This window comes from Nicotiana tabacum, chromosome 7, assembly GCF_000715075.1.
Source record: "Nicotiana tabacum cultivar K326 chromosome 7, ASM71507v2, whole genome shotgun sequence".
NCBI classification, from domain to species: domain Eukaryota; kingdom Viridiplantae; phylum Streptophyta; class Magnoliopsida; order Solanales; family Solanaceae; genus Nicotiana; species Nicotiana tabacum.
In genome coordinates this window covers 140,040,472-140,112,560 of record NC_134086.1, presented here as the reverse complement: position 1 = coordinate 140,112,560, position 72,089 = coordinate 140,040,472, and the positions used below count along the sequence as shown (strand labels likewise).

General features: G+C 38.4%; 3 protein-coding genes and 2 long non-coding RNA genes across 5 annotated transcripts in view; 3 read left to right on the top strand and 2 right to left on the bottom strand.

The window, feature by feature from the left end:
• The window catches only part of LOC142162330 (uncharacterized), a 1,752-nt gene extending 1,506 nt beyond the window's left edge, over positions 1-246 (bottom strand). The window contains exon 1 of the mRNA XM_075218674.1: positions 1-246. This exon is cut by the window's left edge and continues 811 nt beyond it. Coding sequence (XP_075074775.1) covers positions 1-246 — 246 coding nt within the window.
• Positions 247-31,751: 31,505 nt separating this feature from the next.
• Positions 31,752-32,543, bottom strand: LOC107802068 (uncharacterized). The gene is made up of 2 exons (XR_001651764.2): positions 32,412-32,543; positions 31,752-32,193 (listed from the first exon to the last, which is right to left on the bottom strand). It is a non-coding gene; the product is annotated as an uncharacterized LOC107802068 (long non-coding RNA).
• Positions 32,544-34,507: 1,964 nt separating this feature from the next.
• Positions 34,508-34,954, top strand: LOC142161724 (uncharacterized). The gene has a single exon (XM_075218673.1). The coding sequence runs from the start codon at positions 34,508-34,510 to the stop codon at positions 34,952-34,954; it is 447 nt and encodes a 148-aa protein (XP_075074774.1).
• Positions 34,955-35,088: 134 nt separating this feature from the next.
• LOC107802074 (uncharacterized) lies at positions 35,089-35,855 on the top strand. Its single transcript, XR_012693569.1, has 2 exons — positions 35,089-35,211; positions 35,540-35,855. It is a non-coding gene; the product is annotated as an uncharacterized LOC107802074 (long non-coding RNA).
• Positions 35,856-39,539: 3,684 nt separating this feature from the next.
• Positions 39,540-40,408, top strand: LOC107802060 (uncharacterized). Its single transcript, XM_016625503.2, has 2 exons — positions 39,540-39,735; positions 39,822-40,408. The coding sequence occupies exons 1-2, from the start codon at positions 39,540-39,542 to the stop codon at positions 40,406-40,408; spliced, it is 783 nt and encodes a 260-aa protein (XP_016480989.2).
• The last annotated feature ends 31,681 nt before the right edge of the window (positions 40,409-72,089 follow it).

Here is a 72,089-nt window from a genome sequence, read left to right as displayed (position 1 = left end):
ACTAGCAACATCCTCTCCATGAATAGTCCACACGTAATAATTTTCCATAAACCCTTTTTTATAAAGATGAACTTTAACAACATCTGGTTGTAATAACTTTCCGCATTTGCATTTCCTACAAGGACACCTAATCACCCCTTCACTGAGAAATTCATGAAGTGTTTTTGTTTTAGCCATTAATTCGGCAACCCCTTCTATAAATTCCTCCCTCAACCCACTACGATTAGGATAAATTCGATTATACATCTATCTACGATGTGCAAGCTCCATCTACACAAAATAAATCCAAGATATGTAAAACAATACATATTAATTAGTAAATTGCCATATAATGCAGTCATGATTTAGTAAATTACCATATAATGCAGTCAAATATAGCCCTAAATCTTCTTCTGCTTCAGTTTATACTTATCACTTTTGATCTAGACTCTTAATGTATGGAAATATGATGTGCTCTGCACATAATCATCACAGATTCCAGGTTATGTTGAGCATTTACCGTATGTTTTCTCCTATAGTGTTGTCAACAAGTATGCATTTTTGCTCGTACTTTTTAGGGCTCGGAAGGACTTCTAGTCTACTAGAATCCCAGATTATTAAATATGTCTTTAGTTCATTTCATATATAACTAGCACAGCTTTTGTAAAATGTTTCTCTCAAATCTCTTTTACAGTTGAATTTACTTATCAATATGAAGATAGGAGTTTATGTACAAGCCTTGTTTTACTTCTGTGAAATTGTAAGTTTTCTGTTTCATTAGCAAGAATATGTGTCTTTATAATTGTCTAAATTCAAGCTCAAAACGCGTGAGAACTCGAGTGTGAGTTTTTTTTTTGCACCAGAAAGTTGAAAGTCCAAGCTGAATTTCACTTTGAATGCAAGTGAAGTGTGTGTCCACTATTTTATTCCTTCAAAGACAGTGATGCATAATTCTCTTTTAGGTTTCTACTTTGCTGGTACGATACAAGGAACTAATGTTCGACACAGCATATAGTCGGATAAAGTTTTGGCAGAGGGAGCCAGAAATGCTACAGACATGGTGGACATTACTATCAATAATGTATACCACAGGCAGATTTCTTTAACAAAGTACCCCAAAAAGTCAATTGGTCCTATGAATAAAGTTCATATATGGAAATCTATACATGACAAAAGCGCATTGAAGCTTTCAATTTGCAACAATTTAAAAATAAAGTGACCAGCAAACAAAACTAATTACTTCTATCTTTTCTCACCGTAAGATTTCAGTCGTTTGCCTATGTCAGCCTTTTGTCTCCTTCAGTCGTTTGCCTCTGTCAGTCGCACAGATGAACTCGAAGAACAATCAACCTCACGGGTGAAATGGAAGAGAAATCAAAGAAGAAAAAAGATATGAGAGGGAAAGAGAGGAGGGAAATTGGGCGCCCAGAAATTGGGAAAATAGGGCGCGACAGAAATTGGGGAAATAGGGCTTTGGCATAAATTCGAAATATTAAATTTAGATTTCTGACTACCGTGGTCGCAAACCCACTTAAATATTCTTTTACCATTTTAATTTTAACTTTGTGACCGACACAGTCGCTTTGTTGGTCAACTAATATTTTTGACTTTTTATTGTCCAACCGAGTCGGTCGCAAAAGTGATGGCGGGAAATTGGCCCGTTATTTTTCCACTGCTTTCGTTGGAATAATAATCAAATTTCTTTTTAAAAAAAAAGTAATAAAAAATCAGTCTGTTTCCGACTACAACAGTCGCAAAAGTAGTCTCATTAGCGACTACTTCATTTTCAGTCGGAAATTTCAGTCACAAATTAATGTTTTTCTAGTAGTGTCAATTGTTACTCGGATTTTAGGGTAAACAACACCATATGAAATGAACCATAGGCATGAACTTATATAAATATTTAGAGAAAAGCTTATAAATATTTTATTAGTAATAGTTTTTTTTCCTTTTTGGGAGAGGGGACGAGGTATTGTTAGGTGGGAGAATAACCAAAAAAAAAACAGAAAGGGCGAGTTATAGAAAACAAAAAAGTTCGTGGATCTTCAAGTTAACCAAGCGTGACAACTTCAGAATCAAGAGATATATCAATATCACTCAATTAATAACTAATTTGTATACTTTTTTACTAAAATTGTCCACGTAATGTATATTACTCCTTAAACAAGTTTTTATTACAAATTATATACAATTCATTATTAATGCCTTAAATTAGGGGTTTCAGTTACAATTTTTTTCTTTTTTTCTCCTCTCTTTCCTGCTGCCTTAATTGCTTATAAAATAATCCAATCTGGAGCTGATTCTCAGTATTTTTGTACCACACCCAAATTACACATCATTTCTCTCTGCTATAGATACAAAATCTGAAAGCAGAATTTTCGTACCATTCATCAAGTTTGTTCTCTTCTTCTTGTTATTAATCCAATTTTATGCCTCGAATGATGATGAGTGTGAAGAAATTGAAAAACAGTTCGTGCAGAGGTGTGCCAAGACAGCCATAGAAACGGAAGATAGGATAGACGGAATGATTTTAGAAAAAAGGTACTAATTTTTATAGAAAAAGGTGTTACATGATTATTATAGCAGGAAAAGGTACTCATTTTTATTTTTAAAAAAAAGGTGTCGCTAATTGTTCCTTAATCCTTAATCCAATTTATGCCTCAAAAGATAATGAACGTGAAGAAATTGAAAAACAGTTCGTTCAGAGGTGTACCAAGACAGCCACAGAAATGAAAGGATATAAGGAAGCAACAAAATTTTTCGAATTCTTATTCTACTAGTAGCAAAAATTGGTCCGTCCTTTCTTTTAATTACTCCAAGACCCAAGTATAGAGCTTTAATGTGCTTTGGCTTTTGGAGCAACGATGGAATATGCAAGCTTTACTTCTGTGAGAGTAGGATTTTCTCTTTTCGAGTGTTGTTTAAGGTGCAGAACTTTGGAGTCTGCTCTTAGACTATCGTGCTTTTGAGTGTGTCCATGGTTTCAAGAAACTTGTAAAGTGCCTACAATAGTGAGAAAACAATTCGAGTAAAGTGCCTATACAGTATACACTTATTTACAACTTATCTATAACTTTCGTACATTATTTTTCCCTAGTTAAATATATCTACAACATCATAAAACTTAAATACAATTTTCATACACATTATGTACAAATTTATAATAGTAAAAATAATATTTATACAACTAATTATATATTATACAACGTATCTATAATTTTCATATATTATTTCTACCCAGTTAAATATAACTACAATATCATACAACTTAAATATAATTTTTATATAAATTTTGTACAATATATCTTTTGTATATATTTTGTATCTGATTTGTATGTGTCTGTGGTGTGTGCTTCTTCCTTTCTAAAATTCCAATCAAAACTTACTCACTTAATACAATTTTGATACATATTAACAACTTTATGTAAAAAAAAAATATTGATTACAAATTTTATACAACGATTCATACATTATACAACTATTTTTTAACTTTCATACAACATTCAAATAATATATATATCCAACTAAAACAGAATAAATTTACATACAATTATAATACAACTTTACTGCAATGTTGTAACGACCCAGCCGGTCATTTCATGAGTTACCACTCTGTTTCCCCCATTTCTGCTTCTTATTGCTTTGTTTATAGGTTCTATGTGTGATCTGGTTGGTTGGCTCGGGTTCGGAAAGGTTTTGGTAAGGTTTGAAACACTTAGTCTCTTTTGAGGAAACTTAAGTTGGAAAAGTCAACCAGATGTTGACTTATGTATTAGAGGGCTCGGATGTGAGTTCCGATGGTTCGGATAGCTTTGGGAGATAATTGGAGACTTAGGAGCGTGATCAGAATGTGTTTTGGAGGTCCAGAGTAGATTTAGGTTTGAATTGGCAAAAATTGAAATTTTGGCGTTTTTCGGTTGGTAGGTGAGATTTTGATATAAGGGTCAGAATGGAATTCTGGGAGTTGCAGTAGGACCGTTGTGTCATTCGGGATGTGTGTGCAAAATTTCAGGTCATTCGGACGTGGTTTGGTAGACTTTTTGATCAAAAGCGGAATTCGGAAGATTTTGGAATTTTAGGCTTGATTTCGATGTGATTTGGTTGATTCGATGTTGTTTGAGGTGTTTTGAAGATTGATACAAGTTTGAGTAGTGGTATATGATGTGTTTGTGCTTTTGGTTGAGGTCCTGAGGGCCTCGGAGTAATTTCGGATGGTTGGCGGAAAGTTTGAAAGTTGGTTTTGGCAGCTGAAGATGTTCCATTGCTGTCATAACCTCACCTGCGGCTAGGTGACCGTAGGTGCGGGCTCGCATAAGCGTAGGGGGAGCCGCAGATGCGGCCAAGTAGAAGGTGAGCTGGAACCGCAGAAGCGATCGAGGAGGCGCACCTGCGGTGGCGCAGATGCGATATTTTAACCGCAGATGCGGAAATGGTCAAGTAAGTGAAAACCGCAGGTATGATGGTCTAGACCGAAGGAGCGGGATCTGGACCGCAGGTGCGATAAGCCTGGGCCATAAGATATAAGTTATTTCCTTCGCGAATTTTTGGGTTATTCCACCATTTCTAAGTCGGTTTTGGAGCTTTTTGGGAGATTTTGAAGAGGGAATTCAAGGGAGCTTCGTTGAGGTAAGATTGTTGAACCTAAAACTCATTTTTATGGTATTATTTCGCGGATTAGAGCTGTAATTATGGAAATCAAGAGTTAAAAATTGGGAAACTAGGGCTTGGTATTGGAGACCTTGGCTTGAGGATTTGATGGGCCATTTGTGATCGGATTTTGGGACTTTTGATATGTATGAACTCATGGGGAGATAAGGAATTTATTGATGTAAATTTTATCGAATTCCGAGACTTCAGCCCGGGGGTCAGGTTTTGGTTAATTTCGTTATTTATATTGTAAGTTGATTATTTTTGCATGGACTTCATTCCCTTAGCATATTTTGACGTCGTGATTCTGATTTTGGATAGATTCGACGCGAGTGGAGACCGATTCGAGGGTCAAAGGCATCGCGAGCTAGAGTTTGGACCGGATAGAGGTGAGTAATGATTTTAAATATTGTCATAAGGGAATGAAACCCCAGATTACACATCGTTGTGCTATGTTGAGGTGACACACACACACTAGATAACGAGCGTAGGGTCGTACACTGTTGGGGATCAAGACTTAGTCCATCTCGTACGAGTGTTTTACTGCATATTTGATTGAAAACTGGTTGCTATCATCATGTTTTGGGCTCAATGCCATATTTGGGCCTCGTGCCAACTATTTGGACCCTTAGGGATTTTTTTACTGATAATTCCTCAATGTTTTAACTTTATACTTGTACTTAGTCATGCTATATTCTATTATTTTCATAACTCAACCATGTTTACTCTGTTTTAATACATTAAATGATATTTTCAATGATAATTTGGGTTGAACATCATGTTTTACTATTGCCCGAGTAGCTTATGAGATTCTGACTGAGCAAGGCCGATGGCATGTGTTGTGAAGATACACTGATTTATGATTACGAGGTCGAGGGCCCGAATTGTACGCCATGATGTGGTTTGATATAAGGCCGGGAGCCTATTGATTATGCCACGAGATGGCTTGATATTGCGCTTGGGCCATAAGGGGCTCCTTCTGAGCCTGCACACCCCCAGAGAGCGCGGGTATCCATTGTGATATGAGATATAGCCTAAGGGGTTGGTGTTGTTCCATGATATTGCCTGAGGGGCGGATTCTGTTGACATTGTGCCCGGGGGCTGATTTTTATGTGTTTATCTGTTCTAGCTGCTTTTCATTAATTGTTTAACTGTTAAAAAGGTGTTTAAAGAAGTTTATTCTGAACTAAGGTGGCTTTTTATTCTGTTCTAGTATGTTGATGTGCTTTTACGTGATTTCTTATCGCTCAACCTTCATTTATTATTACTACTCACTGAGTTGGAGTACTCACTTTACCCCCTGCACCCTATGTGCAAATTCAGGCGCTTCAGGTCCCGCTAGCAAGTGTTGATTCTTCTAGCTCAGGCCGATTCAGAGATTCACTAGGTAGCTGCTCGGCATTCGCAGCCCAGTGCTTCTCCCTCTATCTTATTTTCTCTTGTTTTAGTTCTGTAATAGACTAGGTAGACTCTTCCTGTTTTAATCAGTTAGTAGATGCTCATGACTGGTGACACCCCGATGTCGGGCTATGTATATTCCACAATTTGTATTATTCACCTTTATTTTGAGATTATTATTATGTTAAAGACTTAATTTGTATTATTTTAATGGCTTAAAATGAATTGGGTGTGTGCCGGCTGGCCTTGTCTTCACGAAAGGTGCCATCACGAGCGGGTCTAGGTTTTGGGTCGTGACAAGTTGGTATCAGAGCCTAGGTTACATAGGTCTCACGAGTCATGAGCATGTTTAGTAGAGTCTCGCAGATCGGTATGGAGACATCTGTATTTCCTCGAGAGGCTGCAGAACCTTTAGGAAAAACTCCATATTCTTGAAATTTTTGTCATGCGAATCTGTTGATCCGAGTACTAAACTTCTGTTATTCTATTATCTCACAAATGGTGAGGACACATGCTACCGGTCAGGATGGATGACTATCAGTACCAACTGTGGCCACTAGAGGCCGAGGATGCGGTAGTGGTCGCGGTAGAGGCAGGGGTGTGTCCCACACAGCAGCTAGGGCAGCACCTATAGATCCACCAGCCACCTCAGTTCAGGATCAGGTCCTAGTTATGGACGCTCCAGCAGCACTAGCTGTGCCCATTGTGATTCTGGGTCTTTAAGAGGCCTTGGCTCAGATTCTATCAGTATGCACTGGCCTAGCTCAGTCGGTCTCAGTTACTACAACCGCATCTACTTCTCAGGCCGGGGGAGGCAATCAGACTCCTGCCGCTCGCACACTTGAGCAGGTCGTGTAGGGACTTCAAACACCGCTGGCACATCCAGCCCAGCCGGTTGCAGCTGCTCAGGACTATATAGCTCCTGCCATGCCAGAGGACGAGCAGCACAGGTTGGAGAGGTTTGGTAGACTTCAGCCTCCAACTTTTAGTGGTGCAGAGGACGAGGATACCCAGGGTTTCTTGGACAAGTGTCAGAGGATTATTTGCACAACGGGTATTCTGGATACCAGCGGGGTCGCTTTTACTGCTTTTCAGTTTTCTGGAGCTGTCTTCACTTGGTAGGAGGCTTATGAGAGGCGTATGCCTGTTGGTGCAACACCTCTTACCTAGCAGCAGTTCTCCGTTCTCTTCTTGGAGAAGTATGTGCCGCAGTCTTGCAGAGAGGAGCTGTGTAGGCAGTTCGAGTGGTTGCGCCAGGGAGAGATGACTGTGATGCAGTATGAGATGAGGTTCTCCGAGTTAACTTGTCATGCTATTTGGTTGGTTCTGACAAATAGAGAGAGGATTATGAGGTTTGTTGATGGCCTCATATATCAGCTTCGTATTCTCATGACCAGGGAGTGGGTGTCTGGTGCTATTTTTGAGGAGGTTGTCGACATTGCTCGTGATATTGAGTCAGTTCGTCCCCAGGAACGTGATGAGAGGGAGGCCAAGAGGACTCGAGGATCTGGTAGTTATGGTGGTTTGAAAGGTCAATTTCAGCACGACAGAGGCCGTCCATTCAGGCATGCTCAGCCAGCTCGCCCAGGTTATCGTGGGGTGTCATCGGGTCATGGTTCTCATAGTTCTCATCAGGTCCAGTCATCACTCAGTGCCCTTCTAGCTTAGAGTTCGTCCCGTGCTCCGTCAGTTCAGGGCTCTTCTATGCTAGGTGCATCTGCTAGTCATTCCGGTGCTAAGGGTTCCCTTCAGTCCCCATCTCCAGCACTCGGGAGTTGTTATGAGTGTGGAGAGATGGGTCATATGTGGAGGTAGTGTCCTCATCGTCTTGCGGGTTCATCTCAGCAGAGGAGTCATCCATCGGCTTCAGCTCCAGTTACTTCACCACCCCCACCCAGCAAACTAGAGGTAGAGGTCAATCAACTAGGGGTCGCCCTAGAGGGGAGGTCGATCAGGTGGCAGTCAGGCCTGTTTCTACGCACTTCCAGCTAGACCCGATGCTATTGCTTTCGATGTTGTTATTACAGGTATTGTCTCAGTTTACCACAGAGATGCTTCTGTATTATTTGACCCCGGTTCCACTTATTCTTATGTGTTATCATACTTTGCTTGTTATTTGGATACGCCCCATGGGTCTCTTGTTTCACCTGTTCATGTATCAACTTTGGTGGACGATACTATTATTGTAGACCGTGTGTATCGATTGTGTGTGGCGACTATTGGGGATCTGAAGACCCGAGTGGATCTTTTGTTGTTATGCATGGTGGATTTCTATGTTATTTTGGGCATGGATTGACTATCTTCGTATCGTGCTATTCTGGACTGTCATGCTAAGACAGTGACATTGGCTATGCCTGGTGTGCCACGGATTGAGTGGCGAGGTTTGAATGATTATGTTCCCAGTAGCGTAATCTCATTCTTGAAGGTCCATCGTATGGTTAGGAAGGGTTGTCTTTCGTATCTAGTCTTTGTGAGGGATGTCGGTGCAGAGACTCCCAGTATTGATTCTGTTCCAGTTGTGAGGGATTTTCCTGATATATTTCTCGTAGACCTGTCGGGCATGCCACCGGACAGGGATATTGATTTTGGTATTGACCTGGTGCCGGGCACTCAGGAACTCCTTGATAAGGGGTTCATTCGGCCTAGTGTGTCCCCTTGGGGTGCTCCGGTTCTATTTGTGAAGAAGAAGGATGGCACAATGAGGATGTACATTGATGATAGGCAACTGAACAAGGTGACAATTAAGAACAAGTGTCTTTTGCCTTGCATTGATGATTTATTCGACCAGCTACAAGGAGCAAAAGTGTTCTCCAAGATTGATCTCCGTTCAGGTTATCACCAGTTGAAGATTTGGGACTCGGATATTCTTAAGAGAGATTTTAGGACCCGATATGGTTATTATGAGTTCTTGGTGATGTCTTTTAGGCTGACCAATGCCCCAGCAGCGTTCATGCATTTGATGAACAACGTGTTCCGACCTTATCTCGACTGATTTGTCATAGTCTTCATTGATGATATTCTGGTGTATTCGCGTAGTCAGGAGGAGTACGCGAAGCATTTGAGAGTTGTGTTGCAGAGATTGAGTGAGTAGAAGCTTTATGCAAAGTTCTCCAAATGTAAGTTTTGGCTTAGTTCAGTAGCTTTCTTGGGGCACGTGGTGTCCTGTGAGGGTATTCAGGTTGATCCGAAGAAGATAGAGGCGGTTTAGAGTTGTCCCAAACCGTCCTCAACCATAGAGATTCATAGCTTTCTTGGTTTATCGGGTTATTACCGCCGGTTTGTTCAGGAATTTTCATCTATCGCATCACCCTTGACCAAGTTGACTCAGAAGGGTGCTTCATTTGTATGGTCGGATGAGTGTGACGAGAGCTTTCAGAAGCTCAAAATAGCCTTGACCACAACTCTAGTGTTAGTTTTGCCATCAGCTTCAGGTTCTTATACCGTGTATTGTGATGCTTCGAGAGTTAGTATTGGGTGTGTGTTGATGCATGAGGGTAGAGTTATTGATTATGATTCTCGTCAGTTGAAGCCCCATGAGAAGAACTACCCCGTTCATGATTTGGAGTTGGCTGACATAGTTCACGCGCTGAAGATTTGGAGGCATTACTTGTATGGTGTGTCTTGTGAGGTGTTTACTGATCATCGTAGCCTCCAGCACTTGTTCAAGCAGAAGGATCTCAATTTGAGGCAGTAAAGATGGTTGGAGTTGCTAAAGGATTATGATATTACTATCTGTACCATCTGGGGAAGGCTAATGTGATGGTCGATGCTTTGAGTCAGAAGGCGGTGTGTATGGGGAGTTTGGCATATATTCCAGTTGGGGAGATACCTCTTGCAGTTGATGTTTAGGCCTTGGCCAATCGGTTCGTGAGGTTAGATATTTCGGAGCCTAGTCGGGTTTTGGCTTGTGTGATTTCTCAGTCTTCCTTATATGATCGCATTAGAGAGCGCCAATATATTGATCCTTATTTGCTTGTCCTTAAGGACAGAGTTCAGCATGATGATGCCAGAGATGTGACTATTAGTAATGATGGGGTTTTGAGGATGCATGGCCGAATATGTGTGCCCAATGTAGATGGGCTTCGGGAGTTGATTCTGGCGGAGGACCATAGCTCGTGGTATTCCATTCATCCGGGTGCCGCGAAGATGTATCAGGAACTAAGACAACATTATTGGTGGAGGAGAATGAAGAAGGACATTGTGGGATTTGTAGCTCGGTTTCTCAATTATCAGTAGATGAAATATGAGCATCAGAGGCCGAGTAGCTTGCTCCAACAGATGGATATTCCAGAGTGGAACTGGGAGCGGATCACTATGGACTTTGTAGTTGGGCTCCCACGGACTTTGAAGAAGTTCGATGCTATTTGGGTGATTGTGGATCAGCTGACCAAGTTTGTGCACTTCATTTCTATGTGTACTACCTATTCTTCAGAGCGGTTGGCAGATATCTATATCCGGGAGATTGTTCGTTTGAATGGTGTCCCAGTTTCCATCATTTCAGATAGGGGCACTCAGTTTACTTCGCAGTTTTGGAGGTCTGTGCAGTGAGAGTTAGGTACTCAGGTTGAGTTGAGCACAGCTGTTCACCCTCAGACGGATGGGTAGTCCGAGCTCTCTATTCAGATATTGGAGGACATGTTGCGTGCTTGTGTCATGGATTTCGGAGGGTCATGGTATCAGTTTCTACCACTCGTAGAGTTTGCTTATAACAACAACTACCAATCAAGTATTCAGATGGCTCCATTTGAGGCTTTGTATGGGAGGCGGTGTAGATCTCCAGATGGTTAGTTTGAGCCGAGTGAGGCTAGGCTATTGGGGACAGACTTGGTGCAGGATGCTTTAGAAAAGGTGAAGGTAATTCAGGAGAGGCTTCGTACAACGCAGTCGAGACAAAAAGAGTTATGCTGACAGGAAGGTTCGGGATGTGTCCTACATGGTTGGTGAGAAGGCTCTGCTAAAGGTTTCACCCATGAAGGTTATTATGAGATTTGGGAAGAAGGGTAAATGGAGTCCTCAGTTCATTGAGCCTTTTGAGGTGCTTCGAAGGATTGGGGAGGTGTCCTATGAGCTTGCTTTGCCACCCATCTTGTCGAGTGTGCATCCAATATTTCATGTTTCTATGCTCCGGAAGTATACTGGTGATCCGTCTTATATTTTGGACTTCAGCACGGTTCAGTTGGATGATGATTTGACTTATGATGTGGAGCCAGTAGCCATTTTGGAGCGTCATATTTGAAAGTTGAGGTCAAAGGATATAGCTTCAGTAAAAGTGCAGTGGAGAGGTCGTCCCGTGAAGGAGGACACCTGGGAGACCGAGTGGGAGATGCGGAGCAGATATCCTCACTTGTTTGAGGCTTAGGTATGTTTCTTGACTCGTTCGAGGACGAACGTTTGTTTAAGAGGGGGAGTATGTAACAACCCAGCCAGTAGTTTCAAGAGTTACCGCTCTGTTTCCCCCCATTTCTGCTTCTTATTACTTTGTTTATCGGTTCTACGTGTGATCGGGTTGGTTGGCTAGGGTTCAGAAAGGTTTTGGTAAGGTTTGAGACACTTAGTCTCTTTTGAGGAAACTTAAGTTGGAAAAGTCAACCTGATGTCGATTATGAGTTAGAGGACTCGAATGTGAGTTCCAATGGTTCGGATAGCTTCGGTAGATTTAGGCTTGAATTGGCGAAATTAGAATTTTGGCATTTTTCGGTTGGTAGGTGAGATTTTGATATAGGGGTCGGAATGGAATTTCGGGAGTTGTAGTAGGACCGTTGTATCATTTGGGATGTGTGTGCAAAATTTCAGGTCATTCGGATGTGGTTTGGTAGACTTTTTGATCAAAAGTGGAATTCAGAAGATTTTGGAATTTTTGGCTTGATTTCGATGTGATTTGGTTGATTCGATATTGTTTGAGGTGTTTTAAAGATTGGTACAAGTTTGAGTTGTGGTATATGATGTGCTTATGCTTTTGGTTGAAGTCCCGGGGGCCTCGAGGTGATTTCGGATGGTTGGCTGAAAGTTTGGAAGTTGATTTTGGCAGCTAAAGATGATCCATTGCTGTCATAACCGCACTTGGGGCTAGGTGACCGCAGGTGCGGGATTGCATAAGCATAGGGGGAGCCGCAGATACGGCCAAGTAGAAGGTGACCTGGAACCGCAAAAGCGATGGAGGAGGCGCACCTGCGGTGGTGCAGGTGAGATATTTTAACCGCAGATGCGAAAATGGTCAAGTAAGTGGAAACCGTAGGTGCGGTGGTCTAGACCGTAGAAGCGGGATCTAGACCGCAGGTGCGAAAAGCTTGGGCCATAAGGTATAAATTATTTCCTTCGCGAATTTTTGGGTTATTCCACCATTTTCAAGTCGATTTTGGAGCTTTTTGGGAGATTTTGAAGAGGAAATTCAAGGGAGCTTCATTGAGGTAAGATTGTTGAACCTAAAACTCGTTTCTATGGTATTATTTTGCGAATTAGAGTTGTAATTATGGAAATCAATGGTTAAAAATTGGGAAACTGTGACGACCCAGCCGATCGTCGTAAGAATTAACACCCTTATCCCCTATTAACTGTTTTTCCCATGTTTATTTCTGCTATTTCGATTTGCCGGGATGTTTGGTTTTGAGTTTCGGAGAGTTTTGGGACTCTTAGTCCCTAAATGAGAGCTTAAGTGTTGGAAAGTTGACCATAGTCGGAACAGTATAAAGACGACCTCGGAATGGAATTCGGATGGTTCTGTTAGCTGATGATATTTTGGAGGTTCGTAGCTAATTTAGTTTGACATGCCGAAAGGACAAATTTTGAAGTTTTTGGTTCGATAGTAAGGTTTTGATCCGAGGGTCAGAATGGAATTCCGGAAGTTGGAGTAGTTCCGTAGTGTTGAATGTGACGTATGTGCAAACTTTCAGGTCATTCGGACGAGGTTTGTTAGACTTTTTGATCGAAAGCATATTTTTAGAGTTTTAGAGTTCTTAGGCTTGAATCCATGGTTGATTCGTCGTTTCGATGTTTGTCTTAGGTGTTTTAAGGATTGGTATATGTTTAGACAGTGGTATTAGACTTGTTTGTGCTCTTGGTTGAGGTCCCGGGGGCCTCGGGATGATTTCGGATGGTTGTCGGAAGAATTGGAAGTGGTTTAAAGCAGCTGAAGCTGCTGATATTTGTCATAACCGCACCTGCAGTTGGGTCCCGCAGGTGCGGACCCGCAAAAGCGGAATTGGGGAGGATCAACAGGGTCCGCAGATGCGGGAGACTTACCGCAGAAGCGGTACCACATATGCAAATGGGTAATCGCAGGTGCGGAAGCTGGTCTTTATGTGAAAGGTCGTAGATGCGACCATGTCCATGCAGAAGCGGGACCGCAGATACGGTCACAGGGCTGCAGAAGCGGATTAGCTGGGCAGAAACATATAAATACTTGCCTTCGCGAAATTTAACTATTTTTCACCTCTTTTCAAACGGGAAGAAGCTTGGGGAGTATTTTTTAAGAGGGATTTTCAGAGGAGTTCATTGGGGTAAGGTCTTTGGTCCCTAAACTCGTTATTGGAGTGATTTTTATCATTATAAGCATGAAAAATTAAGGAACATCAGTGATAATTTTGGGGTTAGGGCTTGACTAATTAGAAACCTTTGACTGATGATTTGAGGGAAAATTTGGGGTCTGATTTTGGTACTTTTGGTATGACTGAACACGTGAGAGTGTGAGGATTTTGGAAATGTAAATCTTACCCGATTCCGAGACGTGGGCCCAAGGGGCATTTTGGTCATTTTAGCTAATTTTGCGCATTAGCTTAGAATTTCTTTGTAGATTTAGTTACTTGAAGTGTTATTTATATTATGCAATTGAATTGAATAGATTTGGTCCATTTGGAGTCGAGTACTCGTGGCAAGAGCGTGGTTTCGGATTGATTTGAGCTGGTTCGAGGTAAGTGGCTTGCCTAACCTTGTGTGGGGGACCTTCCCCTTAAGATTTGGTATATTTGATAATAGAAATGTCTTGTACGTGAGGTGAAGAGCGCGTCCTTGAGCTAATTTGTGACGACCTGACCCGTCGTCTCATGAGTTACCGCCCCGTTTTCCCCATTTCCTATTTCTTTATGCTTCATTATCAGTGTTGGGTGTGAACGAGTTGATTTGGATTGGTTTTAGTAGGAAATGAGACAGTTAGTCTCTTTAAGGAAGGTTTGTTTTGGAAAAGTCAACTAGACGTTGACTTATGTGTTAGAGGGCTCGGATTTGAATCCTGATGATTCGGTTAGCTTCGGGGGATGATTTGTGACTTAGGAGTGTGATCGGAAGTAATTTTGGAGGTCCGGTGTAGAATTAGGCTTGAATTGGCGAAGTTAGTATTTTGGCGAATTCCGGTTGATAGGTGAGATTTTGATCCGAGAGTCAGAATGGAATTCCGAGAGTTGTTGTAGCTTCGTTAGGTGATTTGGGATATGTGTACAAAATTTCAGGTCATTCGGACGTGGTTTAGTCGGGTTTTTGATCGAAAGTGTATTTCGGAAGTTTTTAGAAAATTAGGCTTGAATTCGATGAGTTTTGGGTAATTTGATGTTGTTTGAGGTATTTTGATGATTGGAAGAGGTTTGAATAATGTTATGAATTATGTTGGTATATTTGGTCGGGGTCCCATGAGGCTCGGATAAGTTTTGGAAGAGTTTTTGGAAGATTTTTTTCGTTTAAGCATAAACATGTAATGATCCAAAGGTCCATTTTTAGTTCTAGATATCGAAATTTTATTTCGAGATTTCCAGAATTTAAATAATGAATTATAGGAGTGATCTGGAAAGTTTGGTCTAATTTCATCAAGTCGCGATTGGGTTTTTGACACGAAACATGTGTTAATTGTTTAACGAGCGAAATGGGTATTGAACTGAGCAAATGAGCTCCGAATTGAGTTTCGACTGAAGGGCTATGTTCGTATTATTATTTGTGACTCATAGGAACAAGAATCATAAAATTCCGAGTTCGTATGATGGAGTTAGACCACCACAAAAATTTCTAGACAATGTATAATTCGGGCAGTCTGAGAGTTTTCTCATTTTTGGAGCTATGGAGCTCGGATTGAAGCGATTTTCATCATATGGATTGGGGTGAGTGTTCTATATCCAAAAGTAATTATATTTAATGATTTCATGGTTATTTTCATCCAGAATTAGTGAATCAAATGGAAGAAATTGGAGAAAATTTGTAAACTTTTCAAAAACGAAAATTCTAAATTTGGAGGCCGAATTGTTATCGGAATTTAGTAATTTTGGTATGGTTGGACTCGTGGTTGAATGGGTTGTCGGATTTTGTGAGTTTCGTCGAATTCTGAAGCGTGGGACCGGGGGCCGGGTTTGAGCAATTTCGGGATTTTGATGTTAAATTGGATATTTTCGAGTGGGCTTCGCTCCCTTAGCATATTTTAATGATTATGTACTGATTGTGGCTAGATTTGGAGCATCCAGAGGTCGATTCGTGCGGGTGAGGCATCGCGAGCTAGATTTTGGACCGGATCGAGGTGAGTAATTGATGTAAATGATGTCCTGAGGGTTTGAAACCCCGAAATTTTACATCGTAATGCTATGTTGAGGTGACTTGCACGCCGGATAACAGGCGTGGGGTAGAGCACCGTTGAGAATTGTGACTTGGTCCGTCCCGAGAGATATTTTACTACATTTTTGGTTGAGACGTATACTTTATTATTGTGAATTGGGCTTGTTGCCATGCTTGGGGCCTTGTGCCGCCCTGTAGAACCCTTAGGGGATTTTTGACTGGTTTTCCTCACTTATTTTGTTAAAGAATTTATATCCTCAGTCATGTTTTCAATTGTAGACTTCTTGCCAATTATTTGAATCCTTCAGGGATTGATATCACTGCTTTCGCATATTTTGCATATCATTTGACCTCAGTCCAAGGTTTTAAATACTGTTTTGCAAACTCAGCCATCTTTCTAAGATTTGAAAACTTAAATGATATTTCGGGCTGAGAACTACTGTTTTACAAATGCCCAAGGGGCTTATGATGATTTCTAGACTGAGCATGGATCGGGCTGCGCACCGCAGCAGTGTTATATTGATATTGAGGCCGAGAGCCTGGTTGATTACATTGATATTGAGGTCGAGAGCCTGATTGATTACATTGATATTGAGGCTGAGAGCCTGGGTGATTATACTGAGATTTATATGAGGCCGAGGGCCTAGATTTGATGCCACGAGATGGCTTGATATTGCGCTTGGGCTGTAGGAGCCCCTCCGGAGTCTGCACACACACCCAGTGAGCGTCATCGACGATAAATAAAATGGATGGCTCGGGCTGCACGCCGCAATGGGTACTAGAGAGTACCATCATATGCATTCCATTGCACTCATGCATAGAGTGTACCATCATATGCATTGCATTGCACTCATGCATTTGTTTTTATCTGTTATACCTGTCTTAGTAATTGGTACTCTGATTTAATTAACTTGTTGCTTCACTAATTGTTGTTCTAAACTATCAGTCATAGTTTACTTTGTATTTTTCCACGATTTCTTATTCTCAGCCTTTATTTATGTTTATTGCTCACTGGGTCGGAGTACTCACATTACTCCCTGCACCTTGCGTGCAGATCCAGGTACACCACAGGCTAAGTGAGGAATTGTTTAGCTGAGCAGGCAGTATCCGGGAGTATTGAGGTAGCTGCATGGCGTTCGCAGCCTTGATCTCTCCCCTCTATCTCTATCTTTTATTTCGTATTTTTCCTATACAGACTTGTAATAGGTGGATATTCTGTATTAGAGGCTCATATTCACGACACTGGATTCTGTTGGGCTATGGTGTGGTATTTTAATTGAACTTCTGCAGATTTTATTATTAATTATACACTTGAATGAAATGACTTAGTAAATTCTCTGTGATATTTATCTATAATCTAAATAAGAATTTGGGATAATGTTGTTGAATGGTCGGGCTTGCCTAGCAGTGTGTTGGGCGCCATCATGACCGGGGTTGGGGTCGTGACATAATTATTGGAAATCCAGTTTTCTTTAAGAAATTTTAATTGTGTTCCTTTTTCCTGTCTTATACTACTTGCAATTTAAGCTTGATCTTAGCCTAGGAAAGCATGTTTAACTGACTTAATTGCTTACTTGCTTAAACTGTCTTAATTGTATTATGTGAAGTATGTTAGGTTAGAATTACCTGTTTACTTGGTACGAAATTGAGCTTTAATGAGTATTGCTTATGTTGTTGTTGCGTGTTTTACTTTGGGACTACGGGACGGCATCTTGGGAGATCCCCTGCATATATTTATGATTTAAGTTGAAGTGTGAGATACCGAGAGATCCCTAGCACGTATATTGAGGATACCAAGAGATCCTCGGGATACCAAGAGATCCCTAGCATATATTGAGGATACCGAGAGATCCTCGGGATACCAAGAGATCCCTAGCATATATTGAGGATACCGAGAGATCCTCGGGATACCAAGAGATCCCTAGCATATATATATTGAGGATACCGAGAGATCCTCGGGATACTGAGAGATCCTCGGTTATTTCCTTGTGCCTATTTTTGTATCAGTTTCAGTTATTGAGTTCCTCATTTTCCTGTATTAAATTCTTATTGTTAGCCTTCAACTGTACTGCTTATCTTATATTGTCATACCTTATATTTTTATTTTAACTCAGTAAGGCCCTGACCTTCCTCGTCACTACCCGATCGAGGTTAGGTTTGGCACTTATTGAGTACTGTTGTGGTGTACTCATGCCCCTTTCTGCACATGTTTTTCATGTGCAGATCCAGGTACTTTAACTCAGTCCGATCTCCCTTGAGGTGAGGTGACTGCTCCAGAGACTTCTAGGTATATCTGTCGCGTCTGCAGACCGAGGAGTCCCTTTCCATTCTATCTTGTAGTGATAACCCTTCTATTTTCTTCTGTTAATGTAGACATTCCGAAGTTAGAGCATTTTTTATTATATTCGTAGCTTGTGATTCATGGGTTTCCGGGTTTAGGGAAAAATATATTAGTTTATGAGAGTTGGTACTGTGTATACCGAGTGGCACTTTCAAATGCTGTTTTATTACACTATTTCTGTTTTAAATTGTTTTCTTTTCTTCCGTAATATTGGTTTATCTTCCACATTTTAGGCTTACCTAGTCGTAGAGACTAGGTGTCGTTACGATGGTTCATGGAGGGCGAACCGGGGTCGTGACAAGTTGATATCAGAGCTCTAGGTTCATAGGAGTCATGAATCACAAGCTGGTTTATTAGAGTCTCGTTGATCGGTACAGAGACGTTTGTACTTATCTACGAGAGGCTATGTAACTGTTAGGAAAAAATATTCCACTTCATTTTATTTCCTTGTCGTGCGAGATTTTTGACATCATAGTTCTAAACTTCTATCTTCTATTCTCTCATAGATGGTAAGAACACGCGCTACCCGAGATGATCAGGCACCCACGCCTCCTACTGCAACCGTCAGAGGCTGGGGCTGAGGTATAGGCCGAGGGCGCGCACGTAGTGCAGCCAGGGCACCTGCGCGAGCTGCCACCGAGGTACCACTAGTAGTTCCAGCCAGAGTTCAGGCACCTGTCACGCCTACTGCTACTACTACTCCAGCACTTCAGAAGACACTGGCACAATTCATGAGCATGTACACCACTCTAGCTCAGGCAGGGTTGCTTCCCCTTGCTGCAGCTACATCTCAGGCTGGGGGAGGAGCATAAACGCCCGCCGCCTGCACTCCTGAGCAGCGAGTGCATGTTGAACAGGTCCCTGAGATTATTCCTGTACAGCCGGCAGTCCGAGATCAGCCCGAGGACAAGACAGCAGTTTTCGAGGATGAGCAGCTGAGGCTTGAGAGGTTCAAGAAGTACAAGCCTCCTGTATTTAGTGGTCTAGCATCGGATGATGCTCTGGGATTTCTAGATGAGTGTTTTTGTATTCTCCATACCATGGGTATAACAGGATCGAGTGCGGTTTCCTTCACTACTTTCCAGCTTTGAGGAGCTGCCTATGAGTGGTGGCGCACCTATGAGTTAGACAGTCTGGATGAGGCTGCTTCACTGACTTGGACTCAGTTTTCAGATCTATTCCTGAGAGAGTATGTTCCTCAGAGACTCAAGGACGCATGGCACACAGAGTTTGAGCACTTGCGCCAGGGTGCTATGACTCTCTCAGAGTATGTCGTTCGTTACAATAGTTTGGCTAGGCATACCCCAGCTTTAGTTTCTACGGTTCACGAGAGAGTTCGTCGGTTTATTGAGGGCCTTATTCCCAGCATCAGGTCTAGCATGGCTCGTGAGTTGGAAATGGATATTTCTTATCAGCAGGTGGTGAGCATTGCTAGGAGGATTGAGGGTATGCATGCTAGGGAGAGAGAGGAGAGGGAGTCGAAGAGGTCTCAAAAGTTGGGTCATTATTCTGGTGCCCGTGCCCCAGCTGTAGTCATCATGGAAGGGGTTATATGAGTCACCCTGTTCATTCAGCTCTTCCAGCAGCTAGTGGTATTCCAGCTCCTCCTAGACCTCAGGAGCCTTATTATGCACCTCCGGCATCTAGTGCACCTCCTGCGCGGGGTGCTTTCAGAGATCAGTCCAGCAGACCTGGCCCGAGACAGTCACAACCACCACGTCCTCCCAGAGCTTTTTTTGAGTGTGGTGACACACGCCATGTGGTGAGGGATTGCCCTAGACTTGGGAGGAGTGCGCCTCCACAAACTTCTCAGCCACAGCGCGCCCCGCAGAGTTCTCAGGCTATAGTTATATCTCTAGTTGCTACCACACCTACTCAGCTAGCCAGAGGTAGAGATCTCCCTAGAGGGGGAGGCCAGGCCCGATACTATGCCCTTCCTGCCCGAACCGAGGCTGTTGCCTCTAGTTTTGTCATCACAGGTATTATACTGGCTTGTCACAGAGATGCATCGGTTCTATTTGATCCAGGCTCCACTTACTCTTATGTGTCTTCTTATTTTGCTCCACATTTGGGTGTACCTTGGGATTCTTTGAGTTCCCTTATTTATGTTTCTACTCCTGTGGGAGATTCTCTTGTTGTGGACCGCATTTATCGGTCGTGTTTGGTTGCTCTTAGTGGTTTTGAGACCAAAGCTGATTTATTGTTGCTCAACATGGTGGATTTTGATATTATCTTGGGCATGGACTGGTTATCGCCCTATTTTGATATTCTTGATTGTCACGCCAAAATCGTGACGCTGGCTATGCTAGGTGTACCGCATGTTGAGTGGAAGGGTACTTTAGATCACACTCCCAGTAGAGTTATTTCTTTTCTTAAAGCTTAGGGTATGGTTAAGAAGGGGTGTGACGTATATTTAGCTTATGTGAGAGATGTCAGTATTGATACCCCTTTAGTTGATTCAGTCCCAGTAGTACGGGATTTTCCCGATGTGTTTCCAGCTGATCTTCTAGGCATGCCGCCTGATAGAGATATTGACTTTGGCGTTGATCTGCTGCCAGGCACTTAGCCCATTTCTATTCCTCCGTATCGTATGGCTCCTCCTGAGTTGAAAGAGTTGAAGGATCACTTACAGGAATTGCTTGATAAGGGTTTTATTTAGCCCAGTGTATCACCTTGGGGTGCTCCTGTCTTGTTTGTGAAGAAAAATGATAGTTCTATATATATGTGTATTGATTATCGCCAGTTAAACAAGGTTACAGTGAATAATCGTTATCCTTTGCCTCATATTGATGATCTATTTGACCAGCTTCTGGGCGTACAGGTATTTTCTAAGATTAACTTGCGCTCAGGTTACCATTAGTTGAAGATTCAGGAGCCAGATATCCCGAAGACTACTTTCAGGACTCGGTATGGTCATTACGAGTTCCTTTGCCTCGTATTGATGATCTGTTTGACCAGCTTCTGGGCGCATGAGTGTTTTCTAAGATTGACTTGTTTTCAAGTTACCATCAGTTGAAGATTCGAGAGCTAGATATCCCGAAGACTATTTTCAGGACTCGGTATGGTCATTACGAGTTCCTTGTTATGTCATTTGGGCTGACCAATGCCCCAGCAACCTTTATGCATTTGATGCACAGTGTGTTTCGGCCGTATCTTAAGTCATTCATCATTGTCTTTATTGATGATATTCTGGTGTATTCTTGGAGTCGGGAAAATCATGAGCAGCACCTGAGGACTATGCTTCAGACTCTGAGAGAGAAGAAGTTATATGCTAAGTTCTCGAAATGTAAGTTTTGGTTGGATTCCGTGGCATTCTTAGGCCACGTGGTATCGAGTGAGGTATTCAGGTGGATCCGAAGAAAGTAGAGGTTGTGCAGAGTTGGCCCAGACTATCCTCAGCTACAGAGATTCACAGTTTCCTTGGCTTGGCGAGTTACTATCGCCGTTTTGTTGAGGGGTTTTCATCGATTGTAGCCCCTATGACTAGACTGACCCAGAAGGGTGCTCTGTTCCAGTGGACGGAAGAGTCTGAGGCGAGCTTTCAGAAGCTCAAGACAGCTTTGACTACAGCCCCAATTTTCATACTGCCTACAGGTTCGGGGTCTTATACGATCTATTATGATGCCTCGAGGATTGGCCTCGGAGCGGTGTTAATGCAGGACAGTAGGGTGATTGCCTACGCGTCCAGACAATTGAAGGTACAAGAGAAGAATTACCCTATCCATGACCTTGAGTTAGCTACCATTGTTCACGCCCTGAAGATCTGGCGCCATTCTTTGTACGGGGTCCCATGTGAGATTTATACTGATCATCAGAGCTTGCAACACCTTTCAAGCAAAAAGATCTAAATTTACGCCAGATGAGATGGTTAGAGTTGCTAAAGGAGTATGATATCACTATTTTGTATCACCCGGGTAAGGTCAATGTGGTGGCCGATGCCTTGAGTCATCGGGCAGAGAGTTTGGGGAGTTTGGTTTATTTAGTAGCATCGGAGAGACCTATGGTGATGGATATTCAGGCCTTAGCCAGCCAGTTTGTGAGATTGGATCTTTCGGAGTCCAGTTAGGTTCTAGCTTGCGTGGTTTCTCGGTTTTCCTTATTTGATCGTACCAGGGAGCGTCAGTATGATGACCCTCATTTACTTGTCCTCAAGGACAAGGATCAGCATGGTGATGCTAGAGATGTGACTATTGGTGATGATGGGGTATTGAGGATGCAGGGTCGGATTTGTGTACCCAATGTTGATGGGCTTCGGGAGATGATTCTGGAAGAGGCCCATAGTTTGCGGTATTCTATTCATCTGGGTGCCGTGAAGATGTATCGGGATTTGAGGCAGCACTACTGGTGGAGGCGGATGAAGAAAGATATAGTTGAATTTGTAGCTCGCTGCCTCAACTTTCAGCAGGTGAAGTATGAGCACCATAGACCGGGTGGGTTGCTTCGGCAGATAGAGATTCCGGAGTGGAAGTGGGAGCGGATCACCATGGACTTTGTAGTTAGGCTCCCGTAGACTTTGAGAAAGTTCGATGCTATTTGGGTGATTGTGGATCGGCTGACCAAGTCCGCTCACTTCATTCATGTGTACTACTTATTCTTCGGAGCGGTTGGCGGAGATTTATATCCGGGAGGTTGTTCGTCTGCATGGTATTCCAGTTTCCATCATTTCAGATAGAGGTACTCAGTTCATATCACGGTTCTGGAGGGCCGTTCAGCAGGAGTTGGGTACTTGGGTGGAGTTGCGTACAATATTTCACCCTCAGACGGACGGACAATCCGAGCACACTATTCATATTCTTGAGGATATGCTCCGTATGTGTGTGATTGAGTTTGAAGGGGTCTTGGGATCAGTACTTGTCATTGGCGGAGTTTGCCTACAATAACAGCTATCAGTCCAGCATTCAGATGGCACCGTATGAAGCTTTATATAGTAGGTGGTGTAGATCCCTGGTGGGTTGGTTTATGCGGGGTGAGGCCAGATTATTGGGCATAGAATTGGTTCAGGATGCTTTGGAGAAGGTTAAGGTGATTCAGGATAGACTCCGTACAACCCAGTCCAGATAGAAGAGTTACACATACCGGAAGGTTCGTGATGTTTCCTATACAGTTGGAGAACGGGTTCTGCTTATGAACGTGTTAGGGAGGTTGCTTATGAGCTTGCCTTACCTCCCAGCTTGGCAGGAGTTCATCCGGTATTTCATGTTTCGATTCTATGGAGGTACCACGGTGATCCGTCACACGTGTTGGATTTCAGTTCAGTCCAGTTGGACAAGTATCTATCTTATGTTGAGCAGTCAGTGGCAATATTGGACAGGCAGGTTAGAAAGCTGAATATTGCATCAGTAAAGGTTCAGTGGCGGGGTTAGCCGGTTAAGGAGGCGACTTGGGAGATCAAGCAGGATATGTGCAGTCGTTACCCTCATCTTTTCACTACTCCAGGTATGTCTCTATGCTCGTTCAAGGACGAACGAATATTTAAGTGTTGTGACGACCCGGCCGGGAGACTTACCGCAGAAGCGGTACCGCATCTGCGAATGGGTAATCGCAGGTGCGAAAGCTGGTCTTTAAGTGAAAGGTCGCAGATGCGACCATGTTCTCGCAAAAGCGAGACCGCAGATGCATCTCCAGGGCCGCAGAAGCGGATTAACTAGGCAGAAACATATAAATACTTGCCTTCGCAAAATTTAGCTATTTTTCACCTCTTTTCAAACGGGAAGAAGCTTGGGGAGCATTTTTCAAGAGGGATTTTCAGAGGAGTTCATTGGGTAAGGTCTTTTGTCCCTAAACTCGTTATTGGAGTGATTTTGATCATTATAAGATGAAAAATTAAGGAAAATCAGTGGTAATTTGGGGGTTAGGGCTTGACTAATTAGAGACTTTTGAGTGATGATTTTGAGGGACCATTTAAGGTCCGATTTTGGTACTTTTGATATGACTGGACTCGTGAGAGTGTGAGGATTCTGGAAATGTAAATCTTACCCGATTCCGAGAAGTGGGCCTAAGGGGAATTTTGGTAATTTTACCTAATTTCGTGCATTAGCTTAGAATTTCTTTGTAGAATCAGTTACTTGAAGTGTTATTTACATAATGCAATTGAACTGAATAGATTTAGGCCATTTGGAGTCGAGTACTCGTGGCAAGAGCGTGGTTTCGGATTGATTTGAGCTGGTTCGAGGTAAGTGGCTTGCCTAACCTTGTGTGAGGGACCTTCCCCTTAGAATTTGGTATATTTGATAATTGAAATGCCTTATATGTGAGGTGACGAGTGTGTCTTGAGCTAATTGTTGGAAATCCGGTTTTCTTTAAGAAATTTTAATTGTGTTCCTTTTTCCTGTCTTATACTACTTGCAATTGAAGCCTGATGTTAGCCTAGGAAAGCATGTTTAATTGACTTAATTGCTTACTTGCTTAAACTGTCTTAATTGTATTATGTGAAGCATGTTAGGTTAGAATTACCTGTTTACTTGGTACAAAATTGAGATTTAATGAGTATTCCTTATGTTGTTGCTGCGTGTTTTACTTTGGGACTACGGGACGGCATCCCGGGAGATCCCTTGCATGTATTTATGGTTTGAGCTGAGGTGCGGGATACCGAGAGATCCCTAGAACGTATATTGAGGATACCAAGAGATCTTCAGAATTCCAAGGGATCCCCAACATCTATTGAGGATACCGAGAGATCCTTGGGATACCAAGAGATCCCTAGCATATATTAAGGATACTAAGAGATCCTCGGGATACCAAGAGATCCATGGTATATATATTGAGGGTACTAAGAGATCCTCGGGATACTGAGAAATCCCCGATTATTTCCTTGTGCCTGTTTTTGCCTCTGTTTTAGTTATTGAGTTCCTTGTCTTCTTGTATTAAATTCTTATTGTTACACTTCAACTGTACTGCTTATCTTATACTGTCATACCATATATTTTTATTTTAACTCAGTAGGGCCCTGACCTTACTCGTCACTACCCGACCGAGGTTAGGCTTGACACTTATTGAGTACTGCTGTGGTGTACTCATACCCCTTTATGCGCATGTTTTTCATGTGCAGATCTAGGTAATTTGACTCAATCCTATCACCCTTGAGGCGAGGCGACTGCTCCAGAGACTTCGAGGTATATCTGCCACATCCGCAGACCGAGAAGTCCCTTTCCGTTCTATCTTGTAGTGATAGACTTTCTATTTTCTTCTGTTGATGTAGACATTCCAGAGTTAGAGCATTTTTTATTATATTCGTAGCTTGTGATTCATGGGTTTCCGGGTTTTGGGAAAACTATATTAGTTTATGAGAGTTGGTACTGTGTATGCCGAGTGGCACTTTCAATTATTGTTTTATTACACTATTTCTGTTTTAAACTATTTTCTTTTTTTTCTGCAAATTGGGTTTACCTTCCGCATTTTAGGCTTACCTAGTCGTAGAGACTAGGTGACGTCACGATGGTTCACGGAGGGCAAACTGGGGTCGTGACAGAAACTAGGACTTGGTATTAGAGACCTTGGCTTGAGGATTTGATGGGCCATTTGTGGTCGGATTTTGGGACTTTTGATATGTATGAACTCGTGGGGAGATAAGGAATCCATTGATATAAATTTTATCGAATTCCGAGACGTGGGCCCGGGGGTCGGGTTTTGGTTAATTTCAGGATTTATATTGTAAGTTGATCATTTTCACATGGGCTTCGTTCCTTTAGAATATTTTGACGTTGTGATTCTTATTTTGGATAGATTCGACGCGAGTGGAAGCCGATTCGAGGGGCAAAGGCGTCGCGGGCTAGAGTTTGGACCAGATAAAGGTGAGTAATGATTTTAAATGTTGTCCTGAGGATATGAAACCCCAGATTGTACATCGTTGTGATATGTTGAGGTGACACACATGCTAGATGACGAGCATGAGGTCGTGCACTATTGGGGATCGAGACTTAGTCCATCCCGTACGACTATTTTACTGCGTATTTGATTGAAAACTGGTTGCTATCATCATGTTTTGAGCTAAATGCCATATTTTGGCCTCGTGCCAACTATTTGGACCCTTAGGGGATTTTTTTACTGACATGTCCTCACTATTTTGACTTTATACTTGTACTCAGTCATGCTATATTCTACTGTTTTCATAACTTAGCCATGTTTACTCTGTTTTAATACATTAAATGATATTTTCAGTGATAATTTAGGTTGAGCATCATGTTTTACTGTTGCCCGAGTGGCTTATGAGATTCTGACTGAGTAAGGCTGATGGCCTGTGTTGTGAGGATACAATGATTTATGATTATGAGGCCGAGGGCCTGAGTTGTACGCCACAAGGTGGCTTGATATGAGGCCGAGAGCCTATTGATTATGCCACGAGATGGCTTGATATTGCGCTTGGGCCATAAGGGGTCCCTCCTGGGTCTGCACACCCCCAGAGAGCGCGGGTACCCATTGTGATATGAGATATAGCCCAAGGGGCTGGTGTTGTTCCATGATATTGCCTGAGGGGCGGATTCTGTTGACATTGTGCCCGGGGGGGCTGATTTTTATGTGTTTATCTGTTCTAGCTGCTTTTTATTTAATTGTTTAACTGTTAAAAAGATGTTTTAAAGAAGTTTATTCTGAACTAAGGTGGCTTTATATGTTTTCATTGTTTTATTGCTTTTACTGGTTTTATACTGCTTCTTTATAGTATATTATTGTGCTTTTATGTGATTTCTTATCGCTCAGCCTTCATTTATTGTTATACTCACTGAGTTGGAGTACTCACTTTACTCCCTGCACCCTGTGTGCAAATTCAGGCGCTTCAGGTCCCCGCTAGCGAGTGTTGATTCTTCCAGCTCAAGCGGATTCGGAGATTCACTAAGTAGTTGCTCGGCGTTCGCAGCCTAGTGCCTCTCCCTCTATCTTATTTTCTCTTGTTTTAGTTTTGTAATAGACTAGGTAGACTCTTCCTGTTTTAATCGGTTAGTAGATGCTCATGACTGGTGACACCCCGATGTCGGGCTATGTCTATTCCGCAAATTGTATTATTCACCTTTATTTTGGGATTATTATTATGTTAAAGACTTAATTTATATTATTTTAATGGCTTAAAATAAATTAGGTGTGTGTCAGTTGGCCTTGTCTTCAAGAGAGGCGCCATCACGACTGGGTCTGGATTCGTGACAAATGTCGTAAGTATATTGTATGTCACGTCTTCTTCTTCTTCGAGTTTCAATATGAAATTCAGCCAAAATCAAGTCTAATCTTCACCAAACACCCTCAAAAATGAGTTATAAACTCCAAATATTATTCCCAATTATTTGCAACAATACCCAATCCAAACAAATAATGGTTTTTGAAAACTCAAATTCGATTTCAAAACTTTAAAGATGTTTAATAGTTGTCAATGGTGGAGAGTCAAACACCTTCAAAATTATTGATTGACAATTTCAATTTGAACACCAATTGTGCAACATGAAAGAAAATTGTTAAGTTAAAACGATTAAAATCTATTGATGAATTCCATTAAAACTCTATACAACAAGAACTCATAAAAAAACAGAGAACCTCAAAGCTCAAATGAAGTAAAATTGGGGGAAAAACCAGAGAAGGAGAGTAGAGAGACGAAGAGAGAGAGAGACAGAGACAGAGAGACGGAGAGATAGAGAGAGAGTATAAAGGGATAAGGAAATAACTAATATTCCTTATCCATATCCTATTATAAAGGGATACTCATTTAAAACTTATTTGAATATAATTGGTAAATTGTATATGACCATGTAATTAAATTAAAACTTGAGTAGAAAGGGTAATACGATTTCAAATAGCGTATAGAAAGGTAAAAATCTCTTATTTAAATAGTTTCGTAATTAATTTGGCCTAAATTGGATGTAGATTTCCATAAATTGAACCCAAATACCATTTGTGATACGACTTTCTTTGGACCAACTAGTTGTGTCGTGCAGTAAATAATCCTCGAACATTATACGTTTCCTTTTGTGATTTTGTTTTTGGTAGAAAAAATAATATTATTAACATTATTAGATTCAATTACACAACTTAATTTGTCCAGGATACACAATCATCATTTCTAAAAGACATACAAAAGTAGGTGAAAAAAATCATAGATACTTAAGCTCTCAAAAATTTGCATGGTTCTTCCACATTTTGCTAAGTCATGTACCACTATATTGTTTTTCTTGAATACATGCTTCGTCCTCTAATTTTCTACCTCAAGCATTAACAACCTACAATCCTAATATCCGAGTAATGAGTGTTGCCATTTTTGTATGGGTCAAAATCGAATTAGAGAAATTCGACATGCGGAGACAATTATCATGAGTAACTTGCGAATTGAATTGAGCTGTCTGGCCGAAGTCGAGGAGTGATCAATAAGGCCAAGGTCGAGCAGTGATCAATAAGGCCAAGGCCAAGCAGTGATCAATAAGGCCGAGATCAAGCAGTGATCAATAAGGCCGGGGTCGAGTAGTAATCATTAACAAGGCCGAGGTCGAGCATTACAGATAGAAGTAACAGCTAATTTTGCTTTGAAATCTTTAAAGGGAATATTCTACTGAATATTCCCTCTAATTGTATTGGGTTTTCTAGGGATATCCCTTATAAATAGAAAGAGAGAAGAAACAGAGAGGAGGGACTTCTCTAAAAAAGCAAACCCTCTATCTCTAGAAAAGATAAAAAAACACATCTCTCTAAAGAGATTTTATGATCTGTTACCCCACACTCCCTATTAGATCCAAAAAGGGTCCTAAAATTTTTGTATTTGTCTATTATTCATCTTTATCAAAATGAAAAAGGACTCGCCTCACTCAAGATTGGGTGAATCTTCTCCTTTATTTACATTTTATTGCCATTTAATGTTATTTAATACGTGGTCTTTTTCATACTATTAGATCCGGCCATAACTACTGCCAATATTTGTACTCAACTATATTTTTCTCTTCATGTTATCCATCTCATATCTAGAATTAATTATCCTTAACTAGGATTTACCCTCTATCTTCTTATTTAATTAGTTTAACAAAAAGGTCTAATACTTTTTTGTCAAACAATTTGACGCCGCTGTGAGAATTTTCTAATTAAAATTTTAGTTTTCTCTAGATCTCTAAAAATCAATTCTTACCCATTTTCTGTTTCTTGGTACATATGGAGAGTACGTAACATATGATTCTCTTCATTCCTTTTTTTACTACTATCCTTTCTTCTGGCTATACTGCTTTTTTCAACATGGTGGTGGCTCATCAGCGTTCTCCGCCGTCTAGCCGCCAAGATAAAGAAAAATTGCGTGACGTTGAGCTTCCTATGATAGACCTTTTGGGCGAGAGATCGGAAGTGTCAAAGCTCATTATCAAAGCCTCTGAAAATTTTGGTTTCTTCAAAGTCATCAACCATGGTGTCCCTGAACGTGTCATTAAAGCAATGGAAGATGAATGCTACGTATTTTTCTCTCAACCGGCTTCCGAAAAACAGCGTGTTGGACCGGCCAATCCCTATGGCCAACAACGATAGAGGCATTTAAAAGTTGGATGGAGCGTGATATATCTGGTATTCATGAGATTGGGCCGTGATTGCGGTTTTAAAGCTAACATTCGAGTACGGAGCAAAACGAGTCATCCTACGGTGCGACTCTCAGCTCGTTGTCAAGCAATTCACAGGGACTTTCCAAATCAAGGAATAAAGACTGCAAAAACACCAGGCCGAGATCTGCAAGTTGTTACTCGAGTTCGATGAATGCTAGCTTGACCAAATCTTTCGAGCACAGAATATCGAAGCAGGCGGCCTTGCCAAATTGGTAGCGGCCACTAAAAACATAACTGGAGAAGGTAATGTGGTCACTCCCCTCCACTCGTTGACCGATCAAATCGAGGTAACGAACGATTTCATTTGGTTTTAACTGACTATTTCTCTAAGTGAAATAAAAGCAGGAGTATTCTCCCCGATACGCGAACAGGGAACGATCGTCATCAAAGCAAATCCCAAGATGCCAAGAGACCATATAGACTAGGACTGGATTGCCAACCCAGAAAACATGTAAATCTCTCCGATATATGTAGGCAAAGCATGAGTGCATGAAGCTCACCCGTATTTCGGCCAAAGCTTGCATTCGACCTTGCTCGAATCAGCATTCGACCTCGCTAGAATCAGCATTCGACCTCGCTCGAATCAGCATTCGACCTCGTTCGAATCTGCATTCGACCTCGCTCGAATCTGCATTCGACCTTGCTCCAAAAATAGAATCAGAAATAAGCAACAAAAGTAGCATTCCAAATCAAAGGAGGTACCTGATAAGGCATCTTATAAGGGCCGAATCGCCCGTCCAGATCGGAGGACGCGGATGAACTCCTCCGATGGCGCCCTACTTTCCAAAGCTGCCATCCTGGCCTCGTTGGCCTTCTCCAACTCTACCGTCTTCTCGATCAACTCATCACTCGAGTCATTGGCCCTGGTCGAACATTGCTCAAATTCAGCCCGCAGGGATACCACTTGGACCTGAAGATCGACACCCTCAGTGGCGATCCTCACTACTCGACCTCCCCATCCAAATTTCTCGAACTACGATTAATGAAGTTCGCTCACCGAGATCAACCAAACGACGACCTTGATAAACAGAGGGACTAACTGTTTGAGTCAAAATCGAATCAGAGAAATTTGACATGCGGAGACAATTGTCATGAGTAACCTGCGAATCGAATTGAGCTGTTTGGCCGAGGTCGAGCAGTGACCAATAAGGCCGAAGTCGAGTAGTGATCATTAACAAGGCCAAGGTCGAGCAGTACAAATAGAAATAACGGCTAGTTTTGCTTTGGAATCTTCAAAAGGAATGTTCTACTGAATATTTTCTCTAATTGTACTTTTTTAGGATTTTCTAGGGATATCCCTTCTAAATAGGAAGAAGGAGGAAACAAAGAGGGGGGACTTCTCTAAAAAAGCAAACCCTCTATCTCTAGAAAAGATAAAAAACACATCTCTCTAAAGAGATTAGATTATCTGTTATCTCACACTCCCCATTAGATCCGAAAAAGGTCCTAAAATTCTTGTATTTGTCTATCATTCATCTCTATCAAAATAAAAGAGGATCCGCCTCACTCAAGACTGGGTGAATCTTCTCCTTTATTTTGCATTTTATTGTCATTTAATGTTATTTAATGCATGGCATTACTATTAGATCCAGCCATAAATACTACCAACATTTGTACTCAACTATATTTTTCTATTGATCGTGTTATCCATCTCAGATCTAGAATTAATTATCCTTAACTAGGATTTACCCTCTATCTTCTTATTTAATTAGTTTAACAAAAAGGCCTAATACTTTTTGGTCAAACAATTTTAACATGGTAACTATTTTTTTGCAATCTCTTTCAATCTCAATTGGCAAGAGATTTTTCTATAGAAACTAAGTGTATCTCTTCTTTAAGACTAGAATTTATGCATTTGTGCTTGTAGAGTAGGAAATTATTTGCTTCCTAAGGCCCAGGATTACTTTTGCATGCACCATCTGTGTTCAGTTAAATTGATGAATATGATTCCCATTTTAAAAGCTGATATGCACGCTAGGATTCTTTCTGTTATGCTTTGTACGTCAAAATAATTTTTAATTTTGAGATCTGTAATTGACATTATTTCTTCTACTATAGTACTACTATTATATAAAACATAAAGCAAACGACAGTTTTAAAAACATTAACAGAAAAGAGGGTCAACATTAATCTTTTCCTTTGCTTTTCTCTCCAAATCCAAATCCATTTAACACCTCCGAAATCAGCTCAAACCACTCTGGTTGAAGTTCTTCTCGCGGTGGTGCTCTTCTTCTTCGAACAAAAAACAAAGTTACGAAAAGGCTTAAATTTGATGACATGTAAAAAGAAAGCTGAAAGCTACCTGCTTTTAAATAAAGAATAGAAAAAGGAAACCTACCACAGATTTCATATGATAAATTTACGATGAATCATGCATACATGCATGAAACAAGATATTTCCTGCTTGAGAAAAAAAGCCACTCACTTGACTTCTTTATTATTCGTACATAGTATCAAAGACAAAGAAATAAGAAAGGAAATGTTGAAATTAACATGAAAACACTAATCCGTAATATGGATTTAATAGCTAGAGTTCATTGTCACTGCACTCTACCTACACGAAACATAGAGATTCATCGTAAATAGGCGACGCACGACAGGTACAACAAATTATGCAATCACCGCAATCAACAGTTGAAATACAAAGTCTCCCACAAGTATTAAGTTGCGGCATTATCCTCCTCTTGATTCCTGAAATATCATAATCAACATCCCGTGCAGCAACGACATTTGTATTTGAGGACCATAGCGCATTCACTGAAATATTTCATCATATCAAATAAGAGAATGATCGATAAAATATGAAAATGAACAACAATTAAACTATATAGATAATTACATGTATATCCTTATAACAGGCATACATGCGTATGAAACTCGTGCAAATTTGTATAAGTACATACATATATGTGGCAAATGCAGCAATGTAAAAGTACAATTCAAAGATAAATAGAGATAATATATGAAATACTAACTAGTGGCTGCCATGATAAGAGTAGCCAGAATCAAACTCAGCTTAAGGAATGCCATACTAAGAAGAATACTTTGCTCTTTGTGAATATTTGTATAAGGATATCCCATTCCTTTCCAAATAACACAATTTATAGACCTCTCCAAAAAATGCATTTTGATTCGCTTTTTTTTTAAATACTTTTACTTCTTGCTTAACTTTTCGTTGGGGTCAACTCTTGCAAGTGCAAGTCTTCGTTTTTAATTACAAATGAAATATCTTATTTAAAGTTTCTTTTACTCTCACATCTCCCAAAAAATATTTAAACTAAAATAATTTGACCAAGAAGTATTCTAGTAATTCCTATAAAATTAATGATGATCTGACCTGATTTAAGATCCATTAGTTTTGTGAGATGCATGTGAAATTTATGATGGCTCCGTGGTCTAGTACGTAATTCGTAATATGCACATGGCTACTAATAATTTCTATTAAAGTAAGTAGTGTTATTATTTGATTAAAGGAAACTATATACTTTTTATTATATGACTAGTGAATTTGTTTGCATTTCACGTGATTATAAAAGATTTAGGTGAATTTATGAAATCATATTTTTTCTAGTCAAGAATATTACAACCAAATGCAAATATCTCACATTTTAAAATGCATATGTCAAATATATCCATTTTTATTATATTAAACAAATATTATAATTATTTATTGAAGAGATCAATTAAGGAACCTTAGTCACAGTCTACAAAGTAGTGCCCTACTATATTTTTGTACTTTTTCAGAGTTTAATTAATTATTAATAATTAAAGATTTATATTATCCTTGAATTATATCAACTATAGAGTTGAACGATCACTCTTACTCTATTACATGCAAACTTGCTCACATCATCTAAATTAGTTAACATACTAAACGCTAATCGATAGGATTTAATATGCCAACTAGCTCCGTTTGTCATATATAAAAAATCGATAGTATTCTTACCTGATAATTAAACTTCCGGAATTGGAGATCATTTCAGTTATTTAAAGCGTCTGGATTCGCAAAATGACACTTGGATTGCTTGCACAGTTTAAATAGCAATTCCAGCAATCAATTTTCCAGCCTTTCCTTGCCCAGTTTGGTTTTCAGTGTTTCTTATCTTTTATAAATTTTACTACAAATTTAATCCCAAGCACTAAAAATAACGACGGCTTATTTTGTTTGGAAGACGGAAGGTTATTTATGATTTAAATAAGCTGTTGATACTAATTAATCATGTATATTAAGATAAATGACGCTAATTACTGGAGTATGTAATATTAGTTGCAGTGCTATTTTACGTTTATATACACAGTCGTCGAGCAATAATTTCGATAAATAAACGAACTTATTAAAAGGAAGACTGATAAATTATGTGAATTTAATCCAAATGGAACATGCCAATACATAAGAAGGGGACCTTGGAACAGTGGTAAAGTTGACCTATAAGCGAGGAATTCGAGCCGTGGAAGCAGCCATTAACGCTTGCATATCCTTTGTAGGATATCTTGTGTGACGGCTGCCTTTGGAACATGCCAAATATTACGCCTTAATTTGAGTACTTCATCTTTTTGATAAAAATAAGCAAGCTTATTAAAAGAATCTTCTTAAACGTAATGACTAACGAGTCATTTATGCAAGAAATGTAAGAAGCAAGTTTTCTTGAATACCGTTAGCCGTTACAAATGAATGGAGAGTTGCAAATTAAAGAGGGAAAGGCCGCAAATAATGGCTGTACATCCCTTAGTATTCCCACATTAAACTCTTTCTAAACCTTAGTGCATGCCATTGCCCTCCTTTTACAATACAATAAAAGCCAAAATTTCCATTTCCTTAAAGAAATTAAAGCCATAGCCTATCGACCTGTATAATCTATCTTGTTCACCGCACACATTTTTAACGGCTAGCCAAGGCGGTCATTTTTCTAACCCCGCCATGGCAGCCTATTTTTGTTTCCATCATTCTTCACCAAAAGTCTAATTATTTTAACTAATTGTACGATTTGTATTATCATTGTTTATATTGTTTTTGTTAAAATTAACCTTCCCTGTATGTGAAAAGTCGAATATCTTGATCTGACTATTCAACATGGGGGAGGTTAATACTACTCATGCGGACCAGGAGAAACATTTATCATCACCATCGTCGTCTTCGAGTGAATTATCAGAATGCGAGGAGTTACAGCGTTTAGAAGAGGCACCACCCTTTTGGAGGAACCCTAACAAGAGGTTATCGAAGCAACTTTCCATGTGCGAGATTCCACGTGACATTGCATGGGAGAAACGACGTCGTCAGTTTCTCCATCAAGAGAGGAAAAAGAATATAATTGGGATTCAAGATCATGACGATGTGACCGACGAGGACCTCAACGAACTCAAAGGTTTCATAGAATTAGGGTTTGGATTTAACGAAGAAGAAGGGCAGAGGCTGTGTAGCACGTTGCCGGCGCTAGATCTTTATTTTGCAGTGAATCGCCAATATTCGACGAGCCCTATATCTTCCCCAGGTAGCCAGCGAAATCAGGAATTTCATTAATGACACCACGATTTTATATATATATATATATATATATATATATATATATATATATATATATATATATATATATATATATATATAAATTTTTTTGGCAATAATTTTATAACGAAGGGTATTCAACACCACTGCAGGTAGCAATAAAGGTTCCTTATCCTCTCCAGGTTCATCAACTTCTCTTGGACTTGGAGTTAGATCCTCGTCGTTTGGAAGCCCTAGGAGTGATCCTGCTGATGCATGGAAGATTTGTAGCCCAGGTAATTAGGCTTCTATAGTTTTTTTTTTCTTTCTTTAATTTAAAGCTAAAACAATGAGAAAATGGAGAAATTATATAAGAGTACACACACAATGATGAAGGAAATAAATAACGTCTAGGTTATGCTTCTTATGTAGGCTAAGAAAGTCAAATGTAAAGGTCAGAATTGTTATAATGAAAAGGTTATGATTCTTATATAATCTAGACTAGATAGAACAACTGTGAATCATATCCCTTTGACATCAGAACAAATGCTAATTAATTAATTATTGATGCAATAACTCTTATCTAAGTAATTTCCAAATGCTAACTCTTATATGTGCATGCAGGTGATGATCCTCAACAAGTTAAGACAAAGTTGAGGCATTGGGCACAGGCAGTGGCTTGTTCTGTCAAGCAGTCTTATTAAAGGGTTGGAGATCGTTGGACTATATATATTAGTACGTAGAAAATATAGTCAAAACTGACCTGGTGTCTAATTTCAATAAGAACTAGAGATTTTCTTCTTTTCGTCATGAGTCAATTAATGGCACCTTTTTGCTGGTTTGTGTATCAACTATCAAGGCAAGGAGTGAAGTAGCTTCATTGGTTTGAAGAGATCAACTTCTTCTAATTTTTCAATATACGACATTAATTTTTCTAGCAGCTTTTCGATTCCCGCCAAAATTTGGTTTTTTATTTGAAATATATATATATATATATATTTCAAATAATTTTAGTTTTTTTTTTGTTGACTTTTGAACATTTTGTTTTGCAGACTAAAGATCAGGGCCATGATATGTAAGCTCTAAATTTTTAGAGCACTTCTTTGTGTAAATACTAGTGATGATGTGCCCGTGCTACGCCCGGGCCCAAGCTCAATCTCAAACATCCGAATATTTTGCATACAAGAATAACTGGATAAATAATTTTTCTCCAACTAAAATTTGAGTATTAGCGGATTAAAAAGTAATGTGTATTTTAACTGTCGACCGCGTATATTTTGATTTATATGTGCATGATGATAAATTGAATTTCTTTTAGGTATAACTGTCCAATAAAAAGAGTATGAAAAAAACAAAAAATATTGTTCCTCTCATTTGTGGTGAGCTTAAAAAACTTAGAGTTTTTAAGACGCTATTTATTTCTTATTTGATTTATGTACAAGGTGGTTTCCGAGATACTAATAGTTACATGAGGTGCAACAATATTGTATACTTAAATTTTTATGATTACTGATTGGTTAATTATGTTCAGATTTAACAAATTCTTAATGTATAACAAACGTAATTATGTGATTCTAATATAAGTTTTTATAAGCTTACACCTCTTACTTTAGGCTTCCCTTTTATCAAAATTTCTTGTTTTTTTATTTTTATTTTTTGTATTTTATTTAGAATATAAACTATGTTAATTTCTTAATATCATATTTTTCTTTGAGCTACAATATTATTGCAAATTATTTTGGTTCAAGAAACATTGAAAACAACATTTCTATCTTTACAAGGTACGGGTAAAGTCTGTGTACACACTATCCTCCTCAGATCCTTTTTTGGGAATTACACTGGATTTATTATAGTTGTTGTTGTTATTGTTGTTGTTGTTGTTGTTCTTTTACTAAAAAATTACACGTAAATTAATATAGCATGTAGAATAAAGTCAAATTTTAAAATTTGATACCTTAAATAATGTTTTAGATGTTTCCGTCATACAAAATATATAAAAAATGAAAAGAATATTAGTTACTTTTCTTGATTTAGACTTTCTTTTCTCTTTTCTAAAAATGCATGTTAAACTATTTTTTCAATTATTAACATGGTGCTACACAACGAGAGAGTAAGAGCTGATAAAATATGATTTAAAAGCATTTTGACATATTACTTTTGCTGTAAAATTTATTTTCAAAATGTTAGAAATTTATATCTTAATGTATGTTTTAATCCATATAACATCGAAAATGGAGTATTCTACCATTTTCTAAAACTAAAAATGAAACAAAATAACTAATGTCTTTTATTTTTTTAGATAAATCAGTCATGAATTTACTTTTTTATTTGTAAATTTTGTTAGAACATCCTATCAAATAAATTTAGTTTAGTATTTCAAAAAACATCCTTATATGGTTGGGACTCACAGGATGCTAATACACAAAGAACACATGATTTTTGTACAACATGTCTTCAACTTGATTTTTCTTATCTTTGACAAAAGGTCTTAAAATACTAAGGAATGATGTAAACAAATTAGTATTTCTTTTATAACTTTTTGCCGATCGATATTTTTTTAACTTTTTTTTCTTTAGGAACTTCATAAGTAATCTAGCACGTGAATCCCTAATATGAGGTAATCAATTCAGTTTCCAATAATCTCTCTTCCAGTTTTTGGTATTAACTTTTTCTAAGACAGTATACCTAAGCGTTCACAAGAAAGTTGAAATTTTTCTTAGTTAAAACAAGAGAATTTTATCGTAAAGCATCATCTTTTATGTCTAATTAGTCATTTATAGATACCTTTTTCTATATTACGTGTTTAGATACCTTCTATATTTTTATACAATGTATTTGATGTATTTAAGGTATTGTATTCATTAATACAATAGAAAAAATAGGCGTTAAAAAGGAAATTCCAGCTAAGGTTGATATGTATTTAACTGTATTCACGCAGCCTTATCGTGAATACAGTAACATATCTGCATAAAATCTGGAAGGTTAAACTAGTTAAAAACGGAAAGAAAATCAAATCACATGATATTCTCCTAATTTAACTCAACGAACAAAAACTATTACCCATTAATCTGTATTCTGCCATACACGATTCAAAAAAAAAAAGTAGCGAAAACAAGAGCAACATCTGTTCGAAGTTCTTCCATTCACTTCTCCCTTTTCTCTGTTCGTAGATATCAATTCAACCACGAAAAATTAGATTGATACAAATTATATAGAAAATACGATATAGTTCCTTCATACATATGGCAAGTTTAACAGTGTTGTTGCATCATTCTGGCAAGTGGAACGATGAGGGCAATTACGTCAATTTTTCAATTGAGGGAATACTGATAAAGGAGTATGCGTCCTTTAATGATTTGGTTGCTTCAATTTCTAGTCAACTGGGCATAGATTTGAGCTCAAAGTCCATTAAAATTCAATACAAAGTAGAAGAAAATTGCATGCCAATGGAAATACATAATGATATGGGTTACAGAGTGTATGTAGAGTTGAAAAAAGAGAATAGAGAATTCGGGATGTATCATTTGTGCATAACAACTATTGAAAAAGAAATTGTATTCGGAGGTAGTTTAAATCAAGGCGACATTGTGCAAATAGACGAAGCAGTTCAAAGGTACGATTCCGATATAGATGATACACTGACTCTAGATTTTGTCCATTCAGGAGAAGCAATTTGGGTGTTCGAACTAGACAAGGATTTGATAATTTCAAAAACTAATCAAACGGAGGTTATGGCTGGACAAGTGTATAAGAATAAGACTACATTGAAAGAGGTGATGGAAAATTATGATATATCTCAAAGGTTTCAATTCCGGGTTGATAGGTCTAATGTTGTTAGGTTTGCATGTATTTAATTTTTTGTTTTGTATTTTCTATTATTGGTTCGAGCTGTAAGTTTAACGTTGTTGTATTTATGCATATTTGTGGATTTCCTCTTGATTATCACTGATGTCGTTAACATATGTTTGTTTATGATCCTTAAATACATGTATTCATATGTATTTTACTGGTATAATTACATTACAATGTCTCTAATTATTTTCTTATTTTGTCTATTGTGGTTTTAAGTGTATGCATATACCCATAATTGTATTCAGTTGTATTAATTGTATTTAAATGCATATAACTATAATTGAATTCAGTAGTATAAAAAATTATATATATAGATGTCAGAATGTATCTATGTCAGATTGTATTTGTGTGTATATGAGTGCATTTTTTTGTAAACATTTATGTTAATCATATGTACAATGATTAATTCTTTGCAGCTATGCATTATTATGTATTTCAGAAGATTGTGAATGGAGGTTTAAGGCTTCAAGCATTAACAAATCAGAACTATTCAAACTGAGAGAGTTCATTGATAACCATACATGTCCACTGAAGGACAAGGTGTATGAGCAGCGGCATGCAAGTAGCAGCCTTATTGGTGGTATGATTAGGCCTAAGCTTACTAATCATAAGAGAAAATATACCCCAAAGGATATTATTGATGATGTGAAATCAGATTTAGGTGTAGATGTTAGCTACAATGTTGGCGTGGAGGGCTAAAGAAAAGACAATGAATTTTTTGAGAGGTGAACCGGCTGATTCATACAAAAAATTAGCAGGATACTTATATACAATGGATATGACATATCCAGGTTCCCATATCAGGATGGTAAAATCGCCCAAAAATGAATTCATGTATGTGTATATATCTTTGTATGCCTTTATAAAGAGGTTTGATCATTGTAGACCCATTGTTGTTGTAGATGGAAGTCACCTAAAATCTTACTACACCGGGACATTCGTTTCGGCAAGCACGTTGGATGGTGCAGGTGAGTACCTGATTATAATACAATCTGTTAATATTTTAAAGATTGAAATACATGTTTTAAAAATATATATTCAATTGTCTTTATAGGTCATATATTGCCACTAGCATATGGTGTTATTGATTCAGAGAACGATGCTGCTTGGACGTGGTTCTTTGAGCAATTCAAGATAGCATACGGTGACAGGGAAAACATGTGCATCGTTTCAGATAGAAATGAGAGTATCATTAAATCTGTATCGAGAGTGTATCCAGATGTACCGCATTTTGCTTGTATATGGCATCTATGGAACAACGTATATAAGAAATTCAAAAAGATCCATGCTAAGTTGAGCGAGATATACTTCTCGATGGAAAAATCATACACACAAGCTGAATTTGACAGTCTGATGGAGAAGGTGGAGAAGGTAGATATTAGGGTGAAAGAATACTTAGAGTTAGCTGGATACGAAAAGTGGGCTAGGTTGTATGCCCCTGTTAACAGGGGATGGACAATGACGTCAAATATTGCTGAGTCAATCAATGCCGCACTAGTGTCAGCAAGGGAATTGTCAATATACGACTTCCTCGAAGAAGTTAGGAAGATTTTTAGACGTTGGAATTGTAGAAACCGCAAAGAAGCTACACAAACATACACAACGCTTGGAAAAAATACCAGAGATGCTGACTTTGAATGAGGCAATGTCTACACGCATGACTGTAAGTTTTATTTTAATGTCATTGTATTAGATAGCTTAATTATTTTCTGAAATAACTGACATGAATACATCTGAATACAAACATTTTTTATAATACAACTGTCATGAATACATATGAATATAACTAAATTCAAACACATACAAGACATATTTTATCGAAGATCTGAGTTGAACTAAACTGAATACAACTAAAAACATGTTGCAAAAACTATTCAAATACATCAGAATACAACAAACAAATCTGTATTATACATAATTTAAATATGTATTGTCATGTCGTAGCCTTCTAATGTTTTTGTTACACTTCAGTTGCCTAAAGTACAGCCGATTTTTGATGTATGTAATAGTATTCATAAGATAAGACGTAATTATAGTTTATAGTCTGCCGGTCAAAATATATGATATATTCTTATGTATGCAAATATTTCAGTTGTATGTAACTGAGTAATTCAGCATAATACATACGGTAATTCAGTTATATGTGCTCAACAATTATATTTCTATTTTTAAATGTAGGTGGTACCATCAACTGAATACTTACATACGGTTAACGATGGAGGGAGGCATTACACAATCTGCCTGTTAGAGAGAAAATGTGTTTGTGGGAGGTTTCAAGTTGATGAATTACCATGCTCACATGCTTGGGTTGTATTGAAGAGCAAGTTTCTAATGCCAGAAGAGTATTGCTCTAACTATTGCAAACCAAATATTGTTGTAATGACATACGATGTGCTTGTGTAACCGCTACCGGACAGAAATGACTGGAACATACCAACACATGTTGCAGAGGAGGTTGTACTACCACCCAAATGGAAAAAACCTCCTGGAAGGCCAAAGAAGAAGCGTGATAAACCTTTAAGTGAGTTGCTGCAGCCGAAAAATCAACATTCATGTAGCACATGTGGGCAGGGAGGACATAACAGGCGAATGTGTAGAAATGCTCCACGTAGAATTTAGTTAACACTCTGACATGTATTGGTGCTTCAACAATTTGTCAATAATTATGATGACATTGTCAAGTAATAAATTCTCATTGTCAAGTAATAATTTCTAAAATGCCTTTCGTGAATAGATTCTGGATGCATTTAGTTGTAGTAATGTGTTGGATACATTAGAATACAACCTTGTCCACATATACTTTGACAATTTATTATAGACAGTGCCTGAGTTATATATATAACTAGTCAAAATACATCTGAATACAACTATATAGTCAGCTATATTATAAAACATAGGTTGAATATATATAACATGATTAGATTCTGTATACAGTTAGTTGCAGTATTAATTTGAATACAGTCGAATACAATCTTGTCCACATATACTTAGACATATAATAATAGATAATGTCTGAGTTCAATATAGATAGCTAGTCAGAATACATCAGAATACATCTATATACTCAGCTATAATATAACAATTTCAATAAATACCTATAACATGTTCAATACATCTGAATTTGTATTCTTTAATATGTATTAACTGAATTTGAAAGATACATATTAAAGAATACAACTGAATACAGCTAAATATAGCTGAATAATACAGTTGAATACAGTTGACAACAACAACGACCCAGTATAATCCCACAAGTGGGGTCTGGGAAGGGTAATATATACGCAGACCTTACCCCCTACCCCGAGGGGCAGAGAGGCTGTTTCCAGGAGACCCTCGGCTCAATAAAGTAACAAGAGACGATATATTAGTACGATTAATTGACTCATAATAAAATAACATAAACTACAAAATAACAGTAATATAAGAAATGTAGGAAATATAGAAATACTAAAAAGATGAAAGGTGGAAGGTATAATAACATCCAGCCGATAAAGCCCTGCATCAGTAGCTGACCAGTAGCATCCTAAGACTAACTCCTAACTGGCTAGTCTCACTCTAGTGCGCTGCAGAAATATTCACAACTTCCCCTACCCTACAACCTTAATGCTCGATCTCCACAATTCTCTGTCAAGGGCCATGTCCTCAGTAATCCTAAGTCGCGTCATGTCCTGCCTAATCACCTCTCCCCAATACTTCTTAGGTCTCCCTCTATCTCTCCTCGTACCCACCACAGTCAGTCGTTCACACCTCCTCACTTGTGCATCAGTGCTCCTCCTCTGAATGTGCCTGAACCATCTGAGTCTTGCTTCCCGCATCTTACTATCCATGGGGGCCACGCCCACCTTCTCTTGAATATCTTCATTCCTAATCTTATCCATCCTTGTATGCCCGCACATCCACCTCAACATCCTCATTTCTGCTACTTTCATCTTCTGGATGTGTGAGTTCTTAACCGGCCAACACTCGGTCACATACAACAGGGTAGGCCTAACCACTGCTCTATAAAACCTACCTCTTAGTAACAGTGGCACTTTCTTGTCACACAGGACTCCCGATGCTAACCTCCACTTTATCTACCCCATCCCTATACGGTGTGTGACATCCTCATCGATATCCCATAATATAGTTGAATACAGCTGAATACAGTTGAATACAAAAAAATACATCTGAATTCTTTAATATAACCTACCATCAGTATACATAAAGTTTCTGACTTCGATGTTAACCTGTTCAATACGTATAACCTTTGATATTACTGATTATTAATACATACTTATATCCTGTAAAATACATATGAATATAAACTGAAGAATAAGCATTAATAATTATGAAGAAAACAATGAAACATTGATTGAAAAGTTGCAATTGTCATACATGAACATTGTTGATAAAGTGATGGTTTTTTCTAACTGAATACCATCTTCACCAAAAAACTACTCAAAAACAGTATTCACCTAAAAATAACATTCTAATACTACATTAATCTAAAGCTACTCTAACACTATCTGCAACTTTGAATTTACTCTGTGATTTGCCTAGCAATCTTTGAGGGTGCTTCATTCTCGCTTATGGCATCAGCGTCTATCTTTCGCATAGCATAGTCTCATAGGAGAGCACCATATCTTTGACGGAGTAGATTGGAATCAAATGTTGTTTGTGGAATATCACCAAGAGTGCTCAAAAACTCTGAGTATGTCGCAACATGCACCCCCATAATCCCTAAACAAATGTTGATTGAAACAATTAAAAACAATTCATACAATTAGATTTGTATATAACATACAAGAATGATGATTGAATACTTACATGCTCCCAGTTTTCTGTTGAGGCAGATCTGATATGAAAAAAAACTTCAAAGGTATCAGTATGTGACTTGTCAGTGTATGCTGAGTAAGTAGACCAATCTATGCCTTGATTATCTCTGTAAAAGCCACTGATTGATAGATACAGATGTACAAGCTTATCTAGCTTATCTATCGTAGAAGCTACATAGGCATCATGACCTGCAGATCTGTATGAGTCATACACTTTGATACATCTCTCCTTGAATGAGACAACAACCAATACCCAGTATAGTCTGTCCTTCAAGTTGACTGGTATTAAGATATTGTCAACAGTATGCCAAGGTACATTAGCTAGCAATATGTAGCCCCTTATGTACTCACATACCACATCCTCTTCTTTGGCTACATTAGCATTATTATCTGTATCAGCATACCTGTCGAAGATTTCAGCTATTCTTGTTTCGAATATACAATCAACAGTTGTATACTTGAAGTTGCTTGTTTGATTGTACTTTCTCTTCTTTCTCAGATAGTAGAATATGACGTCAATATGCTATACATAAATTTAATTATATAGTGTGAGTCCAATTAATCAAACTAAGAAAAAAAATATGACAAGTGAAAACTCAGTTAAATGCATCACACGGATTAAAGAATAATACATATGAATAGAGAAAAATACATCTGAATACACTCTATTATAGCAAATATTCAAGAATAAATACCAATTGATGTTAAAATACAGAGTGTATGAATACAGTTAAAATTCGGCAGATATTACAACAAGTATTACAGCAGAAACTGTTAAAATAGAGAAGATAATACTGTTCAAGATACTACAACAGATATTAAAGATATTACAACTACCCATTGATGTTAAAATACATCTAAATACATTCCAATACATGTTGTTATTCAAAGCAAATGAGTCAGTTAAATACATATTACTGTAATACATATGGTAGTTACAACATATAATAAATTTGAAAATATATCAGAATACATTAAAATACAATAGTTCTTCAGGAGTAATGATGCCATTACATTCATCATACAGATTCAGTTTAAAACATGATACATTTTTAGCTAATAAAAATTGTTAGAATACACTTGAATATAATTAAATACAGCAGATTCAATTGTAACATCATTGTGAACTATACAACTAGACAAATCAATACTAAATAAATAAATTATAGTGCAGTTGGAAGGGGTAAAACTTACGTTGTCATCCCATAGCTTCCCGTCAAATGATAGAAGGTAAAACTAATTTTTTGAATTAACTTGATCAACTCCAAAATCCAATGGCATATGAAGTGATGACTTGTTCTTCTTGTAATGGTCTTCCAAATTACTTCTACATGTATGATATAAAAAAATATTATATACATTTTTTAAAATATAAAAACTTAATACACATACTGGGGAAAAACTCACCTCTGATCATGTCTAGCGAGAAGATCATCACGAACCCATTTGTCATATTCCTGAATGATTAATGTAGGATGTGGCCCCGTTATTAAATCATCCTTAAAGGGGTGTCTTTTTTCAAAAATGGGGGTCAACTTTACTAAGGTACCTGTTGTTCATTAAATTCGTGAATAGAGACTTTTAATTTTAAAAATCATGAGGAAATAGATCATTAGTTTATAAAAACACTAACCTGCAGAGTCGAAGTTAGGCTCATAAGGCGAAGAATACCATCTACTTGGTCGCCGATTCCTATGAGATGGTACTGGGGTTGATTCAACTTTTTTTGCACTGTTGTGTATCACAATTCTAGTTTCTGGAATTTGACTGGGAAGAAACTTGTCGTCCAGCTCAAATTGAGATACATAGAATTCTGTAGATACACCCTCTTGGCCTGTAGGTGGTATGTTGCACGGCACCTCTGATGTAGTATTCCCCTCAACTCTTGACTCCACACATTGAGCATTAAGCATTGTTTTCCGTTAGTCGTATGCATCATTGTTAATGTAGTAACTTAATGTATGAATACAGTTAAATACATATAAATACAGTAAGGAAACTGATTTTGGTAATGGAAATCTTAGTGAAATACATCACACATATTCAAGAATAACAAATTTGAATACATTAAAATACGGTTGAATACATTTAAATACAGCAGTTAATTCCAACTACATATTAAGGTTAACATACATCTGAATACATTTAAATATATGTTATTGGTCGAATACATTTAACATTTTAGTGAGGCAGTTAAATGCTTGTCGAATACATACAACTTTTAAAATACAATTATTTAAGAATAATAGCAAACAGGAGATATAAACATATGCTAAAGATGTTAAAAATGTTAAACCTCAACATTATCCCCGACAGCTGTGTCAATACCATCATCACGTCTCCCTATGGGTTCATTTCTCTGGTGTAAACTTTCATTTTGCTGATTATGTTGAAGATGGTTTGTAACGACTCGAACCGTCATTTCCTGTATTTTCGTCCCGTATTCCCCGTTAAATGCTTATTCATGTTTCAATATGTGTACTTGGTGAATTTGAGTCAATTCGGATCGAGTTTGGTATGAAATGGGACAATTAGTCTCTTTAAGGAAGAATTAGTTTGAAAAGGTCAACCGGACGTTGACTTGTGAGTTAGAGGGCTCGGAATTGAATTCCGATGATTTGGTTAGTTTCGGGGGATGATTTAAGGCCTAGGAGCGCAATCGGAATTAATCTTGGAGGTCCGGTGAAGAAATTAGCTCATTTTGGCGAAGTTAGTATTTTGGCGATTTCCGGTTGATAGATGAAATTTTGATCCGACGGTCGGAATGGAGTTCCGAGAATTTCTGTAGCTTATTTATGCCATTTTGGATATGTGTGCAAAATTTCAAGTCATTCGGACATATTTTGGTCGAGTTTTGATCGAAAACGCGTTTTGGAAGTTTTAAAGGAACTTAGACTTGAATTCGGTGTAATTCGATAATTTTGGTATTAGTCGAGGTATTTTGATAATTGGAACAAGTTTGAATAATATTATAAGATGTATTGGTATTTTTAGTTGAGGTCCCGAGGACCTCGGGATGATTTCGGATGGCTAACGGGAACTTTTCAAGTTGAAAATTTCATAATAGACTAAAGTTGTAAATAAGTGCGCACAAGGCCTCACTTTGAACAATAATATCTATCGTTATATAAGGAGTTGTGTGAGCTAAAACCTATCAAATTAAAGCCCTTTGAATCTAGTTTCCAATGCAACAAACCGTTCGCCATTTGGAAGTGTATACAGGAAGTTATGACCATTTCACGGGTCAGGTGTCAGAGCGCGCGAAGTATCGCGCAAAGTATCGCGCGAAGTCGCGCATTTCGCGCGTCTGAGGCAGAATGCTCAGCAAAACGTGGAAACAACGCGCGAACTACGCGACTAAAGGTTTTTAAGTACTCTAAAGACCGGAAATGAGAGGAATTGAGTCATTCTCAAGCCTAGAGCTTCCCCAACACCCCCAATTCGACCAAGGCACCCAATTGCACTCCTAAGGTAAGATTTTTGGAGTATTTTGAGTTGATTACTACTCCCAAACACTTATATTAACATGAATTGATCTTAAAAATCCTTAGATTTTCAAGAAATTCCTTCAAGAACTCAAAGAAGGGTTTTGCAAGATTTCTTCCAAAAGGTAAATCCTACACCTTAGACTCACATATATGGATATATTATGGAAATATGAGTATGAGTCAAGTATTACAACTTATTGTATGGTGGTTGGAAGCCATAAATTCCCTATTTAAATACATGAACATGGTAGGGATTTAGAGGTGTTTATTTGATGGAATTTTTTTTGGTTTGGGTGTGAATGGTTGATCACACATGTGATGTTAGGAGTATAAATTGTTAAAGAATAATAATGTGATGAATTGTTGGTTAATGGTGATAGTTGGAGGAACCAATGCTATAGTTAAGAGGTGTAAATATTTATACCTACAAGATGTTTGATAATATGCCAAAATGGCATAATCTATGGGATCTAGTACTAATATTGACCATATTGAGTGTTATATTGTAGATTGAAGTTACATAACTGTATGGGATCATTATAGTATCATTAAGGGGAGAATTTCAGATATGTACGGTTAAAACCCCGTCTTTTAGAAATCGAACTTCATCGAGGTTTGTGTGATTTTTGGCAGATTCGTCACACGAGGAGGCCAATTAGAGAGGCAAGGGCATAGCGAGCTAGAGGTGAGTAATAGATGTAAATGCTGTTCTGAGGGTTTGAAACCCCGGACTTTCACATCGTAACGCTATATTGAGGCGTGACACGCACTCCATGGCGAGTGCGGGGTCGGATACTACTGGGGATTGTGACTTGGTCCACCCCGTGTGATGTTTATACTATACTGGTGATTGATATACATACTTCATTGATATTACTGGGCTTGATGCCATGTTTGGGGCCTTGTGCCGATTTGTAAAATCCTTCGAGGATTGATATTACTGCTTAGCATGATTTGCATATCATTTAATTTCAGTCCAAGGTTTTAAATGTTGTTTTGTAAACTCAGCCATAATTCTAAGTGTTGAAAACTTAAATGATATTTTTAAATGTATTCCGGGCTGGGAACTTCTGTTTTGTAAATGCCCAAGGGGCTTATTATATTATTTTCTTGACTGATTATAAAGTGACTTGAAACAGTGGTAACAATGACACTGTGTGATATGCTTGACACAGTGGTAACAATGACATTGTGTGATATACTTGAAATAGTGGTAACAATGACACTAGATGATATACTTGAACAGTGATAACAATGGCACTGTATGATATAAATTGGTCAGGTAACAATGGCTGGCCGGTCAGGTAACAATGACTGACCAAGATATTTCGCTTGGGCTGTAGGAGCCCCTCCGGAGTCTGTACACACCCCCAGTGAGCGCCGTCGACGATAAATAAATAGGGATGGCCCGGGCTGCACGCCGCAGTGGGTACGGGAATGTACCATCATATGTATTGCATTGTATTCATGTATTTGTATCTATACTGTTGTTTAGCTGTTCAGTTCCATATGTTTCTGTATATTTGGATTTTAGCTTACTTAGTGTATTTACTGGGTTTTCTTATCTTCGGACTGTAGTTACTTTTATTACTCACTGGGTCGGAGTACTCACATTACTCCCTGCACCATGTGTACAGATACAGGCAGAGTTTAGTTTGCTCATGAGCGCTGATTCTTTCCAGGCCAGGCGGTGACTAGGAGTAACGAGGTAGTTGTTGACGTCCGCAGCCCCGTTTTCTCCCTTATCTTTGTTATTTATGATAATTCCAGACTTTGTAAAATATTAGTAAACTCTGTAGTAGCTCATGACTTGTGACACCCCGATTTCGGGCTGAGTTGGGATGGTTTTCCTTGTTCTATCACGTTTATTTCGCATTTAAGATTATATTGCCCATGATTTAGACTTATTCCTGCTAAGTAATTATAAAGAGATGTACTGTTTTGTTGATTGGCTGGCCTTGTCCTCACGAGAGGCGCCATCACGACCGGGTTGGGATTTTGGGTCGTGACATGGTTAGAAAGCATCTTAAAGCTATCATTGATCAATGTTCTTAGAGACTTGAACTCGCCCATAACCTTAACACGACAGAAATAATTAGAAGATTGCGCCAAAAATATATGAATGTTAAGCACTAAACTGTAATGTTTAATATGTGGATAAATACTCACATATTCTTTGAATGAATTTAGGTCTTTCCTCAAAGAAGATACTTCATCATTTTTGGAATCTGCCAGCTGATTGTGATGCAAAACATTCTGTCCAAATTCGGATACACAAATAGGAGGAATCTTGGATTGATACTCTGTATTTAAGGGATGACTTTCGTGTTCCTTGCGCTTTTTATGGGGCGGTGATGAAGATGGACCAACACTTGCAACATGTTTCTTCTTACATTGAAGATCAGGTGTAGGAGAAAAGTCATCCGAATCCTCTCCCGACTTGTCTGAATGAGCAGGAGTAGGACTGTTCTCAATATTAACGCCTACGGGAGGAATCTGAATAACGACAAGCTCTATATCGGTTGAATGGATGTCCTTGTAAACAATCTGAAAAATGAAATACAATCAAAGTCTTACTACAAACATACACATGCAGATCTGGAATCAAACTGTAATTTGTATTGAAATTAAGGCAGCACTAATGATTGGGAAATTATATGCAATTATATGAAGAATTAATAATGAAGGCTACAATAACTGTATATTGTTGTATGCATCTTAACGCAAATGTATGCAGTATCTTGTATGCAAATGTATGCAACATTTGTATGCATTTGTATGCAAGTGTGTGGAGCATCTGTATGCATCTGAATGCAACTGTATACTATTGTATGCATCTGAATGCAAATGTATGCAGTATCCTGAATGCAAATGTATGCAACATATGTATGCATTTGTATGCAACTGTATACTGTTGTATGCATCTGAATGCAAATATATGCAGTATCATGTATGCAAATGTATGCAACATCTGTATGCATTTGTATGTAAGTGTATGCAGCATCTATATGCATTTGTATGCAACTGTATACTTCTGTATGTAGAATTAATGATTAATAAAATCTAAACTAGCCATGATACAAATTGTATATTACCATGTTTGTCTTGTCATTGAACATGTCGTTCATCAGATAAGCAAAGTTTGGTTGATTTTCGGTGGTTCTCCAATTGAGTATTCTAGGGACCACTTTATCAACTCGGAGTGTAATTTTGGGATCAACATCTGAACAGCACTCATAAAACCACACTTGCATAGCTAGGGGCATCCCAGCTATCCTGTAATACTTCTTCTGAGCATCCATCTTCTTGCTAATCGATTTTGTCAGCGTTTCAAATGCTTTTAAACCTCAATGATATTCAGAATAGCGCCCACTCTCTACCAAGTCAAAATGTAGTCTTGGTATGGTTGTGTTGTTCTTCTCGGATGAAAAAATGAAGGTGTGTATGAAATATAACAAAGCTATCTTCAAGGCATCACCATCATTGTCGGGACCCCAGTTCTTGTCAGCAAAGCATTTCATCAAATGTTTCTTCTTGACAAGATTGGCACCTCTAAAGTAAGTCTCAATAAGCCGGTTAAGAACCTTTTCACAAAACTCAAAATCAACATCATTACCAACACATTTGAGGCCAGTCACAAGCGCAAACTCCCTTAATGTGAAATGTAATGAATTACCATTGACGTGTATTGCAAATACATTGTTAGGAGTTCCTTCTAACTGGAGAGCCATGAAGCATCTGAAGAGTTGATGTTGAACTTCACAACGCTTCATTTGAAGGAAATTTCCAAAGCAAGTATTACCCAGTTATTTGTATTGCTCTGGAGTAAGGTTCTCTTTTAGCTCGGAGACTATGTCAGTGTTAGTATATACACTAATGCAGTGCAAATATTGGTTGTTTTTCACAAAAAGCTTAATTCCCTGCATTTAACAAGAATAAATACATATAAATACAACTGAATACAACGCATATTTCATAGTAAATCTGACATGAATACATATGAATACAACTAAAAATACTTAGAAGTATAAATATAACTGAATATAACGCATATTTCATAGTATATCTTACATGAATACAACTAAATACAGTGACAAGGCTAAATACATATAAAAACAACTGCATACAACACATATGACATAAATATAATCAACATGAATACATATGATAACAAATAAATACATTGAAATTAGAATAAAAAACAGTGATGGGAACCTTGAAAATCCTTAAAAATACAACTACAAAAATACATCATAATACATATACATATCTGTATCATTATTTTCTAAAAGTACAAAAACACGTTGAATAACCTTTTTGAACCGAAACATTGAATAATGGTATACATATAAATACAACTGAATACATGAATAATACAGATGAATATATCAGAAAATTACCTTTTCTTCGACTTTATCTGAGTTTTTACTTGCTTCAACCTCCTTCCCCTTGACAGATGAAGCTTCAGAGATATGGATTTTCCTTTTTTTTGGAATGGCAAGTTTTGTTTCCTTCATTGATTTTTCGACTTGGATTTCATTGAAATTTTAATGTCGAGCTCTTGTTCTCTTATCCAATGCCATATTTTTGGCTAAACCTGCATCCAACTCCCCTTGAGTGATTTGCAAGGAGAAAGAGGGCCTATTGAAATTTAGAATTTTAGTGGGTATAGCTCTAGTAATCAACTTGCGGGGTGTATTCTCAGACATTGTGAGAATACGACTTGGGTTCTGTTGATTAGATACAATTTGGTGAGTAGAGATGTTGAGAATAAGCAAAAATGGCGAAAATCAAAAAAAAATACTTACCACACTAATTATAGAAATAAATCAGTACAATGTAGATGAAATTAGGGTTTACCCGAGATTGGGGTAGGAGGAAGCAGCGTTGTGGGTGAGGAGGATTCTGATTTTTATCACGATTACAGGGAATTTGGAATGAAAAATAGATTGTATCAATTTAGAGAGAGAGGGTGAACTTGTATTGAGAAGTTGTACGAAAAACGGTGTCTATGAGAGAGAAAATCTGAGAATGGAAAGAGAGAAATAAAACATAGCGTGTATAGTGGCTTAAATGTAGGAGATACCCAAAATTAAAAATTTTGCTATAAATCATATAACATATCTATAGGAGGTAATTTATTTAAATAATATTTATTTTAAATAAATAGGGGGTTAACCTATTCTATAGGAAGTAAAAATTCCTTAAAATAATCATGTAATAGCACAGTTAGATGTGTAAATGAAGAATTATTAGCTCTCTATTTCCATGAAAAGTCAAGCTTTAAATATGAATAAAAAATAATTCAAACGGAGAGGTGTTTGGGAGATGGGACAAATTTAAGTTCTCGCCACATGATAATAAATCATTATACCCTCATAGAAGCTGTGAATAAGCTCACGTTTTAAAAAGAGAAAGCACATCAGCTGACACGTGTTTCAAAGTTTGGGTGGAGCCTACATTTCAACAAGATAAACCCTCTCTCCTAGGAGCAGTATTTACGCCAACTCACAAAAGACTACAACTATTGTTGCATACTGTACAATAGCTTAAGCATGAGCTAAGCAGTAGTATTTCTGTAGCAGCTGAAGTTTAGCTAAATGCCGACATTGCCTCCTTTGAGCATAAAGCCAAAAATAATTGAAATTCCAAAAATTTTCTTACTACCCCAAGCTCCTATCTTAGTCGTTTCTATAATAGTATAAGTAATAAGTAAAGTAATATCTTATGGTTTTAACTGGCTATTATATGAAGTCAAAGTGCTGTTTTTACTAATGAGAAGGATTGAATTCTTGCTCACGAGCAAAGAAGCTAGTTGTGAACTGAGCATTATGTCATTAAGATCAATGTCATTAATCTAGTCTTCAATGAATGATGTGGTCATCATCACCAAAGGTGGACCAAAAAGTCCTCCATTTTATAATCGTGATTAACTAGAATTGACTAACGACGTTTGATAATAGTTTACTAGAATACCTTTTTTTGGAACAATTTTTTTTTGGTGTTTAACATATTCGAACTTATTTCGAATAGAAACCTACCTGATTGTTAATGGGAAAAATAGTCAAATTGCCTTCTACTATATACAACAACAACAACAACAACAACAACAACAACAAACCCAGTGCAATCTCACACAGTGGGGTCTGGGGAAGGTAATATGCATGCAGACCTTACCTTACCTTATAAAGGAAGAGAGGTTGTTTCCGATAGACCCTCGGCTCAAAAATAATGAAAAACACGCAATAAACAAACAGTAACAATGGCAAGAAAATAAGACAACAGAAATAGATAGTTACAACCTATAATAACAAAGGAATTAGGAATTCAAAGCTACAAGAGAAGTGCGAAACTGGCAATAATGCCACATCGTCTAACAACAAGGAACTCGGAGTAAGAGAATACAAGGCTAGTACCACTATTACTAGTACGACTAGAAGTGATTCTCGACTACCTGTCAACCCACTATTACAAGTCAAAATGTTGCTTTTACTAATGAGAAGCATTGAATTCTTGCTCACGAGCAAAGAAGCTAGTTGTGAACTGAGCATTATGTCATTAAGATCCACGTCATTAATCTAGTCTTCAATGAACGATGTGGTCATCATCACCAAAGGTGGACCAAAAAGTCCTCCATTTTATAATCGTGATTAACTAGAATTGACTAACGACGTTTGATAATAGTTTACTAGAATACTTTTTTGGAACATTTTTTTTGGTGTTTAACATATTCGAACTTATTTCGAATAGAAACCTACCTGATTGTTAATGGGAAAAACAGTCAAGTTGCCTTCTACTATATACAACAACAAAAAGAAAAACCAGTGCAATCTCACACAGTAGGGTCTGGGAAAGGTAATGTGTATGCAGACCTTACCTTACCTTATAAAGGAAGAGAGGTTGTTTTCGATAGACCCTCGGCTCAAAAATAATGAAAAACACGCAATAAACAAGCAGTAACAATGGCAAGAAAATAAGATAACAGAAATAGATAGTTATAACCTATAATAACAAAGGAATTAGGAATTCAAAGCTACAAGAGAAGTGCGAAACTGGCAATAATGCCACATCATCTAACAACAAGGAACTCGGAGTAAGAGAATACAAGGCTAGTACCACTATTACTAGTACGACTAGAAGTGACTCTCGACTACCTATCAACCCACTATTACAAGTCAAAATGCTGCTTTTACTAATGAGAAGCATTGAATTCTTGCTCACGAGCAAAGAAGCTAGTTGTGAACTGAGCATTATGTCATTAAGATCCATGTCATTAATCTAGTCTTCAATGAACGATATGGTCATCATCACCAAAGGTGGACCAAAAAGTCCTCCATTTTATAATCGTGATTAACTAGAATTGACTAACGACGTTTGATAATAGTTTACTAGAATACTTTTTTGGAACATTTTTTTTTGGTGTTTAACATATTCGAACTTATTTCGAATAGAAACCTACCTGATTGTTAATGGGAAAAACAGTCAAGTTGCCTTCTACTATATACAACAACAACAAAAAAAAAAACCAGTGCAATCTCACACAGTGGGGTCTGGGAAAGGTAATGTGCATGCAGACCTTACCTTACCTTATAAAGGAAGAGAGGTTGTTTCCGATAGACCCTCGGCTCAAAAATAATGAAAAACACGCAATAAACAAACAGTAACAATGGCAAGAAAATAAGACAACAGAAATAGATAGTTACAACCTATAATAACAAAGGAATTAGGAATTCAAAGCTACAAGAGAAGTGCGAAACTGGCAATAATGCCACATCGTCTAACAACAAGGAACTCGGAGTAAGAGAATACAAGGCTAGTACCACTATTACTAGTACGACTAGAAGTGATTCTCGACTACCTGTCAACCCACAACCCTAATCCTCGATCTCCACACCTCCCTATCGAGGGTCTGTCCTCGGTAAGTTGTAGTAGAGTCATGTACTGCCTAATCATCTCTCCTAGTACTTCCTAGCTAGGCCTCCCTCTACCTCTCCTTTGCCATGCTATGGTCAACCTCCGCATCTCCTCACCGGGACATCGGTGTCTCTCCTCTTCACATGTTCGGACCATCTCAACCTTGATTTCTGCAACTTGTCTTCCATAGAGGCCACACTCACCTTGTACCTAATAACTTCATTCCTCATCCGCTCTTTTCTGGTATGCCCACACATCCATCTCAACATCATCATCTCTGCTACTTTCATCTTCTAGACATGAGATTTCTTGATTGCCCAGCACTCGGCTCCATACAACATAGTCGGCCCCAATACCACTTTTGAAGAACTTGCCCTTAAGTCTTGGTGGCACATTCCTATCATACAAAACACTAGACGCAAGCCTCCATTTCATCCACCTCGTTCCAACACGATGCGTAACATCCTCATCAATCTCCTCGTTCCCCTGAATAATAGACCCAAAATATTTGAAACTATTTCTCTTGGGGATGACTTGTGTATCAAGTTTCACCTCCACTTCTGTTTCCAGCATCCCCATATTGAACTTGCACTCCAAGTTTTATTTTTTGTCCTACTCAACTTGAAACCTTTAGACTCCAAGGCCTGCCTCCACAGCTCCAGCCGATCATTAACCCCGCAACGCATCTCATCGATTAGAATTATGCCATCTGCAAATAGCATATACCATAGTACCTCCCCTGAATCTGGCGCATCAGTACGTACGTCACCAGGGCAAATAAAAATGGGCTAAGAGTTGAACCCTGATGTAACCCCATCATCACAGTAAAATAGTAACGATCTAACCAGTCGTTTTGCTTTCTAAATCCCCGTTCTCCTAAATAAGACTCTCTGTACGTGATTTTACTATTTTATGACTTGCGAAGATGGTTGGTTCGGATTTGAAAGGGTTTGGGTTGAAATCGGAACACTTAGTTCCTTAATATTAGCTAAAAAGTGCTAAGTTTGACTTGAATCAATATTTTTAGTAAACGATCTCAGAACTGGGATTTGACAGCCCCGATAGGTTCATATGATAATTTTGGACTTGGGCGTATGTTCGGATCAGGTTTTGGATGACCCGGGCATGTGAGGTTATCGATAACATTTATTTCAAAAAAATTTGGAATCCGGGCACGTGGGCCCAGGGATAAATTTTAGGAATCTTTCAATTTGGGTTGGGTACTTACTCTAATAGTTAAATTATGAACTTTTAAACATGTATTGATTAGTTTATGTAATATTTGACTAGTTTCGGATTGTTCAACATCGAGTTGAGGGTTTAAAACGAATTTGTGGGCCGAAAAGTGAACTTGGAGACGAGGTAAGTCTCTTGCATAACCTTGTAAGAGAGAATTTACCTCATATGTGATTTAAATTACTATTTGCTTCTACTCGTGGGGGCTACGTATGCACGAGGTGATGAGAGTCTATGCGTAGCTACTAATTATGCTTATGTCCGGATAGTTTAGGACCCAAATCATAAAATGCTAGTAATGTTTGTCCCCACTTGTTAAATAAAGTGTCTAAATTATAGTGGAACTTGACAAAAGAATTGTAAAAGATCAAATTTCACGTACTTGAGTTTTGGCGAGTTACCTGACCGTTAATAGAAATTGTGCTATTTGTGTATTAGCTTTGTAGTAACTTTTAAATCAGATGTTCATAGGGTATCCTCTCTTTTTGTGGAGCGGGTCGAACACCTTGGCATTAGAATAAATGCATATATGGTTCGTGCCACTCTTCCCTCGGTAATATACATATTATTATGGATCGGGTCGTACGACCTCGGCATAAATCGTGCGTGAAAATGTTTGGAGCCCAAATACACTTGATATTACTTTTATAACTTAAGATGTTATAATTTATTTAATGGCCTGAAATTCTTGAAGTAGTTATCATGTTATTATTATTTGTTGTTATTCATGTACCCCATGTCTATTAGGATTTCTGTATTTTATTATTGGCTCATAGTAAGTGTCAAAGTCAACCCCTCGTCACTACTTCTTCGAGGTTAGACTGAATACTTACTGGGTATATGTTGTTTATGTACTCACGCTACACTTCTGCACTAATCATACAGGATCTGAGGCAGGTGCATCTGACAGTCATACCGGTGCGTAACACCGATAATGTTACGCCTTGCAATATTACGTCAATATTACGTCCCGTAGTATTATATTACGATGATGTTGCGCTTCGTAGTATTAAATTACGACGATGTCGCACCCTATAGTATTGTACATTGAATTTGTCGTAAGATAATTGATATCAGTCCGAGTAAAAAATTATTTGAAGATTATAAGGATTATGCTATTTCACAAGTGATGAGTAAATTCGTGAAGGTGAAAGGGGAAGCAAGTCAAAGAAAATGAATTTTTGTGAAAGTTTGGCATTTGGGGATAAAATACGACCCGAGCTAAAATATCCGATATTTATGGACTAGTGTCGTACAAGGTACGACATGATCATGCTACTAAGGTGTACAAAGTATGTTAAAAGAGAGTAGTATTTTAATTAAGTTGAGATAATTTTTAATTATGCGGGTAATTGGTTAATTATAGGGTAACGGGACATTACCTAATTAATTGAAAATATATTGAATAATTATTAAAAAGCATGAGGTGACAGCCCCTTATGCAATTGGAATTACTCATATCTCAATTTAAAAGGTGGCAAATTTTGGAAGGGGTCTTTGCTAAGTCACCACCTAGTGGGGCCCACACCCACTAAGGTAAGACTTCCTAAAATTCAACTAAATTCATTCAAGAATGTAATCATTCTCACAAAGAATATGTACTACAATTTCACAAGAATGGTTAAGTCACCGTCTTTAAATCTAATTTACAAGAGACGTGAAATAAAGCTAAGGTGCAATTTCACAAGAATGATTAAGTCACAATCTTCAAATCAAATTCACAAGAAACATGAATTAAAGATAAGGTGATGGATTTTGGGCAAAATTTTCATACAAAGTTGTATTGCGTAATAGCAACGGGATTTGCAATTCTAAGAAAGCACGTACAATCTTTCTCAAGAACAACATACGAATTTTCTCCTACTTCGATTAACCGTTACGTGTTGTCACAATCAACGGGTGTTAAAGGGATTGTGAAGAGAATCGGTTCAGGTATGTTAAGGCTATCCCTTCTTTCCTTTGGCATGATCCATACGATACAAACAAAAGGAACAAATGCACAACTTCCATAAATGACTCTATTCATAGAAATACTAGAGGTTCCTATGCTCTTGATTCCCATATGTTTTATTATTCTATCGTCTGTTCATGGGTCTTAGAAAATACGTAAGTTGATAAAATTTGTTTCGTGATATTAATCAGAGGCATAATGGTCTTATGACGTACTGAGAGATTTTATTAACGTATTTCATATGCATTTCATACATTTATACATGTACATTGACCAATGACCAGATGGCGTTATATACGCGTATATATGTATGTATATATATGTATATGGGATATGGGAAAGTTTATTGACGAAGCTAATGTGTATAGGATTTTCTGCTCGTACTCTGTCAAATTCTAGTATAGTTTATGATATCATCCCATAGAGATTGGACAATCTAAGCTACAGACTTGTAATATTTTGACTACTATTTGAGAGAACCAAATTGATGAAAGGTGTGTTTGGAATTATAAATTAAGACAAATTTCTTCCGAAAAGTTTATATTTAAAAAGAGTTGGGAATCGTTGAATTCACTTGATATATCATTACAATAAAATCTCAGTTTCATACGTATTTCTCTAAAACATAATTGCTTATTGCTAATACAATTATATTTTTATATTAAGAAATAAATAAATAATTAACATTCCTTGAGGTTATGTCAATTAATTGATTAAAAACTAGTGACGATTAAATTGAAATATCTTGCCTGAATTGTGCTCAAGCGTAGTAAAAATTTTGTGAGAATATTTTTACTAGAAATCAATAATCTTGCCTTTAACAATTCCTCCGTGAGAATTAAAAGTGAGGAAAGCAATATTACAGACTTGAAATAATAATCTTACTGAAAATTACTTTCACTCTAATATTCTGCGCTCAAGTGTAGTAAAAACTTCGTGAGAATATTTTTACTAGAAAAGCAATAATCTTGCCTCCAACAATTCCTCCGTGAGAATTAAAACTGAGGAAAGCAAGATTACAAACTTGAAAATAATCTTACCAAAAATTACTTTGACTCTAATATTCTATTCATCAATTATTATATATTAATTTTGCTCTGTGAGAATTACAAAATTACAGGAAGAAACTTCTCCAGAAATAGCTGAGAAAACTGCTCCCAAGTCAAATGGTGACCCAACTAGTCTAGCCAAACAATAATCCCTCCACCAAGTTTTGGCGGATTCAAATAAGCGAAAAGTAGCAAAGTCGACTCCATTGGTCTCCACTATCCCCATGTTCCTGAGAACCTCATGACAGCTATCTAAATAATCCTGGGGATCCTTAGAAGATGCACCGCTAAAAGTGGTAGTGAAGATCTTGGTGAACCTGTCCAATCTCCACAAGGCATCGGCAGACATAGTTGCTCCATCACCGCTCTGAGCTACCACACCCGGCTAAAATGCTCTAACTGGCTGAGCTGCTGGACTTTAAAACTGGGGAGCCATCTGCTCCGAAGTGCGAGTAGTAGGAGTCTGAGCTCATCCTCCAGCCTAAGAGACGGTTGGTGCTACAGGAAGCAAGCCCTCCTTGGTGACACTCTCCATAAAGCCCACTAGATGGACCAGAGCATCCTAGAGTACTGGGGTAGCAATGAACCCCTCTGGAACCTGAGCTGGGCCCACCGGAACTGCCTGGGCCGGAACCTCATCATTAAACTCAACCTGAGGCTCCGACGCTGGTGCTGCTGCTCTAGGAAGGCTCTGCCCCTACCTCGGCCTCTAGCACGACCTAGCCCTTACCCTCTACCCTTCATGGGAGCTGCTGCTGGGGGCTCAGGCTGTTGATCAGTGGATTAGGAAGCGCGTATTCTCGCCATCTGTGGAAGAACATAGTAGAAATTCAATTAGCATTGAGAAACCAAACCGCACGACAGGAAAGAATAGATGTGAAATTTTTTCCTAACTCTGTAGCCTCTGGGGAATAAATACAAATGTCTCCGTACCGATCCCTCAGACTCTAATAATCTTGTCTGTGAATTGTGGGACCTATGTAACCTAGAGCTCTGATACCAACTTGTCACGGCCCGGATTTCTCACCCTCGGGAGTCATGATAGCGCCTACTAGTGGAAGCTAGGCAAGCCGAATATCATAAAATCATTACCCTTTTTATTAAACATGTTCGACAATTTAAAATAAAAAGTGATTAAACAGTGAAATATATTAAATAACCGGAAATGCGGAAGACGAAACTCAATATTTCAACCAAACACTGCTACATGATTTGAAGTACAATACTACCCAAAATTTGGTATCACAAGTCACGTACTGTCTAAGAATACTACAAATAAGGTCTGAATGAAATACATAAGTCTGTCTCTGAATAAGTAAAAACAGAAGAGAAAAGATAGGAGGAGACGCCAAGGCCTACGGACGCCTGAAGGACTACCTCGGGTCGCCTGAATGGACTGAAGATAACACCCTCACTCGGTCCAAATGCTCTGGTATCAGTATCTGCACACAGTGCAGAGTGTAGTATCAACACAACCGACCCCATGTGCTGGTAAGTGCCTAGTCTAACCTCAGCGAAGTAGTGACAAGGCTAGGACCAAACTATCAAATAAACCTGTGCAATTAAATCATATACAACAGAAATAAAAATAGATAATTATAGCTAAAATTGGGCGGGGAAAATATGCTGCGGGGAGTAACATATAACAATAGAATAATAGTAGAAAAATGTAAGAAATACCATAAATCATTTACCAGCAAAAGATAAGGAAATAAAAAAAAACAAGTACGCATGTAATACCATTGCAGGCGTGCAACCCGATCCCATTTCGTATAGTACCGTTCCAGGCGCGCAACCCGCTCCCATTTCACATATTACCGTTGCAGGCGTGCAACCCGCTCCCATTTCACATATTACCGAGTGCAATGCGCTTCCATTTCATATATTACCATTGCAGTCGTCCAACCCACTCCCATTTCATATATTATTGTTGCAGGCATGCAACCCGCTCCCATTTCACATATTACCATTGTAGGCGTGCAACCCGTTACCATTTCATTTATCAACATCAATCATAAAAGAATCCCAACAAGGGAACAATAATATCACAACAACATCCCGGCAAGGGAACAATAATATAATAATAACATTACGGCAAAGGAACAATAATATCACAACAGCATCCCGGCAAGGGAACAATAATATCACAACAACATCCCAGCAAAGGAACAATAATATATTTCTCAAATGAAACATGAATAAACCACAACAGAGTCATAAAAATTACAATACAAAACTCACGGGCTTTCTTGACACCGACATATAGATACTCTTCACCACGCCTATACGTCGTACTCCATAGTTAACACGTAGCAAATAAGATACAACTCTTAATCCCTCAAACTAAGGTTAGACCAAATACTTACCTCGATGCCACGAACACAATTCAAGCCTCAACTATCGCTTTACCTCTTGATTCCACCACCAATTCGCTTGTATCTAGCCACAAGTTACTTAACTATATCAATAAATGTTAAATGAATCAATTCTAATGCATGAAAATAAGTTTTTCAATGTTTTTCCTAAAAAATCAAAAATTGACCTCGGGCCCACATGGTCAAAACCCGAGGTTCGGACCAAAATTTTCATGACCCTGGTTCGCCCTCTGGGAACCATCGTGACGGCACCTAGTCCTCTACGACTAGGTAAGCCTAAATTGCGGAAGATAACCAAAGTGCGAAATAAAACCAAATTAAAACCGAATGAAGAGTGATAAAACAGTGTTTAAAAGTGTCGCTCGTCATATACAATATTTAACTCTCAACCAATACATACTTCCAAGACCCAGAAACCCATGAATCACAAGCTAAGGAGCACTACACAGCACTCTAACACCAGAATATCTAACAAGGAAAAGAAATACAGAAGGACAAATGTTTAAAACCTAGAATAGAAAGGGACTCCTCGGTCTGCGGACGTGGCAGATATACCTCGAAGTGGCTGGAGCAGTCGCCTTATCTCAAAGGTGATAGGACTGAGTCGCAGTACCTGGATCTGCACATGAAAAACATGCACAGAAGGGGCATGAGTACACCACAACGGTACTCAGTAAGTGCCAAGCCTAAACTCGATCGGGTAGTGACGAGGAAGGTCAAGGCCCTACTAAGGTTAAATAAAGTATAAAGTTTGACAGTGTAGAACATAACAGTATAAATAAATATAGCAGTAAAAGTAACATATGATATAATAAGGGCAACAACAACTATTACAGAGACAAGGCAAAACACGGAAAGAAATGCGACTTAGCACCAAAATAACAACCGGGGATCTCCCAGGATACCGTCCGGTAGTCCCATATGTATATCTCCAATGGATATCCCGGGATCTCATCCCATAGTCCAACTTATAGTGCGCGGGGATCTATCGAAATCCCATTCCGTAGTCCAAAATATAAATACACAGTACTAAGGGAATCTACCGGGTGCATTCTTGTAGTTCCATATAACTATGTAGGGGGATCTACCAGAATCCCACATCCGTAGTCCCAAAATAAACAGACAAGGGGGAGCTACTGGAACCCCACATCCGTAGTCCCAAAATAAACAGACAAATGGAGCCTACCGAAATCCCACATCCGTAGTCCCAAAATAAATACACAACAGCAACAGAAAAATATACAGAAATGGCAAAATTTCATATTAAGACAACAAGTGATTCTAGCCTAGCATGTTGCACAGTATTCAGGTAAGGCAGTTTCAGCAAGTAAAGCAATCAAGTCACTTAGACATGTTTTCCTAAGCTAACAACAGGCTTAATAGTGCAAGTAATAACAACGGGAAAGGAAGCATACTAGTAATTACTTAAAGAAACCCGGATTTCCAACAATTAGCACAAGTATGCACTCGTCGCCTCACGTACAAGGCATTTCAATTACCAAATCCTAAGGGGAACGTCCCCCACACAAGGTTAGACAAGCCACTTACCTCGAACCGGCTCAATAATCAACCAGAAACCATGCTCTTGCCACGAGTACTCGACTCCAAATGGCCTAAATACATTCAATTCAATTGCATAATGTAAATAAAACTTAAAGTAATTAATTCTACAAATAAGTTCTAAGTTAATACGCGAAATTAGGTAAAATGACCAAAACACCCCTCGAGCCCACGTTTCGGAATTAGGTAAAATTTATATTTTCAGAATCCTCATACTCCCATGAGTTCATGCAACCAAAATTATCCAAATCTAAGGTCAAATTTCCAATCAAAAGTCGAATTCTAGGTCTAAGAACTTTCTTCCAACTTTTCCCCAATTTTCATCTCCAATCCGAAATTAAATGATGAAACTAATTATAGATTGATGGAATATAACTAAAAAGGGTTAAAGAATCATTACCCAATGATCTCCTCTTCAATTTCCTCTCAAAATCGCCCTCTCCCGAGCTCCAAATCGAATTTTCAACTTTTGAAACTAAACCCTCGAAATTTCATATTTCTGCCCAGCTGTTTCCGCATCTGTGGTCCCGCTTTTGCGGAACCATTGTCGCATATGCGACTTCTCACTTGAGGCTCGATTTCCGCATCTACGGCTATCCTTTCGCAGATGCGGGGCCGCTTACCCCGCTTCTGCGGTCCCTGCTGCCTTTCCTCCTTTTTTGCTTCTGCGGCTACTCCGTCGCTTCTGTGGCTCCGCACCTGCTGTCCCACACTTGCAGGTGCGGTTATGACAGAAAACAGCTGAAGCTGCAACTTCAAAACTCCAAAATCCTTCTGTCAACCATCCGAAATCATCTCAAGGCCCCCGGGACCTCAACCAAACCTACTAACCAATCCTAAAACATCGTTCAAATTTGTTCCAACCTTCGGAACGCTCAAAACAACATCAAAACACCTATTTTTCATCGGATTCAAGCCTAAGAATTCCAAAAACTCTAAAAATACGCTTTCAATCAAAAAGTCTGTCAAACCTCGTTCGAATGACCTGAAATTTTGCACACACATCACATTAAACACTACGGAGCTACTCCAACTTCCGAAATTCCATTCTGACCCTCGGATCAAAATCTCACTATCGAACCAGAAACTTCAAAAATTCAACTTTCGGCATTTCAAGCCCAAATTAGCTACGGACCTCCAAAACACAATCTGAACACACCCCTAAGCCCAAAATCACCCAACAAAGCTAGCGGAACCATCGGATTTTCATTTCGAGACCGTCTTCACACTGTTCTGAACACTTATGCTCTCATTTAGGGACTAAGTGTCCCAAAACTCTTCGAAACTTAAAACCGAACATCCTGACAAATCAAAATAGCAGAAATTAACTTAGGATGAAGTTAATGGGGAATTGGGGCATAAATTCTTAAGACGACCGGCCGGGTCGTCACATTCTCCTACACTTAAACATTCATATGTCCTCGAACAATCATAGAGACATACATGAAGTAGTGAAAAGATGAGGGTAACGGCTGCGCATATCTTGCTCGGTCTCCCAGGTCGCCTCCTCGATGGCTGACCCTGCCATTGAACCTTTACCTATGCAATGTTCTTTGACCTCAGCTTTCTAACCTGCCTATCCAATATTGCCACTAGCTCCTCAACATAAGATAGATCCTTGTCCAACTAGACTAAACTGAAATCCAATACGTGTGACGGGTCACCGTGATACCTCTAGAGCATCGAAACATGAAATATCGGGTGAACTCCTGCCAAGCTGGGAGGTAAGGCAAGCTCATGAGCAACCTTCCCAACACGCCTCAATATCTCAAAAGGGCCAATAAACCTGAGACTCAACATCCCTTTCTTCCCAAATCTCATAACGCCCTTCATAGGCAAAACCCGAAGCAGAACCCGCTCTCCAACCATATAATAAACATCACGAACCTTCCGATCTGTGTAACTCTTCTATCTGGACTGGGCTGTACGGAGTCTATCCTGAATCACCTTGACCTTCTCCAAAGCATCCTGAACCAAATCTGTGCCCAATACTCTGGCCTCACGTGGCTCAAACCAACCCACCGGGGATCTACACCGTCTACTATATAATGTCATACGGTGCCATCTGAATTCTAGACTGATAGCTGTTGTTGTAACCAAACTCCGCCAATGGCAAGAACTGATCCTAAGACCCTCCAAACTCGATCATACACACACGGAGCATATCCTTAAGAATCTGAATAGTGCGCTCGGACTGTCCGTCCGTCTGAGGGTAAAAGGTTGTACTCAACTCCACCCGAGTACCCAACTCATGCTGAACGATCCTCCAGAACCATGATGTGAACTGAGTACCTCTATCTAAAATGATGGACACTGGAATACCATGCAGACGAATAATCTCCCGGATATAAATCTCCGCCAATCACTCCGAAGAATAAGTAGTACACACAGGAATGGAATGAGCGGACTTGGTCAGCCGATCCACAATCACCCAAATAGCATCGAACTTCCTCAAAGTTCGTGGGAGCCCAACTACAAAGTCCATGGTGATTCGCTCCCACTTCCACTCCAGAATCTCTATCTGCTGAAGCAACTCATTCGGTCTCTGGTGCTCATACTTTACCTGCTGATAGTTAAGGCACCGAGCTACAAATCCAACTATATTTTTCTTCATCTGCCTCTACCAGTAGTGCTGCCTCAAATCCTGATACATCTTCGCGGCACCCAGATGAATGGAATACCGCGAGCTATGGGCCTCTTCTAGAATCAACTCCTGAAGCCCAAAATTTGTTTTGAAATCAGACCTCAAATCGGGGTCTGAATCCCCAAAATTTTAAAAACCTAGGTTCTACCCAAAACACCCAATTTCCCCCATGAAAACCCTTGATTTTGAGTTGAAATCATGTGAAAAGATGTTAAAGATTGAAGAAAACGAGTTAGAATTGACTTACAGTCGATTTGGAAGAAGAGTTGCCTTTGAAAAATCGCCCAAAGAGTTTAGGTTTTGAGAAAGTTTGAAAAATGAGAATTTTTCGGCTAAGTTATGATTTACACATGCGCTGGTATCGCAATTGCGATGCTATGTTCGCAAATGCGAACTCGCAATTGCAGCAAAAGCTTCGCAATTGCGAAGACGCCTAGCTCTGCTCGAACCATTTGTCGCAAATGTGGTGCCTGCTAAGGTCGCAATTGTAACATAAACTTCGCAATTGCGAAGGCTCCCTACCCTGCCCAGTCTTCGCAAATGCGATGGGTATTTCGCAAATGCGAGCTCGCAATTGCGAAGCCTGCAGACCTGCAACACACAACAATTTTTCTCCAAGTTCAAAACACTCTATGGCCTATCTAAAACTCACTCGAGCCCTCAGGGCTCCAAACCAAACATGCACACCAACCTAAAAACATCATACAGACTTGCTCGTGCAATCAAATCCTCAAAATAACATCAATAACTATGAATTAAACCTCAAAACTCATCATTTTCACCAAGAACACTTAAAGTTCATAACTCTTCAACCGGAGGTCCAAATCACGTCAAATAAACTCCATTTTTCACCAAATTTCACAGTTATCATTTAAATACTTTAACAAGTTTGTACCGGGCTCCAAAACCAAAATATGGACCCGATACCAATGGTTTCAAACATTAATTCTTTTCTTTATTTCATAAATAATTCAGAAAAATAATTTCTTTCAAAAATTGATTTCTAAGGCTTGGGACCTCGGAATTCATTTCCGAGCATACGCCCAAGTCCCATATTTTATTGCGGACCACCCAGGATCATCGGAACACAGATGCGGGTTCGTTTGCTCAAAATATTGACAACCATAATCAAATTTTAACTTTGGAAATTTTATTTTATCATATTTTCACATAAAAGGCTTTCCGAATATAGGTTCGAACCATGCACACAAATTGAGGTGAGGTAAAAAGAGATTTTAAGGCCTCAAAACACAGGATTTGTTTCTAAAACAAGTAATGACCTTTTGGGTCATCACAACTGACAGGTGTAAGCTTCCTGATAAGAAGCCTTAAGGCAAGAATGCCTATCCACCTTTATGGTGAAAGACAATGAGAGATTAATAAGATAAATAAAAGTTTCAACAAGCAAAAGAAGCAAGATTAAGAAGGGTACGAGATGCCCAATTAATGAAGGTTAACAGTGTTTATAATTCAAGTAGAGGAACATAAGCTTTTTGAGTTATATTCAACAGTAACAGAAGTATGTACAATTGGTCACACCCATTTTAGTTATGCCATGTGGGGGCTAATATGTATAGTTAAGAGAAGGACGGGATATCAAGATCCGGCTAGGGTTAGGGTAACCCAAATTGGTGAATGGATTGCTTGTGTTAGTTGACATTACCGAAGGATATTTCAAATGTGCTAATAGATCTCCTTGTGAGACACCCAGATGGTGCACTCTAGAATATTACAATTAGATGTGAATATTAGCATGATAAAAAAATCAAATGATAGGCACTGATGTGAGCACGTGATTTTTGTCCTATATGAATTACTCCCACAAATTCAAAACAAAAATAATTTTTTCTCATTATTTGCAAATTTAGTGGATTTTTATGGCATTTTTTGTTAATTGTTTGCAGGTGTCTGTGAATTTTTATTTTTTTGTTTAATTGATGAAAAATACAAAAACTATGTTGCATTTGCATTTAGGATTTAACTTGGCAGTTGTAGGAATTAATTAGTAATTAAGATATTTTATATATAAAAAAATCACAAAAATAGTTATTTTGCACCTTTTAATTTTAATTTTTGATTTTTGAGTAATTTTTCTTTAATTTATTAATTATGGTAATTATTTAGGATTAGTTGGTCTTGTTTTATAGCTTAATTTAGGATTTAAGTTTTAATTTGTGAAGAAAAAAAGAAGAAGGAAAAGAATTGTTTGAAAAATTGATTTGAAATTAGAGAATTGAAAAGAATTGAAAACAAAATAAGAAGAGGGCTGGTTTTTGGGCTGCTTTAAATTATTTCACCCAAGCCCAATATTATTTTTTCCTGGAACTCGCCCAATACCCGGGTCCAAATCGGACGGTCTCTTTAATGTCCAAACGACAGCGTTTAAAGTTTTAATTCCAATCCAATCTCAGCCTTTCATTTCAGATCATCCAACGGTCCTAAAACTATCTCCTTTGCCACATAATAATGTTCGAAAATACAGAGACCCTTCAGTTTCCCATCTCTCATCTCTTCATGTCTTAACCCTAATGCAACCCTAAGTTCTGCCATTTTCGAAGGAAGAAAGCTCCAAATCACTCCAAAACTCTCACCATCTACTCCCCATACCCCTTCAGACGTTAATCTGGTGCCAATTTCCCCCAAAATCCCCAATCTTCTTCAAGTTTAGATTTGAATTCAGAAAGAAAATAACGTTTCAAGACTCGACTTGACTTAGAACTTTGTTAAGAAATTGTTCTTGTTCAGAACAACTGATTAACGACGATATTGGCTCGTCTTCATCGATCCATGGCGGATTGCAACGGTACTTTATTTCTTTCTTTTCTTTTCGTCCTTTGTTTATTTTCTTTTCTGGTTTTCATATTTTCCTGTGATTCGAATTAGTTTCAGTCTAATTAAAATCAATGGTTTTTAAGCTTTTCAATCATGTAATTAGATTAATATTTTATTGGAATTTGTCTCTGTTTGATTTGGATTCCTGTTGGGTTTAATTCGGGCTTGTTAATTATTTTGGGAATTTTGTCAGACTTTGCTCAATTCGTTACCAGGCTAATTTTTGATTAGTTTCAGGGCCTTGAGTAAGGAAGACTTGGGGGGCATTAGAAGCCCGTCTCTGTTTGGAGCCCAAAGGTTCTGGGTCAAGCTTGGTTTGTTTGGTTGCTGAGGGTAAAAACAGAAGATTTAAAAGTTAATTTGGGAAATTGGGGGTAGGGAATCTTTTGGTAACTATCTAGGAAGCTTCCTAGAAGCTGGAAAAAAAGGCCTTACTTGGCCAGCAAGTCAGAAGTTTAGGGATTAAGCAGCAAAAATGAGAATTGGAAAGGCACTAAGGGGGTAAATATTAAAATCTGAAAGCTGCCCTACTTCCTGGCCTATAAAGGCATGCTTTCTTGCATTGAAAGGCAGAGCTTAATAGATAAAATTCAGAAAAAAATAAAAACGGCTGCAAAAATTACTGTTTCATTGAGTTTCCTTGGTGATTTCTTAGATTTCCAACTCCTGAATTGAATTCTGACTTATCTGAGGGCCGAAATGAATCGGTTTTGAGAGTTTTAAGAGAAACAAAAATACAGAAATACAAAACGGCTGATTATTACTGTTTCATTGGGTCTCTTCAGTGATTTGTTTTGAATTTATTCAATTTCTGAAACAATATGGACTCATCTGAGTATAAAATGGGTTGAATCTGGTTGTCAAAATTGGTTTAAAGCTTGCTGGGCTACTGTTTGATTGGAACTGTTGTTGCTGCACCTCATTCTTGGTTGGAGTTGATTTTAATGGTTGTTTTGCTGCTTAACTGTTGTTGATCTCACAATTCCCTTGCTGAAATTCTTTATTTTTTTTTTGGCTATATCCAGGTATCTACTTTGAGCCTCAGTGTTGTGAAGTGAACTTGAAGATTGAAATGAAAAGCTGAATTTGAAGCATGACATTTTATACTTTGTTGATTTAATGGTCTTGCTCTGATTTTACATCTAAAATCTGTTTGTTGTCTTAATGGATTAAATTCTGGTTTAAGTAAATGATTGTTATTAGTATGTTTAGCATAGGGCTATTATGAAACTTGGGTCACACTTTGGCCATTTGAATTAGTAGTTAGACTTTGGTATTGTATAATCGAACTTTAGCATGATTCTGAATTATTATGGATGCCTGGTTAGCATTAGGTTTAGTCAAATTTAGTTATATGTTGTGTTCTCGTTATTCTGAGTTTTAATTGAAACTTCTGCCTACATTTTAGTTTAGTCATCAGATCTCTTTGTTGGGAAATTTATTAAAGTTGTTGTCATCTTATTTCAAACGCTGAAGTCGAGCTTTGTTTGAGTATAAAAGGCTATAGAGTGAGTTAGAATGGGTGTTTGCATGTCAATTCCATCTTTGATTCTGGTACTCATTGCTTGAAGAATGAGTTTAAGTTAGAATTCTTTTAAACATTCAAATAACTAGAATGTTGTCTTGTGCTGATTGAATGGTGTTAGTACTGAAATGTCTTGGTTTGAGTTTCCATAAGGAATAGGCAGGTCCAGTTGTATTCGAATCCAAAATAGGCATATGATAAATATGCAATCAAGCAGTTGTACCTGATAGTGTTAAAAAGTAACTTGATATATGGATTACTGATTGTTAGGGAAATCTGTTAGCTTGTGGCTAAATGTGAAAGAATCACTTGCTTTGGTTAAGGACTAGATCTGGAGTCTTGCTTTCTGCTGATGCCCAGTTTCCCCCAAGGATTTGGGCCCACGATTGGGCTTGAGTTGGAAATCAGCTACCTATCTTTGTGTTCATGCATCCGTTCATTCTCGCTACTGACCCGCCTGTTAAAAGTAGTTCAATTTTTGGTCCAAAGCTTTGATAAATTTCCCCCTTTTAATTAATGAGACTTTCCAAATTGAAATCGAGATGTGCCATAATGACCAATTGCATAAAGAATGTCCCTTACTTTATAATCTAGCAACCCTCTTAGGTTAAAATAACAGTTGCATGACCCTCGTTTTAATTAATTTTGTTTAATCCTTAGAATTCGAGGCACGCCATTTAGCGAATTTTCATGGCCCTCGCAAAGTTGTTAACGCGTAGTTGCTCTAGGCGTGTTATTTTAATAACTTACCTCCCAAATCCAAATCTCAATAATGTTAGATAAAATATGTCATGGACCACGGGTGCATTTATGTGACGTGGTTCAAGACGTGTTTTAGATGACGTTGAATTTTTTCCTAAAAATTAATTAAATAAAACGGTTAAAGTTAAAATTGCACCATAGGCTAAAACATGTATTAAAATCAAGTAAATAAGCCAATTATAACAGTTGAGCAACCGTGCTAGAACCACGGAACTCGGGAATGCCTAATATCTTCTCTCGGGTAAACAGAATTCCTTACCTGGATTTCTGTGTTCGGGGACTGTAATACAGAGTCAATATTTTCCTCGATTCGGGGTTTGAAACTGTGACTTGGGACACCATAAATTATCCCAAGTGGTGACTCTGAATTTAATAAATAATCCTGTTTCGATTGTCACTATAAATTTGAAAAAACTCCCTTATACACCTTTCCGGGGGTGCAAGGAAAAAATAGGTGTGACAGCTCTGGCGACTCTGCTGGGGATCGAACCCAGAATCTCTGGTTCAGGGTTCAAGAATTCGAGCTTAGAATAATTGTTGTAGTTGGCTTTATTTATTATCTGATTTTATTACATGTTTGGACCTACTGTGCTAAATATTGCTTTTACTTCTTTGATATTATCTGAATTGTATATATAAACTGCAACGAAACCCCTCTCTTCTCTCTCTCGAGGAGTACACGCTGGTCGTGACTTCTTTCTGTTAATGTCATATCCCAAATAGAACGAGGTTCGTACAAGTTGCAAAGCCGGATGATCTTTTGGTTACCGGTACGCAGCCCTCCTCGGCTCGAGTTGTCCGCTCGGGTAAGCCAGGTCTAGAACAATACACCCAGGTTTTAAACCTAGAATAGCTCAGCCTCATGCCCGATCCCTAGGAGGAATGCTTATCTGCATCATGTGCATTTGACTTTGAAGACTCAACACAGGGGTTGGGTTTATCTAGGACAGGTGTACCCAAAATGAAAAGACCATCATGATGCATCCTACTTGCTACTTGTACATTCATTTGCTTTGGATTTGCATGTTGACCAGCTTATAAGGGAAAGGTTGATAGAAGGAAAGTCAACGTGAGGGCTAAGGGAGATAATTGCTTGTTTTTGAAAAATCGATGTCCCAAAATATACTGAAACTCTGCCGAAATTTTGAAGAAAAAAAAGAAGAAATTTTTTT

Coding starts and splice junctions, on each gene's coding strand:
- LOC142161724 (XM_075218673.1), top strand. CDS start 34,508: ATGGGGGAGGTTAATACTACTCATGCGGACCAGGAGAAACATTTATCA.
- LOC107802060 (XM_016625503.2), top strand. CDS start 39,540: ATGGATATGACATATCCAGGTTCCCATATCAGGATGGTAAAATCGCCC. Junction 39,736..39,821: donor AAGCACGTTGGATGGTGCAG/GTGAGTACCTGA, acceptor TTGTCTTTATAG/GTCATATATTGCCACTAGCA.